General features: G+C 37.4%; 1 protein-coding gene across 2 annotated transcripts; it reads left to right on the top strand.

Annotated features, from left to right (window-relative positions):
- Positions 1-14,959: 14,959 nt before the first annotated feature.
- On the top strand, positions 14,960-48,433 carry Crispld1 (cysteine rich secretory protein LCCL domain containing 1). 2 transcript variants are annotated; one of them, XM_035439003.1, is made up of 14 exons: positions 14,960-15,217; positions 30,229-30,347; positions 30,647-30,779; positions 31,844-31,959; positions 32,687-32,787; positions 35,539-35,679; positions 36,062-36,122; positions 36,215-36,281; positions 36,484-36,614; positions 38,771-38,814; positions 38,904-38,976; positions 42,038-42,113; positions 45,668-45,798; positions 48,025-48,433. In XM_035439003.1, exons 1-14 carry the CDS (start codon positions 14,960-14,962, stop codon positions 48,074-48,076), a joined length of 1,503 nt encoding a protein of 500 aa, XP_035294894.1. In that variant the 3' UTR covers positions 48,077-48,433. The 2 variants fall into 2 exon arrangements, with proteins under 2 accessions (XP_035294894.1, XP_027254597.1); XM_027398796.2 differs by lacking the exons at positions 14,960-15,217; positions 30,229-30,347; positions 31,844-31,959 and having other exon boundaries at positions 30,712-30,779.
- The last annotated feature ends 23,656 nt before the right edge of the window (positions 48,434-72,089 follow it).

Raw genomic sequence — 72,089 nt, 5'->3', positions numbered from 1 at the left:
CATATTTATTTATGGAGGCAATTTCATCTTTATATATTGAAGAAAATTTCTTATAAGACAATTTCTTGAATGATCTAATGCAACTCTTTTATACCAAATGTCAGACTTGTTACACAATAAACTTTCAAACACTCACACAGAGGAGAGAGAGAGAGAGAGAGAGAGAGAGAGAGAGAGAGAGAGAGAGAGAGAGAACAGGGAGAGAGTCTTGTTTGCTGGATTTCATTCCCTGAATCTGAAAGAACCTTTTTAATGACCACCAGAGAAGTCTTTGTCAATAGAAGGTAAAAAGGCTCTATGACAACACACATGGACAGACTTGGTGACTACTTCTTCCCACACTGAAGAATTTTGGTTGCTTCATCTGGTTATGGAGAAGTAACCTTATGATGTTCTCTACAAAAAGGACCACAGCAATAAGCTTAGAGGTGACCTGATGAACACTTTAGTACATAAGAAAACTCCACACAAGAAATATCTGGGTAAATTATCATCTCATCATTACAGTGCTCTTTATAGATGGGATCTCTGCAAAACGGTGAAGTTGGAGGAACCATAACCCCGGTCTTAGGATATATTACACTGCCAAATGGTGTCAGCCCTGGTTCCAACAATAGCAAGAACACAGCTTTTCTGAATATCTAGGAGATGAGCAACCTTTGCTCATGACTTCACTTTCTACATTTTCCAAAATCAAAATTATGAAATCTTCTGGACTTTAATCTGGGATCATTTGATTTTGTTGAGGTCTGTCCAGATCTAGCAAAGGATTGATGTGTCCACAGACTTTGTATGTATAACTGGACTTGGTTTTGTTTGGACCTCTTAATGTAAAAATTATGACATTTTTACATTTGAAAAATTAAAATCTTTTACATCATGAAAATCTTACCTTCCCAAACGATAAAAAACTAATTACGATATGTCTGAAAACTTTGCACTTACATAGATTAATGGAGAATACTCATTTGTTCTAGTTTTATAATCAAAGTGTTCACCCATTCACTCTATCAAAAGATGTGTTTTCCCACAGATTGCTCCCTCCCTACATTGTTTGCTATGAGAACCCATGGTACTTAAGCCATCTGGTCTTGATAGTAGAGGAAAGGCTACCACCTTGTCAGGACATGCCTAAGACCCTCATCTGACATACCCTCAAGGACTTTTCTCAGATTTCACCCAAGACATCCAGTTTTGTTGAAAGCCCTGTCAAGTGGAAGATTATTTGATTAGACTTATAAACAATGGACTTTAAGCTAAAACATGCTACAATGTTTGCAGGTTGGACTTTATTTATAAACTTATTCTTCTATTTATAAAAGGAATAACCTGAAATAGCTTTAGAAAAGTTCGAAAACACAAGAAAGGCCATGGAAAATGTTAGGTGTTCTTTGAGTTCAAGTTATAATGATTGAAGCATAATTCTATCAGACTTGAATCTAGACTCTAGACTCTAAAGCGATTTCTTGTATTTGAAATCTGGAAATAGCAATGAACTAAAATAAAGTAGTGTTAGTGAAGTGGAAAAAATAGGTGGAAATATTTTCTCAGAATATGGAACGAAGGTTGTGTCCCTAGGAGACTGTGGCCTTTGCATGTACCAGTTAATTAAGGCAATATCATAATGAATATAGTACCTTCAGCACATTTTAGGTTTTGAGATATTATCTTTTGGGTTAAACTTCAAAAGGAGACTGACGTTGGGCTTTTGCTATTTTCTTATAGTCCTGAAAACATGATTCTTGCATTTCACAACAAACCAAATTTTGACATTTTCTTGGTAGGAAACTGCCAACATTAGATTAAATTTTTGTGAAATGTTCATGTGTATGTGGAGGTGGAGTTTTACTTAAAGAGTTTTTTTCTACCCTTTCCTATATTATTTTTTTGAGATGGGATGTTTCAATGTACCTCCATCTTACCAAATAGACTAAATTTGCTGGCCAGGGAACCTCAGAGACTCTCCTCCTTCTGTCTTTCCAGTGGTGGAATATAGGCTTGGTCTGCCATGCCTGGCTTTTTCCATGGCTACTGGGAATATGAGCTCAGGTTCTCATGCTTCAGTGCAATCCACATATTACTGATTATTCCATCTCCCAAGTCTCATATTTTGTATAGTTTTAATTTTTAATTAAATGATAATTTGGCTTTTAATTAAATGATAAATCTACAGCACAGGGGATGGTCATTTTCTTTGACCTCAACTTGCTTCTTAGTAAAACAAAATAATAAAGAAAAGTTCTTTTTCATATACTTTGTGATCTATGATTATGCCAATAATGACTGGGAACAGCTCAGTATTTTAATCAGCTAAAGGTATTTGCCTTGTTATTTTTAAAAATAACTAAGTAAAAACTACATGATGAGGAAAATAGATTTCCCAGGGGTTGCTGACACCCTTGGTAAGTATTTTCGGGGTGTTGATTACCAGTGGAAAGCAACCAGTCCTAGGACTTAAGAAGCAGGAAGTCATGAAATGCCAAGACAGAGCCACTTCTGTCTAAGGAAATTATATTCACCTTGGATGGCTACAGAAACAGAGTGATGCCAGGCTTATGCCACAAACTGAAGATCAATTGCAAGGTATGTTTTACCAAATTAAATAGCTTTAGAAAAGTTCCAAAAACAGTTCACAGCTGAGTGCATGTTTAAGACATATAAAGTTGCTAATGCTGAAAGTAGCACTGAGTGCCAGAAATAAAAAGTTGTCTTTTGAAAAAGACGTAGGAAGTAAAGGAAAATTGGGGATAAAATAGTAAAATGGCAAAGGGAAATAAAAGGGGTCTGGATATCTTTAGATAATTTTCTCCCTGGTTTGCATTCCTTTAATTCTATCCCTGTCGCTTGGATTAGCAAATTGTGCCAAGGGCTGACTTTAAACAAATCTTGAGAAGCCAGAAGTACAACAGGAAATCTGGTTAGATAGAGCAAGGGAATCTGCCCACCATGTGGGAGCAATGTTCGTCTTACTAATGGATGGTCTGTGAGCTGAATTATTACCAACAGATAAGCTACTAATTTAAAGTAGAAATCAAATCCACCTCTAGGGATTTGACAAAGTGAATAGTTTTTCTTACATGTTCCTTTCCAAATAATCTTTTCATACCTACAGGCAATACTAATAACTTTTACATATTCAAGATGTATAATTAAAATTACAGTTTCACCTCAATTTATTCTATGAAATCTTGAATGAACTTGGATAGATTGCTGCCTTGGCAAGTGGAGAAACGTGTCTTGAATTTTTCTGATTCCTCACTCAGCCATTCTGTTGGCCATCTGGATATTAGCCACTGTTCACGTCTCAAAACACACACCTAGTACTTCCTTCCTGGCACAGGCTTAACCTGACTTTGCAGAATATTGCTTCCTTTATATAATAATGTTGAGGGAAGAAAACCTTTGAACCTCACTTTTATTTTTTCCATATCAAGAAATGTGTCTCTTCTTGGATTTGACCCTGTATGCTTCCTGCCATTCTTTTTCTTTTTTGTTCTTTTTTTTTCTTTTTTGGTCAAATGAGTGTTCTTTTTTGCACACCTAGCTCTTCCTAAAGTTAAAAAAAAATCCGTTTTAGTTTGAACCAATCTTTCTTTCAGGGTTATATTTTTCTCAAGCAACTCATTTGTTAAAATCTATGTAACAATAAGATGTGATTGACTAAAACATACATTTTTAGATCTAGAAATTCCTTAGAAAAGCAATTCAATTCTTTCAAGTGGAACAATCTCTTCGGCGGGATAGCTGTGGAACACAGCTTGGCACAGCATTTTATTTGCTACTGCCCTGCTTTTCTTTAATATGGAATCACCGAGGTATAAAATTCTTGTGCTTCCTTCTCAGTTGCTCTGTTAAGGGGCACTAACTGGACAAAATACATAGAAAGATAATTTTAAAATACAGCTTTTCAAATGACAAGCCACTAGTGAGGTTAGAAGTAAGTGTTAGAAACTTCAAAACAGAATGGTTAGTGCAGATGTCCTCTGTGAGTGTGCCACTGCCTCCTACCTCCAACACCATTTTCTCACTGTACAAAGATTTTCACTTGCACTTGTCAGACAGCAGCAGTGGGTGGGGCATGTTCGTTAATGAGAGTGTGCTGTCAAGGACATTAATTATGAGGAAAAGATGGGACACCAAGTACTATTGACTTACTTTCTCTGAACTACAACAATGTTTATTCTACATTGCTAGTCCACTACTTACAGTGTTTGTTGGCCAGCTGGGCTTTTTCTCTGATGATTTTTGTGCAGCATACAACAGTAAGATTATAGGAGTTTAGAGAAACATTCCTGGGCATTCATGTATCTGATGGGTGGACTATATAGTCTTGGGCAGCCTCAAGTAGAATAAGATAAATTCTGTCGTTTAGAATCTAATCCAGGCCTATCCTGAAAGAGCAATTCCAAGTGTGTTCTGCTGCTTGACAGCAATGGGTGAGGTGGGGGCAATTTCAAGATGGCAGGTACAACTTGATGTGTCTTCACACTGTTAGTATGAATACTCTGTCACTTCCACCAGTATTCAAAGGGCCAAGAAAGAAACAGGGTCAAGCCTAAAATCAATGCCAAAGAAATATTTGTGGCCCAAAAAAATTTATCACTACAGGAGGGATGTTTGATTTATAATGGATACTCAAATAAAGAAAAAAAGAAACATTTCCATAAAAGAACACATTTTTATACAAATTACTGCAAATACATATTAATCCTGATTGTGCTTATTATAAGCATATATTTATTCCAGATAAAATTGATTATATTTGGAGGTTGGAGAGTTGGATCAGTCAGGAAAATGTTTGCCACACAAGGATGTGGACGTGGCTTTAGAGACCTCACACATACAAACCAGATTTGTGGTATGTTCCTGTAATTCCAGCACCAGAGAGGGAGAGACAAAAAGAGCTCTGGAGGGTCTAGTTGCTCAGACAGTCCAGCTGAATTGATGAATTCCACGTTCAGTGAGAAACTCAGTCTCAAAAAATATGGTGCTTTGGGCTGGAGAGATTTCTGTTCTTGTAGAAGATCTGAGTTTGGTTCCCAGCACTAACAGCTGGCGGTTCCGAACCATTTGCAGGGGAGTCGGAAACCCCTGACCTCTGCAGACATGTGGACTCATGCACACTCACCCACCCCCCAGACTCTCATATCCACAAATTATTTAAATCTCTTTTAAAAGAAACCTTATAAAAATAAGGTGAATGGCAAGTGGGGTGGTACTAGATGCCTCTGTGTCTCATACATAACTGCACACATGTGTATAGATACACAAACACAAATGTATATGATATATTGCAAAGATTCTCAAATCTAGATTCACACTATAATTAAATCTTACCAGTCTCTTTAGGTATAAAAGAAATTATAGTTTTACATTAATCTTGACTTTCATTGAAAGTTTTAGGCTATATGCAGATTTTGGAGTATAGGTAAAATATGTTTATAGTTTGGACAGCCATGAAGACATTTCTTGGAAGAATTAGAGTTTGAGATAAAAGAAAGGAAAGGGAAGACATAAGATCCCTGTATCAATTAAGATACATATAATTTAGGAAAAGATTTGCAAAAAATGGTGCCAGGAAAGTAATATTTAAAATCAGTAAGACACCAAAAATTGGTACTGAAATTCAGACCATTGAATGAAGCAAGCCAGATGCAGAAACAGGCACCTCCTGACAATAACGCAGTTTTTAACACAAAAGTTGTAGATGCTTCAGATATGTTTGCCAAAGGAGGTTATTCAAGCATATTTCTTGTTTGCTTATATGTTTTGCTTGTTTATAAAGTCATTGGTCACTTAAGATTTCACTTTTTTGTAATTCTTCCTCTCTCCCCTCCCTCCTCTCTATGTGTATTATCCATTGATTTACTCTGTATGTGTTTCTATGCGTGCATGCCAAGGGTTAATTCAGTTATCTTCCTCATTCATTCTCCACCTTAATTTTTGAGGCAGGATCTCTCACTGAGACTGGAGCTCACTGAAATACGTAAGCTATATCTTCTTGTCTTTGCCTACCCAGTTCTTGTGCTGTCTTGTCCAGCTTTTACTAGGGCTCTAGGGATCCACACTTAGGCCCTTGTATTTACATGAAAAAATCATTATTGACCGAGCCATTGCTTTGGTGACCATTTTTAGGTCAAAAGCATTGATAAGATCTATACCAATTCTTGGGATTATTCTCAGAATAGTGGGATGTTATATATTACAAATAATACATTGCTCATTTCTTCCCTATTCCCAGTGTTTTCTGTATAATTTGTCTATTTATAATTAAAGTTTTATTAATAACTCCCCTGATACAAAGTGAAAGAACGTTTAATACTTAGGCACTACACACACACACACACACACTCTCAAGCACACACAAAATTTCCTAATTGTACAGTTTGTCTATATACCAGACACTAGGATTTTCTATTCACTCTGACTAAGCATTATTCTGTAAAATCATCATTTAAAGTGGACCATGGGGCTTCTGTCAACTTTTCCTTCACAGGGTGCCTAATGACAGCTGAAGAATCTTTCATCTCTTTAAGCTGGAATGAAAACCTTGCCTCAGTCATTAATTGTGCCCATGAAAGGGCGAAGACTTTCCCTGAAACAATGCTCCTCTTTCAACAGTTCTTCCCAATAAGCTTGGAAGATCTCTACCCCAAACACAGCAAGGAGCTCATCTATATGTCTAGATAGGGAGTGGACACCCCTGAATATGCTTCAAAACTCCTTTAATTGGAAAATAGTTTTGTATTTCTGCTCATTGTGCTTTTAAAAAGTGAAAATACACTGCTCAAAATGGATGGTTGTATGTCAATGAATACACCTTTCTATGGATGTGCTCCAGATTAAAATCTGCTTATGGTATAATTATGCATATAGGCTAAAAATGATATGTGGAAACATAATCTGCCAGTTGAGATGATATCCAAACAAAAATACAGCAACCTCCTGAAATACAATGTGACTTTTCTAATAGGAAGGTTGTATGGAATAAATAAATGATTTACATATGCATTGTATTTATTTATTTAAAAGGGAATTTATATTCATAAATTTTAATGGAAATGAATGGTTTATGGCAGTACTCCTTAACTGGAAAGCACTGAAAATCTGTTAATGTTAGTTGGTCTGGAGACACTTCCCAGAGTTGTTACATCCTGTCCACTTTGAACATTTAAAACACAGGAATTGTCCCTCTGTTCTGTAGCACATTTGTCTCCCACATACTTACTTCAATGGTAGATGTCTTCCCCCAAGGAAATATCTTAGGTGACAGTCATCTCAAGCATGATGATCCTTGTTTACTTTGTGGATTCCAGTTTGTCTGCCATGCACATCCCAGAGCACATGTACTGTTAGCCTTGAATGTGTTTACACACTTGGTCCTTGGCTACTGGTGCTGTATTAGAGGTCGTGAAGCCTTTAGGATATGAGACCTAGCTGACACATGAGGGCCACTGGAGTTGGACCTTAAGGGTCATTCATTGCCTGACCTCCCTTCTGGCCAGAGCTCTCTGCTTCCTGTCACCTCACATCTGTCACCAGACACCTCATGCTTAAACTACTCTTCAGCCATACCAAAGACTATATATACCCTGTACTGTAAACCCAAATAAATTCTTTCTCCCCTGAGTTGTGTCTGTCTGGTATTTTGTTAAAGCAACTGGAAAAGAAACTACCTAATGTACTTTCCCAAGATCATGTTTTGTATTTCACAAACTCCAGTTCATCTGTGAATGTCATTGTAAGTGATAAAATGAAATACAACTTACTCTGCTAAGAATTTTTTTTAGCATTGCTGGGAAGTAGGGCAAGTATCTAAACAGCTATCAACTGCAAAACAGAAAGAGGATAGTGAAGAGGCAGAAAGGATGGCTAAAATGCGGCAGACGGTGGTTTGTGTATAGATCACCAAACTGAATGTCACAGATTTCATGCACAGACAAGAGTATTGAGAAAGGCAGAGAAGCACATAGAAATTCCTGGCTGTTTTTAAAATGCATAGTTTGTCACAGCTGTGAGAGTGGGTGATTTAAAGGGGAACTGCTGAAGGTAGTGAGTGAAGGGCAGCCAGACTGCAAAATAATGACAACGTGTCTCATTCAAACCTAAAAACAGGCTGATTTATTTCCTAGGCATTGAAACATATGAGTTTCCAACTTGTGACATGAGTATGGGTCCCAACAGTTACAGTCTTTTACTAATCCAACTAAAGCATCGTATTATGCTTGGCCTTAGCAATGGCACCTGTTTCTGTATCTTAGTTTTGAAATTTGAACTTTATGCTGAATGATTCATGACAGTTTCCCAGTGATAATGACAACAAATGTGGCTCTTTCTAAAACAGCTTCCATTGCCAACTGTTCCTTCTTCACACTATACCACAAAATCCATCCCATGTAGAAAAATGGGAAGATGGCATTCAATAAGGTTAAGAGATAACATAGCAGGGGTTTCTTCATAATTTTCGATAGGCAAATATTTCTTCTGCTGGGTCAAAAGCTAGTGACATGACTGGGGGGTTAAGAATGCTTGTTGCTCTTGAAGAGGACATGAGTTTGGTTCTCAGCCCCAGTATGGTGGCTCACAACCTCCTGTAACCCTGTTCCAGAACATCTGACATACTCTTCTGGCCTCCTTGGGCACCATTCATGCCTGTGGTACTCATACAACAAACATGCAGGCACTTAGTCACACATGCAAGAGAAAAATAAATAAATCTTTAAAATAAATAAGTAAATAAGTCTACACCACTTCCATTTTTTTAACAGTATGGAGCTACTCTCATCCCTATAACACATACTAACTTGTGGTAAATTGGGGGTAAGCTAGAACACATTTTAAGGTAATTCTTTACTCTGCACATATACAGAAAACTATAGTATGGAGAAGGACACTGGCAATAGCATCATCTTTGCAGAAACGTGAGGTTTACAGTGCTTTGAGCTGCAGGTAGCTAAATACTCAAGCCAGCAGGTGTGGCTTAAAAATGCATTTATAACCTCACATCACAAGAAAATAGCGGGGATTTGGTCAAATCGTGTATCAATAGCAGGAAGAGACAGATATAATTTGTCCTTATGTTCAACAGCTAAAGAGGTCTTTCTCTTTAGTCTGTCCAAACTTTAGTCTGTAAATACAAATACAGTTGTATTTACAAATTTCACAAATTAGCACTTAATGACTCATTTTCTTTTTATGGACCCCATTAGCCCTTCCAAACCCTTTCTTCAGCCCTAACTACAGGCCTGCCTTCCTTGAAATAGGAGCAAATACTGCTTGAGCTGTCTCTTAACTAAGTTAATCATTGCTCCACCAATCTATTGTGATGTCTCACTTAGAATAATTGCCAGTCAGGGTCATTCACTTCCAAGGTTGCTGTCTGGCATGAAAAGGTAGTCACCCCTAGTAAAACCAGAGACTGTGGACTTGGAAGGAATAAAGAAGAGGGAGACCCAGTGTCGGCCAGGTACCCAACAAGGTCTGACACAAGAAAGTAGAAATGCTACCACCCACCATGGCTTTACAAGGGACTGCTTTAGCCAAAAACCCAAGTTCCACTTTGACATGAGTTTTATATGGACAAGAAGTTTTCTTCTGTTTACAAATAGACTTTACAACAATAAATAAAAATATGAACAGTATGCTTGTTGAGTTTTCAAGAAAGCTTATATACTGAATTGGGAATGAAAATATTATTGAAAGGTTAATGTTTGACATGGAGAATATTTAAGCCATTCTTTGATTAAAATTCCTTACCAGATTTCTTACCATTTTAATTTCTTTAATCCCAATTAAAGCTTTTTATCCAAATATTAGAAATGGATGTCAACATAGATGATCCAGCATCACAGACACTGCTCACAATAATTTTGAGGAGGCTAGCTGAGATGATCCAGCCTCACAGACTACTCTAGCAAGGACTCCAGACAATCCCTGCACTATCCCATTATGCAGAGACTGGGAAACAAATGATACAGTTTGTCAATTAACCCAGAAGTTTCCTTTACAGGATCTCCTAAAAATGCTGTTGCCCCAAGACAACATAAAGTAACTTTAAGAATATGACACCCACATTCCCATGTGCAGAAGTGGGGTGGGTAGTTTTTAGTCATTTAATAGGTTATGGATATTTGTCATTGTTTAGGGAAATCAGTTACAAAATATTGTTGGTTATGGTCAGGAAGAAAGTTCAACAAAAGGGATTAGATTCAAGTTTTTTTTTTAAACAAAGGATACACATATGATAGCATAAAAGGATAAATTATTGAAATTACTCTTAAAAGGAAAACAGAGAACATATAGATTTGATAAAATAAAAAGGTAGATTATTAAATCTACTTCCAAAATGTATAGATATGATGATAAAAAGATAGATTATTAAATCTACTAGTTTCAAATATTTTACATTAGATTGGATTTCTGTGTAGTATATACAAATATTACATATTGTTACAAATTTAAAATTTGTTGGTTAAAACATACTATATATATATATATATGTATTTCTAATATTATTCAAGGTATTATATCTATACAGATCATTTATCATTGTGATACAAATTTATAGTTCTTGAAAGTTATTATTACCAACTATATAAGATAATAAGGAAATGTAGGTGAGTAACTAGTCACCTGTTATAATCGAACTTGTAATCACATTAGGTATGTTTTCAAGGACAAACATATATTTTAGAAAGATAGGTTGTCTTCAAACATTTCAGAGATCTACAGAATATGACATTTTAAATGTTTTAATACCATTGAGACATGTCTGCTCCTGGCAACACCAATATATTTAAGAGAAGATACTGGGCAGCAAAGAAACTCACATGGGATTTACTTTCTCTGTGACAAAGATAAGCCACAGGGCAACAAAGTGCACTTCCTTGACTGTTGACATTATGCTGTCCAAAATGGACAAACAGGACATAAAAGAGAGTAAACTGCAAAACCTTGCCAAGAAAGGTGAGATAGCCCTTCAGAAAATCCTGCTTCACAGAAGTTGGAAGTTGCTTGATGGAACTTCCTGATTACTCAGTTAATATTATTTCCTTCTTGGGTTTCTGAGGAAGTTAAATACTAGATAGCATAGTCATAATTTTCATTGTTTACCAGACCCAGAAAAGAAGCTCACTAAAGATGTGTAAAGTATAAACAATTTGAGAGACATTAAAAGATATTTTGATAATGTAAATTAGCATAAAATGTAAATTAGGTACAAGACTTTGGACTTATCAATTTAGGATAGATAATGAATTAGTTTCCTTAAATTGTCAAATACAAATGGACTAGATATTTTCTCTGAACTATCAAATGTAAAAGGACTAGATATTTTCTCTAAATTTATCAAATACAAATGGACTAGATGTTGCTGATAAACTTATTGACTGTATATATTGTATACAGTTTTTCTTATGTTAGTTTGAGCCTTCTTCTTGTTGTTTTAGACAAGAAGGAAAATTGTAGTGATACATTATTTGTGATTTATTAAAGCTTGCCTGAATATTCAGAAAAGCAAAGTCAGCTTCAGGTTACAGAAATCAGGCAGTGGTGATACACAACTTTAATCCCAGCAGCCAGAAGCTAGGAGGTGGTGGTACACACCTTTAATCCTAGGACTCAGGATTAAGAGATAGAGGGATCTCTCTGAGTTCAAGGCCACCTAGGGATACTCGATATTGAATCAGTATAAAAGAGTAACAGATCACAGGCCTTTAATCCCAGCACTAGAGGGGTATATACGACAGGAGCAAATTCTGTAGGGGCATTCAGTCTCTAGCCATGCTGAGAAGAAGTTACAGTCTGAGGCTTGGTGAGAGCTCTTGGAGGCAGGATCAGCCTATTTAGCCTGAGGTAGAGGTATCAAGCTAGTGGGCAGCTGCTTTACTTTTGTGATATTCAGCTTGAAGTTTGGACCCCAATATCACTGGGTCTTTTATTGAGTCCTAGGATTAAAGGTGTATACCACCACGTCCTAGCTCTGGCTGCTGGGATTAAAGGTGTGTGTGTGTGTGTGTGTGTGTGTGTGTGTGTGTGTGTGTGTGTCACCACTGCCTGATCTCTATAGCTTGAGGCTGACTTTGCTTTCTGAATCCTCGGGCAAGCTTTAATAAATCATAAACAATATATCACTACAGCTTATATACTGAATTGGGAATGAAAATTTTATTGGAAGGTTAATGTTTGGTGAATATTTAAGCCATTCTTTTTTTAAAAAATGATAATTTCCTTACCAAATTTCTTACCATTTTAATTTCTTTAATCCCAATTAAAGCCCTTTTCAAATATATGCAGTTACTTTTAGTAGACTTAACTCTATTCCCTGTATGGCTTTCAATGACACATAAAGTGTGTGGATAGACACCGTGTCCATCTTCAGTAAGACCACCATTTCTTCATGATGAACACACACCGTCAACTCACCTATCATTTGCAAATGTGGAAATCAGTTTTCTGAATGGCAGTTGTGAGAATCATGAATTATTTTAAACCTACAAATTTACAGCCATTTTGTGTTTAAGAGGCTGAAGATAAAAATTGTGAGTCTCCACTTAAGAAAGTTCTACATGGCCCACAACTTACTCCTCCTGATAGGTCTGTTTTCCCTTCTTCCCTCTGCCAGGTAGCAGGGACTCGTGGACTACAGAAGAACAGCTGGGGAGTAGAGAGAGGCAGGTGATGGTTGGAATGAACTGAAAATCCCTCCCACAAGGCTTTTGCTTGGCCTTGTGCGATACTCCAGATACAAAGGTAAAGAAAATTTAGATGAGGGTTCACTAAGGAACAGATGCAAACCACAATTAAATAACCCACTTCCAAATGAAAATGTGCAGGTACACCACTGTACCCAGTAGGGCGACACGTTATGAATTTGAAATTAGTAAATCCCTACTTTAGGTTGTAATACAGGCAAGGAGGGAACTCCACTTTTCAGTTTTTCCCGGGACTAAGACTTGAACTCCTGTTAATCAGTGAAACATAAATTAGTTAAAGGGCCCTTCATGTTTTCACAAATGCCAAGTGCTGTGATCTCTTTTGAGAAATTGCGTGTTTTATGACTGAAGCAGAGGTCTCAACTGTGAGACCACATCTGCCTCAACAGTCTCCTGAAACCCCTTCTCCATCTGGTCCTCATTAAGTACTAGAAGCCAAAGAATAACTTCTCCCTTCTAGAAAGAAGTGCCTAGAGACCTATGGGTGCCCCATCAAAGAAACTGAAAAAAAGAAAGAAAAAAGTTTCTCCCTTCATCCACCCCCCCCCCCATCTCCTCCTTTTGTGTGAGCAAGACTGGAAGTTCTGAGCACACCTCCATGCCCACCCACCTCAAGTTCGGGTGTCAGCTCCATTGTAGCCAAGGAATCTTACTTAGTGCCTCATCAGAGAGGATCTAGGGGGAGGGTGCCTGATAGCAGAAGAGCTGAGAGGGGCGGAGAAGTTAGGGGCTCTCCTCCCCCAGGGTCCAGACCATCTCCGCCCCTGTCGCAGAGGCCCAGAGCACGCCCACGAAAGCTCCTGCCTTGCTACTAGTCTACTCTCGTGGGCTTTGGGCCAGGCCTGGGTGGAGGTGGAGGTGGGGGTGGGCAAGGAGGGCTCTGGCGTCACGTGCCTGTACAGGGACCTCAATAAATGCCCGGGAGCGCTGGGGAGCGGCGGAAGCGCCTGGCGCCGGGGCTCTGCACACTGAGACTGCACTGGGCTGAAGCTCGAGGTCGCCACGGAGCCTTCCCCTTGTCCCACCCCTCCTCCAGCACCGACGGCTCAGGGACACAGTGGGGCCCACTGTGCCGAGACAGCTGCTTTCCGCAGCCACTCTGCTGTCTAACTTTGGAGTCTGCATCCGTGCTCTTCCCAGGTTTGCCAAGAGTCACGGAGGTAGGGACTTCAGCCTGCTCCTCGCTCAGAGTCCCGCGGTGGCCCGTTCCTTCCCCATCACCGAGTCTGTGCAGTCCTGTGTAGAGACTGGGCAACTGCGGGGAGCCGCCGTCCTGCTCCACTCTGCTCGCCGGGAACATCACACTGGAGAGGTAAGGGCGATTCACAAGCTGCAGCCAGTGAAGTCCAGCTGCCAGGTTTTCCTACTCCCCTTTTGGAAACATGATCTATGAAAAAAACTTGTAGAGAAAAGGTCTGGCCCAAACAGGGTAGGTGGGTTGCAGGGCAGGAACCAGAGGCTACAAAGGATGAACCTGGCTTAGTTCATACAACTTACTTCTTTGGTGTTGTCCTGGGCGCGTCCTCTCTGCCAGGTTCAGTTAACCGCGGACTCCTGCTGTGTGCGAGGGACTTGCTCTTGGTAGGGTATGGTTCTCAAGTTGGGCACAAACTTTGCAGGAAACATAATTGATTTCTTCATATGCGCGGGGGGTCAAAGAAAAGTTGCTCTAGGGACCCGAACCATTCATTTCTAGTGATTCACCCGCCCTCTCCAAGTACCCGTGGGCACAGGCAAGGATCAGTGTAAAACTTTGCTCGCAATTTCAGGACATTATGGACATTATGAATAGCTATGAACCACGAATGAGATGCTAGGATATTGTGCCTTAAACTTAAAAACAAATTAAAAAGCTCTTGGAAGTTTCTATAGAAAATATGGGCCTCTAGACAAAAATAAAACACTGTACTGATCGCACTCTTTGAAGGCTAAATGTAATCTATGTCATTTAAAACCTTATAATTCAGAAATTATTCTCAAGCTTTGAGCTTCCTGGCTGCTTTTGCCCTTGACTTTTGGCTTCGTGGGAAGCTTGGAAAAAATATTTTGTGCAAACAGTGCATTGTGAAAATTCTCTGTGGGGAGATGGGGGCCATGGAAAAGGTGCTTTGAAAACCTGAGTGCTTCCTTGTTGAAGTTTGCTATTAGAAAATAAATTCATCTTAATCATGACATGTCTTATAGCCAAAAGGAGTGGAAGAGCCTATCTTGGAGATTTTCCCGGGGAAACCCCGAGGCCATTCATTATGATGTGTACTGCACGGGAGTGGCTCAGAGTGACCGCATTGCTCTTCGTGGCTAGAGCAGTTCCAGCTATGGTGGTTCCTAACGCCACTTTGTTGGAGAAACTTTTGGAAAAGTACATGGATGAGGATGGTGAATGGTGGACCGCCAAGCAAAGAGGGAAAAGAGCCATCACAGACAATGACATGCAGAGCATCCTGGATCTCCATAATAAACTGAGAAGTCAAGTGTACCCAACAGCTTCTAACATGGAGTATATGGTAAGACATTTTTCACGTGGTGTATACCAGAGAAATGTTTATTGGTGAATTCTGCACCGTAGGTAAATTATTTCATGCTGTTCTTTAATCATTTTACCAATTGCTCTGTTTTAATTTTTTAAAGTTTTCTTCTAGTCTATCCTTTTCTGAAAACTCTTTTTTTCATGTTCCTGTTGATAAGGCTCTTTCAATTTTATCATAAAATTAAGTGCCTCAGATCCACTGTTCCTACTAAGTATTCTAAAAACCTCTGCTCCGATCTGCAGGAAGGTCACCACCCTCCCGAATGGCCTCTGTATTGACTTTAAATTTCTTTTATTACATAGGGGTCCACATGCTATGATGGAGGGATGGCAGTCAGAGGTCAACTTTCAGGAGTCATTTCTCTTTTTCTGCATGTGAACCCAGGTCATCAAGCTCAAATCATCAGGCTTGGCATTTACTGGCTGAACCATCTGGCCAGCCCCCATATTGACTTTCAGTTTACTTAGTAGAAAGATTATGCCTTAATGCCTCATAGAACCTTTCTGTTAGTAGTGGAGCTAAACAACTAAGACTGAGAGATTGTGAAGAGTTCTACATTGTTGAGCTCAGGTATGTCCCCAAGTGGCCTTTTTGTTGTCCTTGCAAATATGAAAATCATTTTATAGTTTTGTGTAAGACTGCTTTAGCCATGGGTTACCTCCATGTATTTCTTGTTGGTAAACTTCAAAGTATAACTCTAGGCAAAGAATTAATTTTTAAAGAGTCATTTTTGTCCTTAATCTCCTCATATACATTAACTGGTCTAGGAAACAAAATTAGTTCTTTGAAATTATTAGCATACCTTACATATTTACACAGGCTTTCAAACTCTGTTATATTACTCCCATGAACTCAGAATGTGCTGTGCTAGAGGTTTGATACTTCGATGACAGCCAGGCATATTTAACGACCATTCAAAAGCACAATTCTCCTTTACACACATTGTAGGGTACGGTAGTTTCAGTACATTCTAGCTGTTCCTTTTCCCTCCATATTTACATTAGTCCTGGTGGATATTCTTTTAGATAAATTTCTAGAAACATCACAGATCTAACTTTCAGTGACCCATTCATTACAAAATAGTGCATTGGTTTATTTTGACTTTAACTTGAAAACTATTTTACACTAAAGAAACCAGGTAGAATTCAAGAAACTTGGAATTGGGACCCAAGTAGAAGGTAGAAATTTTGGCATCATCACTGACTGGCTTTGTGAATGGCCACTTATTAATATGGCTCTGCTTCATGTTCCTTAAGGCCATGCCAGGAGGGGAGTGATGATTCACTGAGATAGCCTGTAGTTTAGTTCTTTAAGATACATATTACAAGGTGATAATATGTCATTGAAGAAATAAGTAATGGAGTTTTAAGTTTCATCACATTGTTTACACTTGGCATCTAAAGAGATTGCCCACTCTTCTCAAAATTCCATGCAGGATGTGATAGATCATGTTTATTTTGGAATGTTTAAGATGAAAATTTCTCTAACTTCCTTCACTAGTGAGCCTTCATTGAAACAAGTTATAGAGCCTCTCTAAGTTGACCAGTGTCCATTTATTCCATAATGGCTGGCATTGGGTGACTTCATGTGTGTGGCAGTATGTATGTGGTATATGTGTGTGTACACATGTGTTTGTGGGTGCACATGTATTTGTGTGTGCATGCATGTGGAAGTCTATCACTCCCCACCTGATTTTTTGAGATAGGGTCTCTCTCTAATTCTGAAACTCACTGAATCAGCAAGACTAGGTGGCCAATGAGATCCACAGGTCCTCCTGTCTATGCTTCTTCAGTGTTCCCATCACAGATTTACACCACCTTACCTGCTTTAGGGGAGTAGTTCACACATGAGTGCTGATGTCTAAAGCTGGCTGCTTGTGTTTGTGTGGTAAGCACTGTGTGGACTGTACCATCACTCTGGTCCCTCCCCTGACTTTTTATTTAAAATAAGGAAGAACTTAAGAGCTCAGTCTCACAGAAAGGAATGTGATAGTCTCTCTGTGTGTGATTTAGTATGCAAATCATGAAAAATATTCTCTGAATTTTTTTCTCATGTGGACTTACAAACTAGAAACAAAACCCAATAATAACTACACACAGTACTTATGGTGTCTACTCTGGGATGTTTATTTGGGTTCGTTTTTGTTTCACTGGTCTCTTTCTATCCTTAAAATGTAGATTGAGAAAGCAGCCAGGGTTTATGTTGTGTTGCCCTTAGATACTATTAACATTGGAACTGGGTGCTAGCTTTAATGAGACTGCAGAGCTCTGTGCCCCACTGTAATTCTGGGAGTTATTAGTTTTAGAGTACACATTGACCGGGTATTAAAATGTGATTATTGGGAATATTATTTTATGAATTTCATAGGAATGAAAGTATAGATACTGACCAGTTTTTTAGAAGATTGTTAGTTCAGTGATCTAAAATTAATTTAAGAAATAAAACTTAAATCTCAAAGTTGATCATGGGACCATTTTCTGTGTAACATTAAATGTCCACTTATATTCTGTATGTCTTTTCAGATTAACTGTTGAAATAGTCAATCTCTTTATTTATAATTTGTTTCTATTTTAGTCCTACAATATCTGAGTCATACACTGACTTATTAATGCCATGTTCCCACTCCTATCCTTAACTTAACTTGTAGAGTTAAAACCTTACTGTTGGAAGCTATGCCTGCCTTTTCTTGAAGAGCTTATACTTTGATAGAGAAAAAAGAATAAATGGGCTTGAAATCCTCACATACACGGGGAAACAAAATTCTTTGATTATGCCCATACAAAGTTTTTCAAGAGTAACTGTGAGAGGTGTGCTGTGTGTTATTTTTCTCCATTTTTTATTTGAATTAGAAACAAGATTGTTTAACATGTCAATCCCAGTAACCTCTCCCTCCTCTCCTCCCCTGCTTCCCCAACTAACACCCTACCTATCCCATACCCTTTCTGCTCCCCAGGGAGGGTGAGGCCTTCTATAGGGGGTCTTCAGGGTCTGTCATATTCTTTGGGATACAGCCTAGGACACCCCCATGTGTTTAGGCTCAGGGAGTATCCCTTTATGTAGAATGGGTTCCCAAAGTCCATTCCTGTGCTAGGGATAAGTACTAATCTACTACAAGAGGCCCCATAGATTTCCAAGGTCTCCTCACTGACACCCACGTCCATAGGGTGTGGATCAGTCCCATGCTGGTTTCCCAGTTATCAGTCTGGGGACCAAGAGCTCTCCCTTGTTCAGGTCAGATGTTTCTGTGGGTTTCATCAGCCTGGTCTGAACCCCTTTGCTCATTACTCCTCCTTCTCTGCAATTGGATTCCAGTTCAGTTCAGTGTTTAGCTGTGGGTGACTGCTCCTCACTCATATATGGATTTTAGACTGAGCAAAGGATTACCAACCTACAATCCACACCACCAGAGAAGCTAGGAAAGAAGAACTCTAAGCGAGATATACATGTTACCCCGGGAGAAGGGGAAAGGGACAAGATCTCCTGAGCTGATTGGGAGCATGGGGGAGGGGAGGAGAATGAGAAGGGTAGAAGAGAAGGGATGAGGAGGACATGAAGGAGCAGGAAGGTTGGGGAAGAATAGAGGGGAGCAAGATAAGAGATACCAAAATAGGAGACATTATAGGTTTAAAGCGAAATCAGGCACTAGGGAAATGTCCGGACATCTACAAAGATGACACCAACTAACAATCTAAGCAAAAGAGGAGGGCCTACCTTAAATGTCCTCCCCTGATAATGAGATTGATGGCTAACTTATATGCCATCCTATAGCCTTCAACTAGCAGTGGGTGTGCTGTTTTTTTATAATTGTGATCACTACCACTGATTGAAGGCAAGAACAGACAGCTAGTGTTGCTCTCTGTCAGTCTGCTTGGGGGAGAATCAGACTAAGTAGGTGCAAGCACAGAGCTGGGGCAGAATCTAGAACTATAGAAATGATGTTAGAAACCAGAAACAATAGGGAGAGTGATTTCCTACATTTTGTTTATAGTGAGTTGAGAATTGAGCCTTAGGGCATCAAATGGAGGGACAGGGGATTACTAAGTAAAAACACTGGCTTTGGATGTATGCAGCAGCAGGCTCACATCTTGTCCCTGTTGCTTACTGGAATGTGAACTCTGATAGTCTGCTGCCCTTCTGGGCCCTGCCTGCTTCAGTGGTTAAGCTGGTGGAAAAACACAAAGCCCAGAGGTTGCATTGAAGTGAGATGTTTTACTCTTTGGAATGGACATGTTTTCTTCTAGCCTGTCTTCATGTGTGTTTACAAAGTACAGTTTGGCCATCTGTATTCTTTTCTTCAACATTTAAAATGTATTATGTTATTGTTTGGTCATCTTCTTTTCTTCAACATTGAAAGTGTCTTCTTTGGGGTTTCCTTTATCAGTTCAATTTACATACCATAAGGCTTGCATGGCTCTGTCTTCCATACTTCCATCTGGCAACCCTCTCTGCACTTCCTTTATGTGTTTCCTATGAAGCATGGTCTCCATAAAGAGTCATTTCATAGTAACTTCAAAAGAAAGCCAAGAGCCTTATGGGATGTGTTCAAGTCTCTCCCGGAAACAGACACGTAATTGTATTTATCTTCAAGTCCACAAATCTGGTTTCCACACCCATATCCCTAACAACACATCTGCTAATCCATTCATAACATTTGTCTCATGGATCTCTGTAAACCCATCCCTTCTATTTCATCCTCACCTTTGTTCCTCCACTCAAAGCTGCCTTGGCACAGTGCCTTTCCCTTTAGCAGATTCATTCCTGTATTATAGCTTAAGTCACTTTCTTCACTATTGGTAAAGGTGAAATTCCCCTCAGCTTATCTGTGTTGGTCACTCAGGTGAATAAATGTTCTTTGGACTCCTCCATGGTTCAGAAGTATCTAGAATTAACTCAGCAAGCAAACACAGGTAGTCTGCACTAAGGACCTCATCTACCTGTGTTCATAGTGACACGGAGGACATGCTCCTGCACCTACTTTCCCTATTTGGATGCCTGTGTCCAGCCTCTCCCTGTTTAGCCCTCACATGTCATGCTTCCTCTAAAGCATTTCCCGGTGCCTCCATTCCTCTGTCCATCCTAAAGTGTCCTATTTATATTAAAGGTTCAGTGAAGCATCTTATTTCCTTTCTAGACTTTGGATTCCTAGAAGGGTAAGGCTTATCTAGGCCTTTAGAGAGCAAAGGTGTGGAGGGTTGGGGATTGTATGGCTATCAACAAATTGCCCCATGGCATCTGGGAAGTTTTATAGAAAATGAAGTCAGAGATTAATGGGGAGGGGATGTTATGGGTCACCTTTAGTCAGATAAAATGTTCTTCGAGTATTTGAATAGAAGAGAAGAGAGACTCATTTTAGGATTGCTCCAGGCTTCACTGGAAATGGAATGTAGGTGCTTGAAACTCAGCTGTGTATAACAATACGATGATGAGGCAGCAGTTGTACAGTTGATAGTGAGCAGCTTGCAGTGCAAAGGTGGTGACAAGTGGCAGGAATATGGATATTACCCCCTTGCAAGTCATTTAGCCTGAAGAATTCAAAGAAGCCTTGTTCCAAGACACACAGAGTTGACTTGGCTCGAAGGCAGCCAGCAGACAGAATTCCCTGTCTTGGTGATGACCTGGCTCGCAGGCGGCCAGCAGAGGGAATTCTTTCTCCTGTCTATTCAAGCCATGATGTAGAATTTTGAAAATTAGTGGCAGTTTCAACTCTGGTTTACATATGAAGAGAAAACACTATGCATCCTAGAAATTGGAAAGGACTTTCACAACATTGTGAAAATTCTAGAAATAGATGATTATATTCTATTTAATACAATACCAAGATATTAAAGGATGCAGAACTCAAACTCTATCTCTCTCTTTTAAGATAAGAGTGATTAGTTGGCTTCTTACCTGGTCTGTCCTCCTCTCTCCAAATCCAAAGTTGTCTCTTACTCCCTCTGTAATAGAAGATGAAAACTTTAGCCTGAGATACAGAATAACACAGAGGCCAATATCTGTTCAGATTGTCATTGGGCTATCATGGGTGGATCATTTGAGCTCATTTTTAAAAAGTAGTATTGTTATGCTTTGCACATGGCAAATGGCTATGTGTGCTTAAGGAACCAGTGTCATTGGAGATGTCATCTTCTAAAATGGGAATAGTTCATATAGAACAGCTTTTGTTAGAGGAAACTAGAGCTCAGTGTTGGACACTGCATAGTTATCCAAGTGAATTTCTTTGAACATGGTTAAGACATGCAGCAGGAGGATTAATGGTGTCCGTTCTGCAGCATGAAGGTATGGTTCATGAACATACAGACAGTAAAGTCAGAAGGAGGGCAAAGATCTCCATAGATGGAGCTCTTCAAGACATGAGCTTTTGACACCTTCTGAAGACTACAGGTGTGGATAGTGCGAAGGAACTGTAAAGAAAATGGAGAGGAGGGATGAGGATGGGTTGTGCCGAATCCTAAATGGAGAAAAGCAGAAAGGTAAGTAACTTCTAAATGACATTTTAAAACCTCAAAGGCAATGAGGACAAGGAGGCTTTGCAATGTACTTGACTGTGTGGGAACCACTAGAAATTTGAGCTATTCCAAGGCTGGTTCAAAAAAGTAGATAGAAAAAAAGTAGCATCTTTTCTTCTCATTTTCTTTTCAAATCAGCAGCATTTTACATGGGCTGGTAGTGTTGACCACACTGAATCTTTTCAAGCCAAAAGTTTTCAACTTCAACTAGATATCACATTTCAAACTTAATGACAGTTTATAAGAAAATAAAATTTTTTCGCATACTCATCTGTCTTTATTGTGTCCCTTGAAAATATTCATTTATATAAATAATAATCACAGTCAAAAATGATGCTAATTCAGGACCATTCTCTCTTTGTTGTTATTCAGATATGCTTACATGGGCCTGTTTGGAGTTCACATAATGAAAAATTTTCACAGTATTTTGTTGGTAGAGATAGTATAACAAGTCTATTCAAGGCAGTATTTTTCAACCTTTCTAATCATGTGACCCTTTAATACAATTCCTCATGTTGTTGTGATTCCTCAGCCATAAAATTATTTCATAACTGGAATTTTGCTTCTTTTATCAATTGTAATGCAAATATCGGCTATGCAGTCCTCAAAGGGGTCATGACTCAGAGGCTGAGAACCACTGTTCTAAGGTAACTGTCTACCTTTTCCTGAGTATTTGTATCTTTATAATTTTAAGAATATGTAACAAAGCCATTAAAATTGTTTAAACTATTATATCAATAAATTTGTGTTTCCAGAATGCATTGTATTGATAGATATTAGCTGAACATTTTTTTTCTCCAGAAATTGTACTTGAGTCTCAGTTCAGAATTGATGTTCAGAAATTCAACAAGTTCACAAACATAAGCTGAATGAGGTGCTAAAAAATTGTTAGATATGAAACTAGCCTACCATTAGTATTACAGCATAGGAAAGCCTTTCACTTGCAACTGGATTACACTGCTTCAACTAAACATGGATTCAGAGGTCATCATACTTGGCAGAAGAAACACCATGCACAAAACCTGTTACTCCATGTTAATCTACAATAAGATGGAGTATGGTTAGAGTTTTACACAGCAGTTCGAGGTGACTGAATGTTCTTCAACAACTGGGGGAGTAAAAATGATATAGACATGTAAGCGCAGACTAGAAATATTGTGTTTCAAGTTAAAAGAAAATTGGATTATTGTATTCTTCATAAGATGCAAAACCATTGGACAACTTCTTCTAAGGGACTGGTGTGTTGTTACTTAAAGTGTTGTGAAATGTCATAAAATTGTCCTGATTATCTGGTAGACAATGATTGGATAGAGGGCAGAGACTTAAGTTAGGAAGACTTAACCACACCGTAGGTGGGATGGTTTGGAGCAGCAATGAGACAGATAAAAATGGGTGATACAGCTAGTTTCATTGATACTAATGACTCACTTTACATTGAAGAGCAAAGGATAAGGAAGAATTTGAGATTATGTTTGAAATTTACCGACCCTTGATGATTAATTGAAGCATTTCCTGTGGCAGAAGGAAAAATAAGACAAGGTGAAGATAAAATCATAAGGTCATTTGGCAAAGACTGAGTTTGATGTGCCATGCCATCTTTAATTCCATTTAATGTCCAGTGAAAAGATGGGGCTTGAGATTAAAAAAATAGGGGGATGGTTGTAGATATTGTCCGGAGTTATCAGTGTGGACCAGCTTGAGTAAAAGAGAAGACTGTTACGGACACTTTTGTCCATCAAATGCTTTGGGTTGAGCCTGAAGCACAGCACGTGGGTGTTAAACCAAAAGGAGAGGGCTGCAAAGGAGCTGAGTGCAAGGACTTTGCCAGGGTGGAGGATCAGATGGCATGCACAGCTGTCCCTTAAGGCGGAGGAGAAGGTGAAGAAGTTAACAGTATTTCAACATTGTTGAAAATCTCATAAGATGAAGTGTGGAAGCCACTGGTAACCTTTATTAATGATAGTGGTGAGGGGTGTCCAGAAGCCCTAGTGAAGAGAAAGTATGTAAACTTTCATTTGAATAGCAGTCTTTGATTTAAGTGGATTTTTTATGTACATTGTGGTTTCAGTTTCTTTATTTCTATAAGCTTTCTTTTACTAATTTACCCAAGAAGTTTTTCAATTTTAGTCTTTTTCTATAAATATATATATATATATATATATAATATATATGTATGAGACACTTCCAAATACAGCAAATAGAAACAATTAGCTTTTCACTCACCTTCAAAATGTTAGATATTTGTATTTATTTCAGTTTGATTGTGAAGTGCTACCCCCAGGATCATGTATTTGAACACTTGGCCATCAGTTGATGTTCTAGGTTTGACTTTCTAAAATTTATTGGGCTCTAAATAAACCTAACGAAGAAATTCACCCTCAAAAATTGATCCCATACCCACAGATCAAGATGTAAAGGGCTAATCAGTTAGACTGTTGTTTTTGTTTGTTTTGGGTGTGTAATATTTGTGTTTATATAGATGTGTGTATGCAAGCGCATGTGGTGGCTGAAGGTCAATATTAGGTATCTATTTATCCATATGCATCTTATTGTTGAGACAAAGTCTTAACATCCCTTGAACTCACTCAGTCACCTAGAAGGGCTGGCCAGCAAGCTGTAGGGGTCTTCTTGTTTGTAACTTCCCAGCACTGGGATTGCATGTGCCTGTACTCCCAGTTTTTCATGTGGGTGGTGGAACTCTGAGTGAATGTTCTCACACTTAAATAGTAAGTACCCTATTACATGGTTTACTCCAGATTGTACTTCAGCAATTCCTCAAAGATTTCCCTAATTACCATGGTCTCCTGAAGTATCTAGGTAGCATTTTTAAACATTAAACTACTGTTTTCTTTTCCAGAAAGACTTTGAAGACATTTTCTGTGTCTGGCTGTTTTGCCTATATGTATGCCTGCAGAGACCAGAGAGGGTGTTCAGTCCCCTGGAACTGAAGTTACAGATAGTTGTTCACTGCCATGAGGTAGTAAGAATCAAAACCAGGTCCTGTGGAAGAGTAGCCAGTGATTTGAATCACCAGGCTCTACCTCCCATCCAAACTTTTCCTCTCAATTAAATGTCAATAAAAGTAATGGAGGCATTGTAGTCTTTGGTTTACCGGAAAGTCTATAAAAAGGTAATAGCAGTCACAAAAAGATTTCAAGTGTGCAGGCTTTCCATAGGTGCGTTATGTTATGGATACTTTACCACTTGCACTTAATCCCAAGAATGTTTGAAGCAGGAATTCTGGGCTGTCTGTCTCTGAACCAAGTCCTTGCCCACCCTGGTCATCTGGTGAGATGAGAAGCAGGAAGGATACCTGGACAGTCATGTCTCCCCTAAGTCAAGTTATGTATTAGCTGACAGAAAACTCACAAGACATACACAACAAGGTTTTGCTTTTAAAATTCTCATCTGGATATTAAGATTCAGAACAATGGAGAAAGAGAAAGAAGGAAGTATAACAATTGGTAAATTGTGTGTTTAAACATATTGAGAAGGTGGAATGCGAAAGAAAGTGTTGGAGTGAACATTCTTTTGGGGAAACTTTGAGTAATTAAGGAGAAGAAAATAGAATGACAAATCCTGTTGGAGAAATACTGATTAATTCAGCATCCAAGAGAGATGAATGGACAGGTGTGTACCATGATGCTTTGTCTTCTTATTGGTCCTAGCTCCAGGTGATAGACATGTCATAGCTTCTCTCCTGTACAACTGATTTGTCATTTGCATTTTGACAAGAAACCCTTTAAAAGTGTAATAGTTTGATAGTGTAAGCTATAGAGGGCCAGCAAGGAGGAAAGTTGGGATATAAAGGCCTTGACAGTGACATGAGATTAATAAGTACAAATTCTGTACAAAAATGTAGGAATGGTGAGAGATTAATGTCTGCTCTACCCCATAAAGAAAGTCTGTCCTGTCTTTGATCTGCATATCTTTGATGCTGGACATGGTATTTTTGTAATATCAGACCACTAAAATGGTCTGTTGAGTTTACCTGCATACTAAGCTTGAAGTTCAGAAATTAAAACAAAAAGATTTGTTCTAAATTGTTAGGTTGCTGCTTTCTATAATATTATCAAGGCTTTGTTTGAAAGAAGATTTTGAGAGAAGTCACATCTCTGTGGTTTCCAGGAAACCCTAATAAGAACATTCTATGCCTCAGGGTAATGCTGCTTTCTCAGTCTCTGCAGTTGTGAGCATACTGCATGTTCCTTCTCACTACAGAGTTCTTCAGAACAGATGAAGCAGAGTCCTTAAAATCTGACATCATCCCCAAACTAGAAGGAATGCTACAGCTCTTTCCCATAGGGTGTGTGCATGTTATATATGTAGTTGGAAAATAACTATGTTTTCTTTTTGACATACCTCATGTACCCATTTTATGAAGGAATGGTAATTTTGGTGTAGGTTGACTTTAAATTACTGCTGGGTGAATAGTTCAGAGGAAGAAAAAAAAGCTTCTTAAGCCATCTTGATTTGATTTACAACCAGAATTTAAATAGAAATGTGTAAAGTCCAACCTACATTTAAATAGTATGGGTATGAATTATTGGCTGCCTTAAAGCCTGAAATATCATGTTGTAGAATGAAAATACACATGTACCAAAGGCACACATATACATTCCATGCTGTCATTAGGTCTTTGTAATAATTCAATTCAGAGAGCTATATTTTCAGTACTTTATTCTGGAAATTTTTAAAAATTTTCATTGTTGGTCTTGACCTAGACATTTAGGCATGATTAAATTCGACAAATCGTCACTTGAAATGATTATAAATTACTATTTATTGAATATTGATTTAAAATTAAGTTTAGGTACATGGTTCTCTGCTTATATTCAAATATGATCTTATGAGTATATTTGCATGTGCATGGTTATAAATGAATTCTGTTGACTTTCTTCTCTTATTTTCAATGGGTTAAAAGAATACTTGATGCTTCTAAAATAAGTTATTTCTTCTTTTTGAGATAGTAATGTAATCACAGTATTCCCCACTTTACTTGCTTGTCTCCAGACTCTCCCATATACCCCTACTTGCTATTTTTCAAATCCATGGCTTCTTTATTCACGAGCGCGTGCGTGTGTGCGTGTATGCGTGCGTGCGTGCGTGCGTGCGTGCGTGCGTGTGTGTGTGTGTGTGTGTGTGTGTGTGTGTGTGTGTGTGTGTGTGTGTGTGTGTGTGTGTTGAGCTGTCCATAGCATGTATTGGATGGATACATTGTAGTCCTTTATGTCATCTTTATGAGTTACTTTACATTGCATCTCATCTGACAGATTCTACAGTTAAGGAAGGTTAGCCTAGCATGTTTGAGTAAAATTTATTTCACTTTCTGTGTAACAGATATAAACAGTGTTTTGGAAAACACAGATTTATGAGTTTAAAAGCAGTTGTATATCCCCTCTCAAACATTCCAGTTTCTATTGAAAACCTTGCAGCTCAGAGTATCAAGTGAAAAGCAAGAAGAAGCTGACTTGCAGTAGTCTCTGGGACTTTCCTGTGGGCTCCTCTGTGTGGTCCTTAGGAGAAGGTGGTGGGTGTGAGGCTCTCATTTATTTACTGGCCCTGGGCCACCATCACCTGAGGGTCTGTGTTCTCTCCAGTCTCAAGCCTGGGCCAGGAAATCTCACAGCTGCTGCTCCCTCTGTGTGGTCCCCTCCACAGTGTCCTTCCCGCCAATTTTCCTCTGTGGTTGGCTGCCTAATGTGTTGGCTCAACTTAGTCAAGATGTATCTGAAAAGAAAACCGAATAGATGCTCTGTTTCATAACCTAGCCCCAGAATTCTCAGGGCCTCATTCCATTTGTTAGGAGTGAGTCACTGCACCTCTGATTTAAAGGGGGAGACAGGAATTCTCCAATACCTTGTGTGGAATGAGTATTTAAAAACCAACACAATGCTCTTTAGATACTTTATTTTTAGCCATGTAAGTTCTATCTGTGATTATCCTCTTGTTTCTGGCACTCCTTTAGCATGAGGTTGGCCTACTGGGAAACCTATGGATTGGTGTGGATTTAAATCACTGTGGGAAACCCAAGTTTTCAGATTGGAGACAAAACTTTTTTCTCTTAAGAACTCTACTTTTCCAGGTGGCTGTGCCTGAAAACCTGATTGCTTTGGGAAAGTGATTTTTTTTCTAATTTTTTGACTACAAAATGAAGATAGTATTTTGCCCATCTTCTAGGACTTCATCCAAATTCATATTTCTTATGTAAATTTTTGTTGAATAGACAACAGTGACTTGAATATTTTCTATGCTAACAATGAAATTAATAGCTTTCTTATATCTGCAAATAAAGTATTTAACTGATAAATATTTATTGGTGCATATACTTCTCATGCCCATGGTAATTTGCAATATTTGATATTAATCCAAAGTAAAAATAAATTTTGTAGTGAAAACCAGCTATTGCTTATCTCTCTTTAGTTTATAGTTGAATGTAGAGATGTTTTTGTACTTTTTGGTAAATAATAAAGGTATACAATATTAAGAATATACCTACCTAATGTAAAATTTTACTTTGTGAATGAAAAAGCATTTTCCTTATTTCAAATCCACAATTGAAAGGAAGAAATACTCATTTATGAAAAATTATATGAACGAGGCAGAAAGATTTCCATCCCTGTATGTGTTTGTGTGTGTGTGTATGTATGAATGTGTATATATGAGTATATGTGCATGAGTGTGCATGTCTACTCATGCATGTGCAGTCATGCATGCATGTGTGTGTGTGTGTGTGTGTGTGTGTGTGTGTGTGTGTGTGTTTGTGTGTAGGAGGGCGAAGGGTCTCTTCCTGAAACCTTTCAGGCTGTAATTATATTAGGGTTCTTTCAGCTTCTAAAATCATAGAAAGCAAACAAGTCTCCTCGGACGTGATTCTAACCTTTGTTAGCTTCTCCATCACCTCTTTTCTAACATGTTAGGAAGGTCACTGTGCTTGCATTTGCTTTCTGTTCCCTTTCTAACCCCTATGGTCAGATTTCCTCATCTCTGATCTGGAATTGCTCTTATTCATGTATTGTTACTTAGCTAACATCCTATCTTGTTCTCTTTGTGGCATAAAAGAAATGTGAAATCTCTTTGGTCTTGCTGTAGTTGAAGTCACCATTAGCTTTCACTTAGCCTTTCTGATTCATTTTTCTTGCATTTTAAAAAAGTCACATTGTTTTTCTCCCAGTTTTAATAGTTCTAAAATTCTTTTAATCAGTCTCATTGTTCCATATCATTTTTTTCTGAAGTTATTATTCTCTACATATTTAGAACTAACTGGCTTTGTATGTTCTTACACTCTAGTTGGTGTACATATCACTATCCTACTGGTGTACATATTGCAACCTTGTGAAACTCCACTAGAGGAATACACAGACACATGGTTGCTATTTCCTTTATGCCTTTGTGGTAGCTATATTGCCCCACCATTTCTTTTCCCTGACAACTTACCTCCAGGTACACATTGCCTTAGAGGTGTCTAAATATCTATGTATTTTTTGTTCTGTCCTTCTTCAATCCTGTCCCTTAAATTGTTCAGATGTCCCAATCCTAGGGCTGTTTTCCTGTCCCTTTATTATGTGGAGTTCTGTTCTGAAAGTGCCAGTGAATTCAGTTCTACTTAGTTTTGTGACTGGAATATATGTCTAGTACAGCAGCCTATGTTTTGAATCAATAAGAACCTGAACACTAAATCCAGAGCTTGTAAAACTTACTAAGTTATTAATTTATTTTGATTCTTTATAAGTTATTTTAATGAGCCAGTCACCTTCATTGAATTTTGTAAATAAGAATAGTGTACATTTTATTGTAGTCTGTTTTGTTAATTTCTCATGTATCCGACATGTACTTATTTGCCACTGTGTATGTATAACAGATACAGAAAATAGGCCAAAGGTATCAGTAGGAGTTGAATGACTACTTCCAGGCAATTTATACTCTCTTGGGAGAAGTAGACATGTAAATAAACATTGCCATGCAGGGTAATAGTACCAAACAAAGGAATGTAACAAAGCTTCAAGAGCACTAGGGTGGGCGGAGCTTAATTCTGGGAGAGTTGGAGAGGTAACAGAGAGACCATGTTAGGTAATGTGAGATAGAAAGCCAAAAATAGACTTCTTCCTGGCAGATAACCAAAGGATGCTTAGACCAGGATCAGGCCCTGCAGTTATAACATGCTTTAGATATGGAGACCTGGCACTAGATACTTGTGGGTACTAGATACCTTTGCTGGCTGCATTTTAGGGAGAAGCATCAGGTAAATGCCTTTGTGATCACTCTAGCAATTCTAAAAATGTGTAGGCTTATCAGTAAATGGAAAGATGTAGTCAAGGAATTTGAGTAGGAAGGAAAAACTCAGACTGGTAGATAAGGAAAAGCCTAGATCAATGGGTTCTCTTAATAAAGAGGGAAGAAAGCAAGAAGCCAGTGATTTGTATTTGAAGAAATGACTGGTGTGCAATTGAATGTGTGTGTTTTGTTCTCTTTACCCTGTAGACATGGGATGTGGAGCTGGAAAGATCTGCAGAATCTTGGGCTGAAACATGTTTGTGGGAGCATGGACCAGCAAACCTACTGCCCTCCATTGGACAGAATTTGGGAGCACACTGGGGAAGGTAGTGGAAAGTGCAGCTTTTTTGTTTCTGGAATCGAAAATGTCGTGAATGAAATGTTTATTAATCTACAACTGCAAGGTTTCTAATGTTTGGTACTTAAGAGTAAAAAAAGCTAATCGAGAAACAAAGAAAACTCATTTATCCTACCAGAATAGTCACCAAATTCCTAGCTTACCTTTGCATTATTTGTATATTTAAGATTTGTAGCTTACACAGAAGGAACTGTCTGTCAAGCCTTGTCAATGTAAGTTTTATGCTTTTTTAACTTTTTTTGTTCCCTATTATTTTTCTTCTAACAGATATCGACCCCCTACATTTCATGTACAAGCATGGTATGATGAAGTGAGAGACTTTAGCTATCCATATGAGCATGAGTGCAACCCATATTGTCCTTTTAGATGCTCTGGCCCCGTTTGCACACACTACACTCAGGTATGCTTTGTGTGAGCTACATTGGCTCTTCCAAATTAAGTTAACTGCAACTGCAGGAGAACAAACAAGCATGTGTCTTGTATTACTTAATGTGATCATTTAAGAAAACTTATGTTGTTAATTTCATGCAATAGACAAAACAATTTCTAAAAGCAATAGTATTATCGCAGATATCCAAATACTTACTTAAAAAGGTTATTTTAATGACTTCAAATATAAAATATTTTACTATGTCTTCAATAGATACAGTCTGAGAAATAGTTTGCCTTCTTCTTCTTCTTCTTCTTCTTCTTCTTCTTCTTCTTCTTCTTCTTCTTCTTTTTTTTTTTTGGTTTTTCGAGACAGGGTTTCTCTGTGTTGCTTTGGAGCCTATCCTGGCACTCACTCTGGAGACCAGGCTGGCCTCAAACTCACAGAGATCCAGCTGCCTCTGCCTCCCGAGTGCTGGGATTAAAGGCGAGCGCTACCAACACCCGGCAATAGTTTGCCACCTTCTAAATCAATTGATGCAAAAAATACACATCATCATCTATATTTACTATTTACATACATATATACAGGATTTATATTATGTATGTATACATTTTATACTTCATGTTCACTTTTAGCACTGGGTGTATTTGCAATCTCTAAGTCAAACAAAGGAAGGCAGGCTTAGGTAGACAAAGGTCCCTATCGTCCTGGGTTCTAGATCGGAAGGCCTCTGAGCATCGCACTTGAACTTCTTGCTTGAGAGACAGACTTCTGTTACTTCGGTTAGTAAGCCTCTTCATGGAAATGTTCACAGTGTAAGATGGAGATGTAGCTTAGAATTATTTAGTAAGTTAGTACTTTGAAAATGCTGATACTGTATTGCTGAGAAAGCTGTTGACCTGCAAATTTCTTTTATAAAAGGAGTAACAAGCCCAAATCCAAATCTCAAAGGAAATGCATTTGACACTTCTCACTCTAGTGTGCATGATCACTGTTGGCTTCTGCAGTTTCATTTTTCTCCATTCCTCTTTGATGTACAGCTGTCTCATTTTATATCTGCCCTGCCTGAGCCTCTCTTCTCTCTAACACAGGTGGTGTGGGCAACTAGTAGCAGGATAGGCTGTGCCATCAATCTGTGCCACAACATGAACATCTGGGGGCAGATATGGCCCAAGGCTGTCTACTTGGTATGCAATTACTCTCCCAAGTAAGTGGACAAGGTACTGGTGTCTTGTGGAAAGTTTTCCTAGTGGGAAAATAGTTTTCTAATTCTGATTTTTCCCAATTTCAAGGTATATTCATACAGTATTTTGCTTACTTCAGTTTATATCTGATGGCAGTGATTATAGTTTCTCAATGCATTAGTCAGTAATTACAGGAAATGGGAGAATTGAAGCCAAGATATTACATAAAGACATAGAACACATTTTTATGTGTTTCAGGTTCACACATTATGCTAGTCTAGTCTATATATAGTAATTTTGATGAGAGATTTTCAGTTACATGTTAGTAGCGATATATATATATATATATATATATATATATATATATATATATTTCCTCCTGTGTCTCCTGTGTAAAGAAGACTTGAATAACTATGTTAAAATTTCACAAGCTATTCTGAGAATCGGATTTAAATTATTAGTATACATGAAATAGGTGAATATTCTTCTGAATTCAGTTGTCTTCAAATGTTTGATTTTGAAATTTCTAACAGTTTTCATACCAATTTACTTTGGAAGTTTTCAAAATAATGAGATGTTTAGCTGTATGTAACCCTAATCCCAAAGGAATTCATACTAAAGTATATAAAATATATAAAGGTCTTTATCTTAAGAGGTCTGCATCATTACTCCTGACATGCTTATGTAGTGATGTTCTCAGTGTCTTAATAATGCTGTAAGATGTCTTAACGGAGTGCATCTTCTCTGTAGGGGAAACTGGTGGGGCCACGCCCCTTACAAACATGGCCGGCCTTGCTCTGCTTGCCCACCCAGTTTTGGAGGAGGCTGTAGAGAAAACTTGTGTTACAAAGGTCAGTGATGTGTGGCTGTAGTTTTCACTTTGAAACCTCTGTTCATCCAGCTTTGCATCATTGCACATGTTCTTGGGAGTATGGCCAAAGGCTAGGGGTATGGCCAAAGACTAGAATTTGTCTCATGTCTGTGAGGGAGGGCCTAGGTGGAATCCTCAGTGCCAAGAAACTAAAAAGGAATCTAAACCTACATTAGTTATCACATGAATACTTTCCAGAGTGCTAGTTCAATTATTTTGAGGAAGTAATTTTAAATATGAATAATTAATTTCAACTTATTTTTAAAAGACTGTTATCATGAACTAATGATGACTGGGTCATGTGCCTACAGGACAGTAGCCAGGGTTTTAAAAACTGCCTATAGCCCTCCATTGCTACTCAGAGAATGGATATCCTAAAAGCCATCTTAATGTGTCCTTGAGATTTATCTCCATAAGTGTCATTTTTAAGGATCTGGAAATTTAACTTCATTCATTTTTAGTGCTTTGAGAGTTTAGACAGAAGTATATCTCTATGCTTTGTATTGATCAATGAATAGAGTAGAATACCTCCTTATATCTTACCATAGACTATTTCTTATGACAAAACAAATTTAAAAGTATAACCATACTGTAGAATTTATAAAAATTGGTGTCCTCAAACACATTTGAAATCATAATATGTAAATGTAAGGCTTGGGTACTGGAATGCTTTTCTAGTATTCAAGAAGCTGAATCCCTAGCACCTCATTAACCCAGAGTAATAGTACTCACCTTTAATCTCAGCACTAGGAAGGTGGAGTTCAAAATCATCCTCAGCTATCCCCCAAGTTGAAGGCCAGCCTGGAATAGATGAAATCCTGTCTTAAAATATGTAAATATAAATAAAATGTGCTATTAGTATTACTTGTGGTATTACAGATGATAGAGGTTTGTGAAAAGTCATAAACTTGGTTATCTATGTAGTCACATTTTACCTTCACCTTTTTTATTAATAATGAATATTGGTATAGATTATGGGTGTGAGGTAGGCTTGAACCATGCTCAGTGCTCATGGAGAGACTGAATGCTCCTTAGTGGTGATAAGCAGGCATGAAACACCCATTCTGCCTTTATATTGAATATCTCTGTTTGAATTCCTAACCACTTCCCAGCATGCCTTCCTTCTGTGATGGTCTTGGTATGCTCCATTCCCAAAGCTGCACCCTCTCTGCCCTTCACCAGTGACTGGTGTGTTCCTCTTAAAACTGGCACTTGTCTGTATTGACACCTTTCTTCTGGGTTCTGAGTTATGGGTCCAAATGAAAACAAGTACCTTTTTACAGCATGACATTGACAAGCTCTTAATATTTGCCAAACCGGGGCATGGGGGTAGGGGGGAAGAAGGGATGGGAAGAATACAATATAAAAACACATTCAACAACAGAAAAAAACAATATGACACCACTAGAGTCTAGGGACTCTACACCAGCAATACCTGAACATACCAACACACATGAAGCAGAAGAGAATGACCTTAAAAACAACTTCATGAAAATATGAGGATATGGGAAAATCCCTTAAAGAAATGGAAGAAAAAACAAACCAAAAAATACAAGAAATCAACAAATCTCTTAAAGAAGCCAAGAAAAAACAATCAAACAGATGAAGAAAACAATTTTCAGAAGACCCGAAAATTGAAATAGAGACAATAAAGAAAACACAAACTGAAGGAATGCTGGCAATAGAAAAGCTGGGCAAATGATCAGGAACTACAGATGCAAGTATAATCAATAGAATACAAGAGATGGAAGAGAGGATCTCAGGCATTGAAGATACACTAAGAGAAATAGATTCATCAACCAAAGAAAATCTTGATTCCAACAAATCCCTAACACAAAATATCCAGGAGATCGGTACACTGTGGAAGATAAAACCTAAGAATAATAGTTATAGAAGAAGGTGAAGAAACCCACCTCAAAAGCACAGAAAACATATTCAACAAAATCATAGAAGAAAACTATCCCAACCTAAAGAAAGACATGCCAATGAAAGTAAAAGAAGTTTACAGAACACCAAATAGAAAGAACCACAAAAAACCTGGCCACATAATAATCAAAACCACAAACATACAAAATAAAGACAGAATATTATGAGCAGCTAAGGAAAAAGGCCAAGTAGCATTTTGAAGTTTATTCTAAAAGAAAGAAATCATGGAAATTGGTGCTGTAACAGATAACAAGGGCATGCACAACATTTAAGGGGAAAATATACATTTACTGGGGGGAGAAATGTACATTTCCTAAGCCCTAATCTTACTGGTGAACAAGGTCAGTTTCATGGTATCTTCCTGAAATAAAACATAGATACCATATTGAAACTAGATTGGAAATGAGTCCACTGAAGGCTAACTAGGCACTAATGCAAAGAATCAAGGGCTTGAAGGCTGTACTATGTATTTCACTTCAGTGTGGTTCACAAAACCATGAACTTATGTCAAAACCTCTGCCAAAATAGTATTGCACTTTTACTGTAAAATTACTTAACAGAGCCGGGTGTTGGTGCTGCATGCCTTTAATTCCAGTACTTGGGAGGCAGAGGCAGCCAATCTCTGTGAGTTTGAGACCAGCCTGGTTTGCAACAGGTAGTTTCAGGACCGCCTCCAAAGCCACAGAGAAAACCTGTCTCAAAAAATCCAACCAATACTTACTTAACATGTGTAGAAAGGCATTTATTAATAATTGTGCTCATGTAAATAAAGTCCAATTATTTTTTAATCTTTTTTCTCTGACAGAAGGGTCTGAAGGGTATTATACCCCCCGTGAAGAAGAAACAAATGAAATTGAACGGCAGCAGGCTCAGGTCCGTGATACACATGTTCGGACAAGATCAGATGACAGTAACAGAAATGAAGTTGTCAGCACTCAGCAGATGTGTAAGACCTTAATCTCATATCATTTGCTTATATTTTGTGGGGTGATACTCCGCTAGTTTTATTTGCACATTTTCAGAATACAGAAAGCTTGTTTCAGCCCAGGCGGTGGTGACTCACACCTGTAATTCCAGTACTCAGGAGGCAGAGGCAGGAAGATCTCTGTGAATTAAAGGGCAACCTAGTCTACAGAGAGAGTTTCTCAGTAGCCAAGGATACACAGAGAAACCCTGTCTTGAAAAACCAAAAATAAAATCAAACAAGCAAATAAAGAAACAAAAACCCCCCAATCGAAAACAAAACCACTGCATGTTTGAATAATGCTATTCATTTTAGAAGCTTTAGAACTATTGAAACTATATTGGTATTATTGTTTTCCTTTTAGCTCAGATTGTTTCTTGTGAAGTCAGATTGCGAGACCAGTGTAAAGGGACCACCTGCAACAGGTAGGTAGTCTCAACATCCCCTGACAAGATAAAAGAACTATGTGTTCTATATCCTGAGAAACTGAACTTTCTTCCCCATGTCTGTCACTTAGGTATGAGTGCCCTGCAGGCTGCTTGGACAGTAAAGCTAAAGTCATTGGGAGTGTACATTATGAAATGGTAAGCAGAAAGGAAAAATATTTGGGAATAAAATCTTTTCATATAATATCTACTTTCAATGTGGAACATGCAACTTATATTAAGTGTAGCTTTTTTTCTTTTCAGAAATGTTTATTTGGGTTAAAGTCATATACAGAGTAATTTTCTTCTTCATACAGAACTTGAATTCTTTAACATCCTGTGTCTTTTCCTTCTCTGCAAGCAATCCAGTATCTGTCGAGCTGCCATCCACTATGGAATAATAGACAATGAAGGTGGGTGGGTAGATGTCACTAGACAAGGAAGGAAGCACTACTTCATCAAATCCAACAGAAATGGTGTTCAAACAATTGGGTAAGAACCTGAATGGTCTTTTCTGTCAGATGAAATGAAGTTATAACGAGCTAACATATCCTTTGACCCAGTCCTAGAAGAATTTATGGGAGAGTGGTTGCTAATTTTCAAAGCTCTTTTTTTGTTGTTTTTTTCTTTCTCTCCATTTTTTATTTAAGTTGGAAACAAGATTATTTTACATGTCAATCCCAATTCCCTCTGCCTCCTCTCCTCCACTGCCTACCCCCCCCCCCCAGCTAACACCCTATCTATTCCATACCCTTTCTGCTCCTCAGGGAGGGTGAGGCCTCCCATAGGGGGTCTTCAGAGTCCATTGTATCCTTTGGGATAGGGCCTAGGCCCACTCACTTGTGTCAAGGCTCAGAGAGTATCCCTCTATGTGGAATCATTTTATATTAGACTCTCCACATATACAAAGATGGGGAAAGCCTCCAAATTCAAAGCTAAATCTTTTCGCTGAAGGGCATGATAAAATTCCGAATTGTCAAGATATTCCATAAGTACATGTAAATTTATAGTTGGTTCTCAGGGCTGGACAGACGGCTCAGTGGTTAAAAGCACTGGCTACTCTTTCAGCACACCTGGATTTGGTTCCCAACACTCACATGGGAGCTCCAGTTGCAGGGAATCCAGTTTGTCTTGTGGAATTGACAGGAACCAGGCATGAATACCATGAACATATGTACACATATAAAACTCCTATACATAGAAAATAAAAAGGTTTTTTTTTTAAATAAATTATAGCCAATTTTTAAGGTTAAGCAATAAACTTTTCATCTATGTCAGAAATATCCCAAACAAGACTAATTTATTGCATGTTCTTTCATGTAAGTGTAATTTAAACACGTGAAAAGTGTTGGTTAACTTTTTAAGTGTTTCTCAAATTTAGTATAATGTGTCTCATTCTAAACCATGGAACATTTTCATATGTGCTTTAAAGAAGAGTAGTGCAGGCCTTTGAAACATCTTTGTGTTGTCTTTTTCCTTCTAAGTAAAAGAACCTTGACCTTCACATAGACAGCTTTCCATAGGAATTCTAGCATAGACCCTTTCCTTGTAAGTATACAATTGCATAAAGTATCACAAGTTAAATTGGAATCCATTGCTGGGTATAGTGGTGCATGCCTTTAATCCCAGCATTTGGGAGACAGAAGCAATCGAATTTCTGTGAGTTCAAGGCCAACCAGGTCTGCACAGTTAGTTCCAGAACAGCCAGAGCTACATAGTGAGAACAGGTCTTGAAAAAAGCAACAAAAAAATCAGAATTCATAATTATAAAAAATAATCCGATTAGAATTTTCCTTGCAAATCAGTGTCCTGACTTGTCAGAAGTGCAGTTTTGTGGTTTTAGTCATTGGCATTGTCTCTTTTTAGTACAATGCTATTAGTTTATTCACTTAGCAAAGTATATAAATCATCACCAATAAATAATATTAGTATAAAACAGACACTGGTTAAAAATACATTAAGGAACAGTGTTTCTATCTTAAACTACATTTTTTGGTTGTCCTTGATAGAAATGCTTCAGAAATATGAACTGTGATCTACTTTGTAGGTTCTGCATTTTGTTAATTTTGTAGGATCATACTATAAATTAAGAATAGTAAGCATTGAATTTGAAACTGGTAGAAATAAGAGAATATTAAAGATTTTACATCTTTAATACTAAGTAGGGAAGTTAAAGGGTGAACCACATTGAAATAACATTGCAAATTAGCTGTACATCAATAACAAATGATGTTTTTCAAAATTTGAATATATGTAATCCAGTTAAAATTTTAATATAAAATAATTTTCTTAATCTAATGTTTCCCTTTCTGGATGATTCATGCAATAAGAAGGGTTCATTCATTGACTGTAGACCCATTAACAATACTGAATAATTGAATAACCACTTCCTCTTTAAGACAGTTGTCGTTTTTTTGTCTTGTACTGATTATTGTAAAGGCTTAAACTGATTCTAGAGAGAAAGGTCATTAGTGTATAGGTCTTTTTTTGTGTGTGTGAACTAGATGATGTGTATTCATACTACTTGTTCGGACATTTTAGTAAGAACGTTTAAAAGACAAAGACCTGAGCTGTATCAGGAATTATATTGTTGCTAATGTCCATAAGCAAATGATTGACATTTCTTTTTTTTTTTTTTTTGTCTGCAGCAAGTATCATTCTGCTAATTCCTTCACAGTCTCCAAAGTAACAGGTTAGCGACCTTTCCTTATTTGTTTTCTTACCATGTATAGGATGTCTTGCTTTAAATGGATTCATTTGTTTCATGCTTTACTTTTTCAGTTCAAGCTGTGACATGTGAAACTACAGTGGAACAGCTTTGTCCATTTCATAAACCTGCCTCACATTGTCCAAGGTAATGCTTTCCACGTTTCCTTATCCACATAATTAAATATATGCATTTGTGCATGTCCCTACATGCACTAGTCACTTAATGTGTGTGACATTGGTCTTGTGATATCTGTTTTTATCTGAAATTCTGGTTCTTTTAATGTTTAGAATTGTTTATGATCTAGAATTGTTTCCCAGAGGGAGCAACAAGACACCACATACTGTATGTACCCAAGTACCACTATTGTACCTTCTCTAAGTGTTAGCTATTCCCTGGTCTCACATCTTACACATGATCACATGTGTTCATATGTGCTACAAAGAGGTAGTACTAATTTACATGAATATAGTAAGATACCACACTGGTGATATAAACATCAGAAATTTATTTCTCCCATTGCTGAAAATTGGAAGTTTAAGACCAAAGGTGTTCCTGACTTGGCCACTAATGTGGCTCTCTTTCTAGCTTATAGATGGCCACCTACTGTGCAGCTTTAGGTGGTGGGAAGAGCTCTTTCCTCTCTACCATTTTTGCAAGGCCACTAATCCAATTGGATGATGGCTCTTCTCTTATGACCTCACTTAGCCAAATTACCTCCATAATGACCCTCTCCTTCTCCAAAGTGTAATGTTGTGGGTTAAGTCTTTAACATACACTTGTGGGACTGACAATAACATTCATTCTATGAGAAGTTCTTCCAACATCTTAACATCATTATCTAGTTCCTAAATTTGAAGAATATCATTGCAATTGCCAATAAGATTGGAATGGGATTCTTCATTTTTTGGCTGTAGGAAGTCTCTCACTTTGAGATGTGGTGTGGTCAGTTGAACTTGCAAATAGATATAGCCATCCTGTATCCTTTAAAAGAAATTAATCCCAAAAAGAATGTGAAGAAATATGTCCTCGTGGATTCTGTATCTGGCAGGACAACCCAAAGTAAACTGTGAAATAAATAACTATTAAATAGATGATAAATAATTATTATTCAATATTAATGGAAACTTTATATACCTTATATGTAAATAATTAGAACTGTAAATATCTGTTCAATACCAAAATGAGTCATTAGCATTTTTATTCAGAGTTTTTGGCAAACGTGACTCAAGGACTGGTTATTATACCACTCCTTTCTCAGTAATATATGGAGTGATATTAAAACAGCCAAACAAGCAGCCCTCCCTTTCTTTTATGTTTACTTTTCTAAGTAAAAACAAGATCAAGTTGGAACTATTGCCACTGACCTGCAACAAGCTAAACACTAGCTAAGAGTAAGGTGCAGCCTGAGCCTGGGGTGAGGGAGATTTGGCAGCCATAGGAGGAGAATGAATACCCACAGATTTCACATTCAGTGAAATCATTTCTAGTCAGTGGGGACATATTTCAGTTCTCAGAAACTCCAGATAGGTTCTCTAATAATAATCAACCCTAAAAAAATTAATGGTTCTGTCTTACATATACTATGAAGTATACACAGTATAGAATATTATGTGGTATTGTACAAATTTTAGAAGTAACAGCTAAATCTATTTCTTGAGGAATATCTATCTAAATTGGTGAGGTTAGATTCAATTCAGTTTTTTTTTCTTTTTATTAGCACAAATAGAAAACTGAAGGATGCAACCATGTACGAGGGATTTTCACATAGTTATTGTGTTGAAAGTCTCATATACTATGTAAAATATTGTTTTTTTCAGTATCAGTTTATATTTCCTTTAAGTCCCTACCTGGGGTGCAAGGGACACACACACACACACACACACACACACACACACACACACAGAGAGAGAGAGAGAGAGAGAGAGAGAGAGAGAGAGAGAGAGAGAGAGAGAGAGAGAGAGAATATATCAATTAAGAAGAAGCAACTGGTTATTTTTTCAATTAGTTTCCTCAACTCCAGAGATGGGATGGATTTAATCATTATGGACTGGATATTTTGACTTAAAAATAGTAAGTTTTTGGAAACTTTTTAAAAATGAGCCTAGCCAATCAGATATCTACATGGCAATGGGATATCTGGGGGAAGAACATTCCATGCAAAGTGAGGAGAATTGTAAAGGCCTTGAGGCATGAATCCATGGCTTAATTTGTGTTTGAGGAATAGCTGCCCTTAACTGGAACTTGAAAAGCAGGTAGAAGAGAAGCTGCACATAAATTTATCAAATACACAGAACATATTATATCTGCTCATTTGTTTTCTTTGAGGAAGAAAGGCTTTGGGATAAGTGGAGGAGTGGCATATTTGGGCTTGCAACTTTTAGTTTAAACATGTGTAAATTGATTGGAGAGGACCAAGTCAGGCAAGGTCATAAGGGAGGGTGTTGCTGTAAGTTACACAGTGGCTGATCATGTCTGTACTTACTGTGGTTTAAGTTCTTTTAGGGAAGCCCTCACTTAGGTGTTTTAAGTATGACTGATAAGAATTGCTGTTCAGTTGAATATAAAGTATGAGATGAAGAGGAACCATGGCACAATAAAGGCTTCTGCAGAGGTCCCTGCAATAATGGAGTTGCATTGTATTGTGATGAGGAACCCATTGAAGAACAGGACTTGATGAAAGACAAATTTTATTTTACACCAGACAAGTGTGAGATATTTATCAGATGTAAGTGTAAGGGCTGAGGAATCGGTAGGGATTCAGAGGAGAATTAAGAGAAATCGCAGATGGAGATGTTAATTTGGAAATTAAATGTCTGTAGATGAAACTAAGACTGAGACTGAAGAAGACACCAAAGATGTGAACACATACTGTGTCATACAGGCCTTCACTGTGATTTCCCATCCCATCCACTTGCTAAATTCTGCTGACACTGAGTTCCAAACTCAGATGCGTGGGGTTTTGTTCATGTTTCTTTCTCCTTTGAGCTCCCATGTCAGAGGGCTTCTGTGTAAACTTAAAAAAAAAAAAGATCTTGGTTAAAACCTGAAAGTAAGTGAAAGAAGCCACTGTGCCAACTACTGGATTGCACAGTTGGTCTATTTCAAGAGAAATACAATGTTGAATTTATTTCTGTATAGGATTTTAGTTTTATTATTAAGAAGCACTGAATTTACCAGCCTACATTATGTGTTTATTTTTATTCAGAGTGTACTGTCCCCGCAACTGTATGCAGGCAAATCCACATTATGCTCGTGTAATTGGATCCAGAGTTTATTCTGATGTAAGTACGCTACCTCGTGCAGCTCCTGATATCTCCAAGTATATGAATGTATACTCATTTAGATGTGCATATATGCTCTTTGTGCAGCTCCTGATGTACCCAAGTATATGAATATATACTCATTTATATGTGCATATTTGCTGTACATAGAGTCGGGGCGTTTCAACTGGTACACATATTTTCAGAAAAGTTAATCATCAAGGTCACTGAAAATGAGTATTTATATAAAATATGCTTGTGTAATTATTTGACTAATTTTTCCTCATGCCTTGCCCATATGTAAGACACTTAACAAGCGAACCTGGAGGCATTCTTGGGAAGGAAAATGCTGTTTACTTCTGTCTTTCTTTTGGTTCTTCTGTGTCTGTGATGGGAGCTTGGTAGTTAATAAATTGATCAAATATATGTATCATATTCTCACTCCAAAGAGGCATTTGACAAGTAATAAAGGGTCAAAACCAGATAATGTATTAAAATACATATGGGAGGGAACTATCTGCCCATACATTGTAATGTGTGACTTTGTGGTTAGAAAAGGTGCTCCAACAGTGATGGCTTCAGAATGGATACACACATCACAAGTGAGTTTTGTAGCACTGGTCATTAGAGGGTTGTAGGGCAATTGTTCTGGTGGTAGGAATGGAATCTAGCAGGATATGCAGGTAAGAGTAGATTCCTTGGACACAAGAGGCAGCATGGGCAGCTCTGGGCAGAGAACTGAAGCTAAAAGGAGAATCAGGAGGCAGGGAGAAGGATGGGGAAAGATGAAGGCAGGGGGGAAGGAGATGGAGATTCTGTAATTGTATGCTGACGAATTCACATTTCATTCGGTGGATATCTGGAAGGCACTGAAGATATCAAAGCTAGAGTTACAGAAACAAATGTAGGAAGTCTCCTCTTGGTGTACGTATTCAGTGGAATATTCTAGAAAATTGGTTGTGCATGGTGGCTAGGATTATGTACTTCACCTCACTTCTCTTATTACATTCAGGTAAGTTCAAGCCTTCCCAGTACAGCTCTGTTTTGCTAAGCCTCCAGCCCCAGGCTTGGTTCTTTCTTAAATGCCCTGTGGGTGCCAGGAATTTGCCCATAATCACAGTCCTTCCTGAAAATTTTCTGTCATGAGAGTGATCTCTATTTCTCAATTATCACTTGGTGAGGTACTTAGTGAGCCCTCCTCTCTGGTAAGATGCCATGCTTCTTTTGACCCCTATTACTGCACCCTGTTTCTCACACTAGCCTATGTTTCCAGGCAGTTTGACCTTTCTTATGATTAGTCAGCAAGTTCCTTGAAGGCAGCTGCTGAGCAATTCAGTCTTTGCTTTTGTCTGCCAAACTATCTTCAGTTAGGACACAGATCATGGAAAAGGAGTCATTCACTGAAGGTTTTCCTTTAATTTCCAAAATTGCTCTTTTTGGTCATGTCTCATAAAAGTCTTTGAAAATATCGTCCCCACAACTATACCTTTAAGGCATCTCTTTCTAGTGATGGTATTGCTAGGACTTCCACCCTGGGATCTTAATGTTGTCTTGGTGAAGTGTGTGGGCAATATGTATTGTTAGCTAGAGTGAGTTGCAAGTATAAAGATTCCTATCACACAGTAACAGCAGAGCTGTAGACTACATCTGCCAATCTTCACTGCTGCCACAAAATATGTTGTCTCTACTTAAAGTTGGCATGGAAAGGTATGGGGGAATCAGCCAGCTTCCTCTCTTTTTTTTCTATACAGCCAGAAGTATATTGTACATTCTGCTGCTCTGCACATCTTTTGTAGCTCATTACAAATCATAGTAATTCTGCATGTGTTCAAATTGTACTATATTCACAGATGGAAAATATCATTGAAATAATAAAATCATCTAAAGTATGGATAGGAAAAGATACTGCTTTTGAACTCAGTAGGAATGCCTGCTGAGTGCATGCTTGCAAGCAGAAAGTACTCTAAAAAGCATCTACAGGGCTTGGGGTTTAGTGAGTGTCATATGCAAGCATTTTGCTGCCTTGAGGAGGAAGTGCTGATTATATTATTTTAATAAAACATGAGGAATACTGAAATGTGCAGAGAATTACTGTTAATTTAATCTATTATGAGCAGCATCTGTCCTGGATATAGTGACCAGTGTGTTCTGGGCTTTAACATGCTGAGTGAGATGCTTCCTCTACAGAGGGAGGAGACGCAGGGTTTGATAGACAGCATTTTGTCATAGAGTAAAAGCAGAAGGATTAGACACTCTGGCCTTCAGGCTGTTGGAGATAATAAGTAATGACTGATGCCACAGAATCCAGAGAGCCATGATAAAGCAAGTCCAGGCCAGACACACATGCTTGTGTGAACCTTAAAACCCTTACAGAATGTCAAGTTGAGGAAGGACCAAGACCCTTCCTGCTGTTTCAAGGCTGAGCAAGGTATCCCACCACAGGGAATGGGTTCCAAAAAGCCAGTTCATATACCCTGGATAAGTCCTAGTCCCACTGCCAAGGCTGTGACCCCCACCAGATCAAGCCACATAACTGTCAGTGTTGATCCCCCAATGGAGGCCTTACCTCTTCTGAGGAGTGGGTGGGGGTTGGGGTGGGTGGTTGGCGGGGGGAGAAGAACAGGGAGGGAGAACTAGGGTTGGTATGTAAATTGAAAAAAAATAAATAAAAAAGCTAGAAAAAACCTTATGGAACCATCCACATGCAAGCTGAGATAACCCGAAGGAGGCCTGCCACAGGCTAGGGCAAGACTACACACTACTAGGATGTGAAGTGGATTATGGGATGTTGTAAAACCTTATGGGCATCCTGTGCAGCATTGCCTCAATTCCCAGCTATTGATGTGTTTCCATAGAACATTTTAATTGAAGCCAACATTTGAGTCCAGGGAAGGCTTCCATGGGATAAAAGAAAGGATTTCACTTTTGGAAGATGGTGGCTTTAAACATTGAACACTTGGACATGAAACATTAAACAAGGATTCTTCTCCATAGAATTTCTGTTTTGTTTAGATTTTGTGGCTGAATATGTGAACATGGCACAGTAAAATAGCTGTGCATAGATTACTTTTGTTAGAGCCAATGCATCTCCATTTCATGTATGCCTGCATTCTGGCAAATGCATCTTAGATATGGACAGAGCCATGGTTGAGTTGTGTATAAGTGAAATCTGAATATCTGGCCATCTTCTCCATACTGTGACTGTTTCATCCCATGTCCCTATACCCATTAGCAAAGCATGAGACTTATGAATGGCAAATAATGCTTGAAGAATTAAAAGGAATTAATCGGCTTTGTGTTGCTTTGGTTATAAAATTGTTACTAGGACAAGACAGGTGTTCCCCATATTAGGTGGTGGAGAGGTTTTGCTGTGATGGCTACTTTAGCTTCTGCATTCAAACTTGAGAATTGGTTTGAGGTGTGACTTTCCAAACACTCTTTTATATGTGAAACATTATGCAACAACTGCTCACTGGTTTCACAAACAGATGCTAAAGACCTCATACAGTAGAAGCACAGGATAAGCAAGTCGGGAAGGGAATTTCTTCCTAAGGGCATTGTCTTTGCTTCCACAGCTCTCTAGTATCTGCAGAGCAGCAGTGCATGCTGGGGTAGTTCGAAACAATGGCGGTTACGTGGATGTCATGCCTGTGGACAAAAGGAAGATGTACACTGCTTCTTTTCAAAATGGAATCTTCTCAGAAAGGTAAAGTCAGACAAGATGCGCATGGCTTTACATTTTCGTCTGTAGTCTATCTCATTTGTTGCTAGTATCCAGTTCTACTTAAAGTGATGGCTGAGTGGCTGAGTGGCTGAGTTTCCTTTGAAGCCTTACATGGCTGCTGGCCCTTCTGGGCCGAGAGGAGTTGTAGTACCAGACGTGAATGTCTCCTGCAAGCTTAGGAAAAAGCAACATGAAAATCGGATTACCCAGAGAACCACTCTTTTGTTAATTGATCTTATAAAAAGGAAATTGCTTTCATCCTCTTTCAGATTTTCTAGATTAGTTTTCATATTTAATTCTTTTTAGGTGTGCAAGGCACTGAGTATTTCTCTAATCCAGTTATCTGACAAAGTATTTGGCCAAAACAATGAATCTTATTTTCCCTAGAAATAAATTCTCTTTTTGATTGAAACGTGGATGCTTAGTGTGATGTAAATGAACTCTTTCATACTATCGTTTGCTGCTCAGCTCATTAGTGTGACACATATTTCCTGACATGAGAAAATGTATCTATTCAGTTTATAAACTATTAACAAACATTAAAAGAAATGAACTTTCAGTGAATTTTTAAATGATCAGTATTTATGGAACAAATGTGAAGTTCCACTTATTTGTGCAGATGTCTACATTTTAGCTATTTCCTGAATCATATTTCAAACTCATAGCAAAGATTCAGGTTTCTAGTAGTTTCTCTAAGAACACAAAGACTATCCCATGGAGAATCCACATTGCCTTTCCCAATTAAGGTGAACACATTGTGCGTCTGCTTTTGGATGGGAGTCTATCAGGAGGCTATGGCTGAGATGTCGGCTTTCTGCAGCTTGGCGCATGACCTTCCTAAGCAGGCAGAACATATAAAATAGGTTCCTGAGTTATTAAATCCAACACATCTTTTATAATCTAAGTGGGTTTCATTTAGCCCTCACACTTAAAACTTGTTTTAAGAGTAAGTAATATCCCACCAGAACGGAGGATAACATTTAGTTTTTAATTATTGTGACTATCCCAGCACTTTCACTGCCTCTGGTGGATTGTTCAGCTGAATAATATGTCTGAACCCTAATTTATATATGTGTTAGCTGAGGTTCCAATTGGTTAAGTAATTGATGTTCCCAGGGTCATGTAACAATCAATCTCTAGGCTTAACTCTTAACTCACTGGTTCCGTGAGTTCAGAGGTACAAATTTGTCCAGAATAGCACTATGTCCAAAGAAACACTGCAGACACATACACTTCCCAGGGCTTGTAGCCTATGCCCTGCAAAAAAGGATGATTTTGATTGCTTTTATCCTTTCATGAACACCCGGCATGGCACCTGAGTGCTTTGTGTGTGCTTATCAACACAAGAACTATCACTTTCTTCCTCTAAAATTCTCTCCTTGCTTATTGCATGAGAGTAAATATAGAAAGGAATTTCACTTTGTCCTTAGGAATATTCAATGTGTCCATCTTTAAGCTTTATTTAATTATTGCAAAACAAAATTTTGTTTGAAAATGCAAATAATATATGTAGTTACAATAAAAACACATAGCTCTGTATTGTTCTTACTGTCTGCTTTAAAATGAAAGTAGCTCCAAAATATCCTTGGTGAAGACAGATAAAGAGAGAAAACAAGAAAATTAATTCCCATTTTAGTGAGGAAGGTTTTAGGTATTTACAAATTTGAACACTAAATTTTATTAACTTTTTTTGGAACTCTCAATGCTAAGACTTAAGACTAGGTGATGGTAATATAATGTATATTTTATTAGAGTTAGGAAATGGTAATAAGCTAGTACTCTTTAGCATTGGTTAAGTATCAGCAGCTTTAGGTTGTAAATAATTATTAATGGGATAAACCAACTGCGAAGTAAATCTCAATATCCCCAAACCAGAATGAAATAGCAGTCTAACTCTGCTGTATCAGGATCTAAGGAGGCAATGCATGAAAACATGCCCCAGATGCTGTGAACCTGTATAGCAGCTGCTCTCCTTCCTTGGAAGCTTCTCAAGTTTCTTTAGTAAACTTTCAGTCCAGTCAGCAACCAAGGTCTAAGGGATTATGTCATCCTCCCCAGAGCTTCCCAGTAAGTGTAAATTACAGAAGTTTGACACAATTGGGCCATCTGGACTCATGGAGCTACTTGCTTGCTTGTCCTCAGAGAGAATGATTTATTGGGAGGATTATAGGTACAGATGACCTCAATGTATCTTTTGTGCTCTTGCAGTTTACAGAACCCAACAGGAGGAAAGGCATTCCGGGTATTTGCTGTTGTGTGACAGGGAACTCTTGGAAAGGGATTGGGAAGACTGCTCCACATGCCACAATTCTGAAATTTGTATAGAACTGTAACTGTACAGAAGAAAACAAGCATTGCCAGCCCACCCCCAGAGTGCAAATGCATATCATTCTCGAGAGACAAAGTCTATAAAATAAAACATGGGACATTAGCTTTGGGGAAAGTATTGAACATTTAATGGTTTTAGAAATCCTGTGTTAAATATTGCTATATTTTCTTAGCAGTTATTTCTACAGTTTATTACATAGTCGTAATGTTCTACATTCCGTATATTATATTATGTTATATGGTGCTTTGTATATGCCACTAATAAATGAATCTAAACAGTGAATGTGAATGGCCCTTAGAGAATTATCTGGTGCATTGAGAAGCAATCGACCCTAAAATGGAAAGAAACTCTGAAGTCACTCCTTTACCAGCCCACTGCTATGTTCTTACCTATGTGAAGTCTCTAATTGCCTTACCCTTAGGAGTGGGCAGTGTTTCTCTTCTGTTAAGTTTCATTGTGCAGAATATCAAGTCCTGACGTTGCACTTGTTATTTTGTATAAAATAATCCTTTCATTTCCAAGTAAAAGTATTTGATACCTTGGGAATGGCCTCACTCGTCTGTGGGGTAAAGTCCAAGTAGTGTTGTGAGAACATTCCTGGTGATCATTAGTAGCTAGAGGATGAGGTGGCAGCCAGAGCTTGGTAGCATTGTTAGAAGTGAGTTCCCATGGTTTTCTTTTGTATCCTGGCAAGTACTCCTGCAGGCCAGGAAGTATATTAAACAAGTCTAATGAGGATGAACTAATGCGTGACATTACTATTACCACTGGTTTTCATAATGGCAAGCAGCTTTGTGTATAAACCTTCCATTAGTGTGATCTCACAGTGGTGATATATTTGTTTCTGTGAAAATGTATTGTGCTTTGATACTTAAATTCTGTAAAATGTTACTGTTAGTATTTTTTTCTGAACATAATTGTTTCTCATAAATGTATTAAAATTAATGTTTCAGAAGATTATTTTCACTTTTGCACACATACTTTGATTTAGAATCCTTCTAAATAAATGAGCACAGTTGATTTTAGTTTTCTAAATTTGACCCACTGATATCAGTATAAACAAGTGCTTCCTATCAGAAGGCCACAAAATCCACCTAACCATGTAGTTACTTGTCTTAGGAAAATAGTCATTTATTTAGAAACATTAAGACATGAGAAAATTTGAATAAGAGGAGAGCTATGTAATTCATAAAGGAGAAGGAAAGTATCAGAAAGCAAGGTAATGATTATAATTATGAAAGAGTCGAATAGGCAGTAAATACTTGAATTATTTTTAAATGAGTAGGTGTTTAGAAGGAGGTAAAGTAGAGATAATTTGCATGCAGGGATCAGGTCAAGCAAGAAAACCGGGTAAAACAAAAAGAAAGATAAAAAACAGAGACAGAAATAGTTTCAGAAGAGTAGTTTCTGAATAAGCCAAATTGTATGATCATTTGCTGAGTCCTGGAAGACAGTTAAGTTGTTCAAAATGTAATCAAGAGTTATAAAGCATAATTATCTGGAAATCCCCCCAAATGCACATTACTGTTTTGTTTTGTGTTTTTAATTGGGATGTATTTACTGTACACAGAGCTAGATTTTTTATAAGGGCATTTTGTAAAAGTTTTCATTATAACTTTCCTGTGTGTGCATGGCTTTCTTCTCATGTGTGGTCTGCTCACAGTTCTCCCTGCAGAATGCCCACCATTTTTGACAGGCATATGGTTCTTCATACTTGTCCGTAGTCTGCAGTTCCAATGTGAATCTTTCATATTGTTGCTGTATCTGCAGCTTACCTCTTCCCTTCATACTGCTCCAGTGTAGAGCATCCCTCAAGCCCCGATAGAATTGCTCCCTTCTTTAAATTTCTGTTGCCTAGGAAAGCGAAACCCTACTGTAAAATCATTTGCTTCTTCATAAGCGATTTAACACATAAGTTGTGGCTTTGGGTAGCTTACTTAGCTCTTCATCCCTCTATGACTTCACCTGGAAAATGGGACACATAGTGTCTTAGGGAGATGGTGCTGAAAATTGAGACATAATATATATGATGTGGTAAAAGAAAGCATTGAATACCCAATATGCCATCAGCATGTGTGAGTTTTATTATACTCATTTTTTATTTTTATTTTCCTTTGGAAAATTGTTCACCTATCATATTACACTACTGTTTTCTCCTGGTGAACTTATTAATTTCCCATGGACATATTAAAATTAATCACTTTCAAAAGTTTACCTTGACTACCCTTTAATCACTCTGCTTATTTTCACTGATCCTTTGATGGATGCCTCACAAAATATGAAATGCTGCATAAATTTTCCTGCAATTCCTCTGATATGAATTAAATTATGTCTACTATAACACCCTTTAATTTGTCTGTTAAAAATCTGCCCTATATTATATATAGTTCTTTAAACTTAATGAGTTTTTTTTTCCCTGCTCAAGATGCAGAGAATCAGTGACAGATGTGGGGCCAGTCATATACAAGTCACTTATTGCCAAGTCTCAGGAAAGACTGGAAGATGAAGCAGGAAACACTGAAGAGCTGCAATATAGATAGGATGCAGAGCTAGGAAACACCATTCTTTAGACTCCTCCAACTATTGCAATCATCAACTCGAGAATACTGTAGTTACTTGCACTGGGCCTACACAAGAATGCCTTATCAAAAATTAGTGAAGGAAGGAAGCATGTTCGTGAATCCACACCTTTAACCTCTTGTATTAGGTTTCTTTTACTGAGACCCAAAGCAACTTTGGAAGGAAAGGAGTTATTTCTCTTACATTTTGTTGAGGAGAACCAATGCAAGAACCTGAAATAGAAACCATGACTAGATTGCCCCAAGGGTTTGTTTGGTTTGCTTTCTTACATGACCCAGACCACCTACCAAGGATTTGAACTACCCATGGTGGAGTTGGGTCTTCCCACATCTAATGCTAACCAAGATAATGTCCTGTAGACTTGTGTGGAAGCCAATTTGATAGAGGTATTTCCTCAATTGAGATTCCCTTTTCCCAGGTGACTCTAGTTTTATCAAATTGAAAGAAAAAACTAACCAGCATAGCTCTGACTATTGGTGGTTTCTGGGAGGAGGGGACTCACATTCTTTAGTTGTATATTTCCTGCTGAGCCCACTAAGATCCCGTGGATATCTCCAAACCATTTATCACAAGGATGACCCTGGTTAATCTCAATGGATCACCAAACAAAATAGACATGAACATGAGATTTTGTGGGGAGAAGAGGATTGAGAGTGGTTAGTACACACAGCATAAGTGTAAATATGGTAATAAAATTTTAAAGAATGAGCTCTTTGAGAATGGTAGTTTTCCTACCCATTTTCTGCCAAAGAGTAAAATTATATGGGTGATTTTTATTCAAATGGAAATTGCTTTCTAAAAGTTGTTGGTCAATATTATTGAATGAACAATCTAGTACTTCAGCATTTTATTCCTGATGGCATAAGTAAATATTTTCTCACACAATCATACCTGAAGGCAACACAATGATAAAGTATTATAGTGATTAATATGCCAACTTCTCTTATTTAGATTTCAAAAAAGAGGGTCAATATTAATAGAATAGTGTTAGTATCACTACTGGAGCTTACAAATCTGACTAGACAGCATGTTCTTTTATAGATCTTCATTTATTAGAACAATGTGTATTTTAAACAAAGACCACTTCCAATTTGTTAGGTAATTTGCACAAACTGATGGCCATGTATTTCCTTTAATATTTTATTCTATGAAAATTTCATATATTTTCACACTGTATTTTGGATATAGCCACCCTCCCATTCCTCCTTCCCCCTCCCCTGGGCACATCTTTCCAACATATCCCCTTCCGAATTTCATATCTTTTTAAATATAACCTACTAATTCCAGTTAGTACTTCCCAAATATGCATAGGTGTGGGGTCACACAGTGGGGTATGACACTCCACAACTTCCCCACACAAACCAAAGAAAAGTGACCATCCTCTCATCAGCAGCCATCACCTGCTAATCATTTCTCAACTAGAATTGGGAAATCAAGTGCCTCTCTCCCCTCCAGGCTGGAATTTTTGACGAACTGGTCTTGCAAAGGTCTGTTCAGATAATTACAGCTGCCATGAGTTCATGTATGCAACAAATTGTCACAACCAGAGGTTAGCATGTTCCAGCATCCTTCCCATCTTCAGGCTCTTACATTCTTTTCCTTCCATCTCTGCAATGTTCCCTAAGCCCTGGAAGGCTGGGGCAGGATTGAAACACAGATTTTATCTGCTGCATAGCACACACAGTCACTTATTCTCAGCACTTTGAATAGTTACGAGTCTTTGTGTTAACTCTTATTTCCACAATAAGAAACTTCACTGACCAAGGTTGAGAGCAGCACATGTCTGTAGATGTAAACAAAAATATTGAGTAGAAAGCAGTTTGACAATACAGATGTTCAGAAAAATCAACATTAATAGATTTTCTCCTAGGTCTGATAATTTCCTTATCCAGAAAGACCATGTTTACAGGACCAGGCTGAAATCTCTTCCATGGAATCGGCCTCAAATTCAAAGAGGAGAGCAGTTATTTACTCCCATAGAAATTCTTACCACTGTTGCATCATTAGGCACAAAGCCTGGCAAACCAATATTATAACATGGGAATTCCAGCACAGGGAAAGACCATTAATACCTTCTATCCTCCAAAAAAGCAGCCTGCATAGCACCTTCCAGCACTCTAACTAGCATTTTATATGCAATGGCTTGTAGACGAATGAGGGAGAAAGAATGACATACACTGGGGTTATGAAATGACATTGTAATCTTACACATCATTTGCTTCTAGTAAGAAACCACAGGTACATGGTTGTATTCTTGTTCTCAGTTACTGGTACACAGACTCTAAATGTTCAGAAACATTTCCTAGGGACCCGAGTTTCCAGATAATTCTCATCTCATTTCTCTAAATTTAAAATCTGTGCCCTGTTAGTTGATGATCTCTGCTGGATGATGTCATTCTCCATCATCTAGATTATGACTTCACTGAGAGACAGACATTTTACAATCCTGAAAAATGCCACAAATTTGTTAGATGTAGGAAGATTGTAGAAGAGATTTAGTTTTCCTTAAAATTTGTTCATAAAATATATTAGCAGAAAAGGTCTCTAAGAACACCAGAAAAAGAGAAGGATAGTTTTCTGAATTACTTTGGTATTCCTGCACTTAAAGCATCATGACCAGGGAAATTTATAAAAGAAAAGGTTTAACTGGGCTTGCAGTTCCAGAGGGTTGGAGTCATGATGGCAGGCTGAAGGCATGGCAGCAGGTATCACTAAGAGCATATGTCCTGAACTACAATCAGGAGGCAGAAGGCATATTGAGAATGAAATGAGTCTCTTAAAACTGCAAAGCTCACCCCCACTGAAACACCTCCACCAACACCTACTCCTTCCCCAAGAGTTATATCAAATGGGGATAAAAAGTTTTAAAACATGTGAGCCTGTGGGGGCCAGTCACAGGCAATCCACCATAAATTTTGAATGAGTTGATTGATTACTTTGTCCAGAGAATAGAATGAATTATTTTTACTCCCTCAATTTATAAAAGAAAGGAATATAAACTGAAACGCACATGCCATGCTCATAATGGCATGGGGATCCTGAAATCATGACAGCTAAGTGATTGGATATTATACTTTCTACTTCCAGTCAGGTGTCTTCTTAGACATCACTCTTTGTTCTTCAGATCCTTTTTGCCTAAAGACCCTCAAATAAATTCAATACATGAAAATGGAAGAGCTCATCAGACAAAAAAAGGACAAATAAGCAAATTTTGCATCACTTGATACCAAGATGCAGGCATTACAAAATCATCTCTAAAAATATCAACAAAGGCTGTTTAGAAGAGGTGTGTTTACCAAGCAAGAGCAGACTATCATGGAAATGGAATAGTTTGAAGGAAAAAGTATCAGATTTTTGGATATTAGTTAAAACTCAGTGACTTGATTCCTGATTGTGAGAATAAAGATCAGTTCCAGAGATCGAGTGTGAATTAATAATGAGAATTTTTATAAGCAATGCGAAAGAGGAAGATGTAATTAAGAATGTCTGGTTTGAAACTACAACAAAATGTGTATATCCATCCAAATGCATGACAATATTACAGTGTAATGGCATGTAAAACTCAGAGCAAACTGTGACTGAGTTTTTATGAAGACTTTTTATGTTATCATATCCATTTTGCTCCCTTTTTGTTGGATACCATCGAGGTTTTATTAAACTTTTATTATAGATAATGTTATTATGATAACTTTCTCACAGTATTGATAAGAAGATTAAATGGAAGAACATGGTAGAAATTACCTAGTGTTTCCAAAATACTATGTAAATTATCATTACATATGCATAAGTATATTTGTAGAGTAAGATGATGAAGTTAAAATATTACATTTTCTCTGGGATTGCATAGATTTTTATCCCAGATTTCCATGAACTATTCTCAATTATCTTAAAAAAATATTTTGTAGTATGGTTCGGATACAGAATATTGGTATTTAGTTATTTGTTTGGATGTATTAAGTATTTTTGTAGCTGTTGTAATTGCAGTTCTGCAGACAGTATCTCAAGAAACATGTATGCTTTTAGTAATGAAGCATGAATGTTGGGGACTAAGGTGTTAGCAGGACCATAATGGTCCCTTTGGTGATGGTAGGGGATACTGATCTACTTGATGTCCTTCTCCTGTCTGTCTTCTGTTAGTTTGCTGGTAATTTGTTCATTTTTTTTGATTTGGCACAGAATCATTCTCCATAGACTATTCTGCCTGTGTCTGGCTCTGTTACAGATTTTTTCCTTTCAGTAAGGACACTAGCCTAGTTGGATTAGAGATTCACCCTACTCAAATATGGTCTCTTCTTAATTACATCTTTATTGGTCCAAGAAAAGTTACATTCTGGAGTACTGACAATTTGGAATGAAGATTAGGTGACAAAATTTAAACTGTAAGTGTTAACAAAGATACTAACATATGATATCATGACAATCAAGATGGAAAAATTTTCTGAAACACTTCCAAAATTTTCTTGTACTTTCCTGACAATTCCAAATTCCATCAGATTGTGGGAATTAATTTTTGAAAATCAATATTGATCAGAATTTTCTACAGAATTCTCTAAGTAATTGTGTGGTACCTACTGTCTTATTGTTCTAAGGTTTACCTCTATTGTTAAATTTCTTGCAACTACTATCATCAATAGTATTTTTTTTTTTTTACAAATACAGATAGCTTATCCTTTTACCTGCCAACAGGCATTAAAATTGTCTTGTATCTTATCTACTTTGAGCAAGGCTCTAGGAACCTTTATGAATAACTCCTCGAATATACATTTACTTTCATTTATTTGAGGTAAATAATAGAATCATAAGTCACATGGGACACCTATGACTGCATTAAATTTTGCGGAATTATTTTTTAAAGTGCTGTGACACTTCAGATTTCTGCAAGGATTTGCAAGAACTTTTGTTTGTGTGAATTTGGGCAAACTTGGTGGTTTTACTCTTTCTAAATTTAGCTACTCAATCTGTGTGTAATGATGCCTTCTGTATTTTTCTTTTGCATGTATTTAACAGGCAAACTGTTGAGTATCTTTTTACTTGCCATTTGTTTTTCTAGTTTTGGTCAAGTATTTTGCCCATTTTTAAGTTGTATTATTGAGTTATGGTAGTCAGATTATTTTATATATCATTAATTTGAGGTCTTTGTCATCAATATATAATTCAAATGTTGTCTTCCACTGAGTGGCAGAAATTATAAATACTAGAAAAAGCCATCTTAATAAACTTCTTTGCTTTATAGCTTGTGCATCATCCCTAGGATAGATGTAGTTATTGAAATGATTTTCTCTTAATATTTCCTCTAATGTGTTATAATTATATACTTGATTTAATTTTGGTGCATAGTGTAAGATAGAGCATGTAAATATATAGAAAGTTTTTTTTTTTTCTCTGTGGACATTCAGTTTTCTATGTAACATTTATTAAAAAGGATCATTCTTTCTCCACCTTCCAGTATGCTTCCATTAGAAAACATATTTCAGGAACTACTCTTCCAAAGATGTCTGATTGTGATCTTAAAAATTAGTTACACATATCATCTTAAATTTTCCAACTTCTCTGTTAATAAAAGGAAAAATCAAGTTCAGTTAATGATAATCTAACCCATATATCCAATGTATTATCATTATTGACTAAAATATTTGCTATTTTTTTCTGAGAATTAATTTGATATTATTATCACTCCAAATATTTTATGATTGTGCTTGAAAGATCCATTTGAAAAAAAAAAAAAAGAACGATCCATGTGTATCTATTAATTGACTTTTGTAGAAACATAATCTTCATGAATTTTAGTACAGCATTATATTTAGTGCATTATTCCCTAATGACCGAGAAATGCTTAGCTATCTAGCAAACAACATTGTAAACACAAGACATTTATATGTGACATAAATTATATAAGATACACATGTAAATTATCATGTAAAACAACCCAGTTATCATGTGAAAGTGAACTTGAAGGATCAAGGCTAATAATTAGGTGAATCAAGTGATTATTTGATAAAAACCAAATAAACAAGGCTAAGGACTTAAAAGAGGCAGGACTGCAGGACTGATGGTGAGGTAGAGAATATGGATTAGATAAAGTCAGCAAGACTTTGTTATCAAGTGTAAAAAAAAAAAAAAAGGAAGACAATCCAGAAACACTCCAGGTTTGTGGTTTCTTGAGGGGGTTACTTTGAAATTATAAATGCTATTCAAACTAAAAGCATATTTGCTAATAAGTAACTGACTTTAGTAAGCTTGAAATGAATGTATGACATCTGTTACTAGTGTTCATACTGGCACTTCAAATATTTTTTTTTTTTTGGTTTTTTGTGACAGGGTTTCTTTGTGTAGTTTGGAGCCTATCCTGGCACTCGCTCTGGAGATGAGGCTGGCCTCAAAATCACAGAGATCTGACTGCCTCTGCCTCCCTAGTGCTGAGATTAAAGGCGTGTGCCACCAATGCCTGGATAATGCTTCAAATATTAATAAAGATACCAGTAATTAATAAATTTTGATGTCATTCTGAATGAAAAGTATAACCCGGCCAGAACTTGTTCTTCAGTCTCCACTGGCAAGCAGCTGAGTTGTAGGGTGATTATCTGTTCTTCAGAATGAAATCAAGATAAGCCCCCAAGAAATCTTTCCCCTATAAACTGATAGATTATATAGGCCACATATATTTCGTCCAGTTTTTCTGAAATAAGAAATCAACCAAATATTTGTCAACTCAAACTCAAAATTAAGTCTTCCCCCTCCTGATACATGGGCAGTCACTGAATGTCACGGTTCTCTAGGTTTATTTGGTTATTCTTTCAACTTATAGTCTATCCTATTTGATGGTTATTGTTTCTGACCTCAGCAGTAGTCATCTATCCCTTCATCTATCTCTCTTTTCCTTCATTTCTTCCCCCTCCCTCCCTCCCTCCCTCCCTTCCTTCCTTCGTTTCTTTGTTCATTCATTCGTTCATTCCTTCCTAACTTCATCCCTTCCTTTGTTTGTTCCTTCCTTCCTTAGTTCCTTCCTAACTTCTTTCCTTTGTTAGTTCCTCCCTTTCTTTCTTCCTGTCTTTCCTTACTTTAGTAGGTCTCATTTCATCTCTAAATCAACAGTCTAGTTCTAAGCTCAATTACTCCCCCAGCCTTTGAATAGTCCCATATCCAAAGGTGAGAACTTTAGATATTTCCACCTGGCTCACTCTTATCTCGGAAGAATGCCTAGACATCCTTTAGTTCACAAGTTCTGGTAGCTAAAGATGTACTCCACAGTGTAGAGTGATAGGAACTCACAAAATAAATAAATATACTGTCAAGTGACAGCCCTTCACTGAATTAGACAGTTCTTTTTTCAAATCAGGATTTATAGTTTTAAACTGTATCATGAGTCTCAAATTTAAAAAAAACAATCTTCAAATGCTCTCTATGGAGCATATAATGAATACTAACTTGAAAGCTCACATAAAATCAATCTTCATTTTAACAGCCTATTAAGTATAATATATAAACTATTTATGTATAAGAAATGTTTAAAATTTGAGGAGTACACTTAAAATTTACCTTGTAGAATTTAATTAATTTTCTTGGTATGAAGTAGAGGTTGTTAGGAAGAAAGAGAATGACTAATTCAAAGTGACTTCAGGGCTGCCAAAATAGCTCAGTAAGTAAAGTAATCAATGGGAAAGCACAAAACCTGAGTTCGGATCTCCCAAAACAGCATAAAAACAAGGAATGGCAGACAGCACATGCATGTAACCCCAGTGTTGAAGGATGGGGCAGCACGATACTGAGGATTCAGTGGCCTTCCCATCTATCTGAATGACTGACCTTGTCTCAAAAGTAAATTGGAGAATTAATTGAGGAAGACATCAAAACACTGACCTTTGGCTTTGCATTGATGAATACACACACACACAGACACACACACACACACAGACACACACACACACAGACACACGTCTCCATACAGAAATAAATATGGAACAAATAGTGGATTTTCAATTTGTTGAGATATGAATGTTCCTTTGCAGTCAGCAAGTAATGGAAGTTTCATTTTGTAAGGATTACACAGAAATCTTAAAGTAATTGATATAAATTATCATACATAAAAGGAACAAAAGAATTTAAAGGTGTCATAACCTCTCAATAATAGAACTTTTGCTCTAGCACTGGAGAGATGATCAATAGAAGGAAATAAGCATAATATCATACTTATTGCAATGGGCTGGAAATTGTCTCCTAGCTTTTTATATGTATTCAATTTAACAAAATCCCACAAATTTTATAACACTGTTATATATACACTACATGAGAAAAAAAGACACAATTCCAGAATCCAGTGAATAACAAATTTGCAAACTGTGTTACCTCTTGGTTACAATTTGTCAAATAGTCCTGGTTTCCCTAGCCATTAGCAAATGAAAACTTGGGTTCTTTTATTACAATTTAATTCCTTATAATTCAACTCACACTTTACACATCACACTATAATTATATCTCTGTATATGTAGTTATGCATTTACAGAAAGGCTTCAAAAACATTAAAGAGGCCTCATCAGAGTTAATAGAGTTCATGGAAGCCTTATTGCAGCAGAGGCAGAGAAGTGATATAGATGGGGGAGAGTTGTTTGGATAAAAGACGCAGCTGTGTAGCTGGACAGCTGCTAGACACACTTACAGAAACAAGACTATGAGCTCACAGAGGTGAGTCAGGCTTTACCATTGATGTCATCTATGGAGATTTAGTGTAGAGTCATGGAGGACACCAAGGCAAGGTACAGAGACTATCCAGAGGATGGACAATGAGATGATGGACAGAGACTATTTGCGTAGGCTTTATCATCTGTGTGGCCAAACTGAGGTGATGTCCCTGAACATTCTGGAGGAATGTTGTTAAGGTTCCAAGGTGAGATTTCTACATGTTCTTTGTGTAGTTATTTAGTGCTATGAACGTTCCTCTTAGCACAAATTTCATGGTGTCCCATAGTTTGGGTATGTTGTGCTTTCATTTTTGTTGAATTCTAGGAAGTTTTTAATTGTTTTCTTTATTTCTTCCTTAACAATGATGATTCATCTGAGCATTGTAGGCTTTCTGAAATTAGTGTTGTTTTTTTATTCTAACTTTAAGTTATGGTAACCCAATAAGATGTAGGGGGGTTATTCCAACTTTTTTGTATGTGTTGAGGTTTGCTTTGTTACTGAATTTGTGGTTAATTTTATAGAAGGTTCCATGAGGTGCTGAGAAAAAGCTATATTCTTTTGTGTTTGGGTGGAATGTTCTGTGTCTGTTAAGACCATTTGACTCATAACATCTCTTTGTTCCCTTATTTCTCTACTAAATTTCTATTTGGCAGACCTGTTAATTAGTGAGATTGGGGTGTTGAAGTCTCCAACTAATAGTGTGTGGGGTTTGATGTGTGATTTAAGCTTTAGTAATGTTTGCTTTACAAGTGAGGTTGCCCCTGTACTTGGGACATAGATGTTTAGAATTGAGACCTCATCTTGTTGGATTTTTCCTGTGATGAATATAAAATGTCCTTCTCCCTATCTTTTGATTTATTTTAGTTTGAAGTCTATTTTGTGAGATATTAGGATAGCTAAACCAGCTTGTTTCTTAGGTTTATTCAATTAGAAAATCTTTTCTCAACACTTTACTTTGAGGTACTCTCTATCTTTTAGGTTGAGGTGTGTTTCTTGTATGCAGCAGAAGGATGGGTCCTGTTTTCATATCCATTCTGTTAGCCTGTATCTTTTTATAGGAAAATTGAGATCATTGATGTTAAGAGATATTAATGACCTGTCATATTTGGTTTGGTTTTGATGGTGGTAGTGTTTTGTGTGTTTCCCTTCTTTTGAATTTGCTGGTGTGAGGTTATCTGTTGTCTGAGTTTTTTGTAGGTGCATCTAACTTCCTCGGGTTGTAGTTTTCCTTCTAGTACTTTCTGTATGGCTAGATTTGTGGAGAGGTATTGTTTAAATTTGATATTTTCACAGAATGTCCTGCTTTTGTCTGTATATGGTGATTGAAAATTTGCTGGTTATAGTAGTCTGGGCTTGCATCTATGGTCACTTAGGGTCTGCAAAACATCTGTCCAGGACCTTCTGGCTTTCAGAGTTTCCACTGAGAAGTAGGCTGTAATAAGTCTGCCTTCTGATAAGTCTGCCTTTATATGTTACTTGGCCTTTTGCCTTTGAAGCTCTTAATGTTCTTTCTTTATTCTATATATTTAGTGTTTTGATTAATATGTGGCTAGGGGACTTTTTTGTTGTTCAATCTATTTGATGTTCTGTAAGCTTCTTGTACCTTCATAGGCATATCCTTCTTCAGGTTGGGAAAGTTTTCTTCTGTGATTTTGAATATAATTTCTGTGCCTTTGAGCTAAAATTATTCTCCATCTTCTATTTCTATTATTATTAGGTCTGATATTTTCATGGTGTCACAGATTTCCTGGATTGTTATGTTAAGAATTTGTTGGGTTTAACATTTTCCTTGACTGATGAATCTATTTTCTCTATTGTATCTTCAATGACTGAGACTCTCTCTTCCATCTTTTGCATTCTGTTGGTTATGCTTGCATCTATAGTTCCTGTGAGTTTACCCAGATTTTCCATTTCCAGAATTCCCTTGGTTTGGGTTCTCTTTATTGCCTCTATTTGAATTTTCAGATCTTGGACTATTTCCTTCACTTGTTTTATTGTTTTTTTCTTGGTTTTCTTTACTTTCTTTAAGGGATTTATTGATTTCTTTCATTTGTTATTTGTCTTTTACTCCATTACTTTAAGGGAATTTTCATTTCCTCTTTAAGGGCCTCATCTTCATAAAATTATTTTAAGGTTGTTTTCTTCTGCTTCATCTGTGTTGGGATGCTCAAGTCTTGTATAACCACTAGTTTCTGGTGGTACCATTTGCTCTTTATGTTGTTAATTATATTCTTACACTGCCTTCTACCCATCACTTCTTCTGGTTGGTTCAGGCGGAACATGTGCCTACATGGGTCTCTCTTCCTTGATTTGGGGCAGATGGGGACTGTGGTTCCAGGGGTCACTCTTCATACAGGTACAGGTGGGTTTCTTGGCTCAGGTGGTCACACCTCCTCCAGGTGCAGATGGGGCACGTGGCTCCCTTGGTTAGTGATGCAGTGGGGGAATTGTTGGGGGCAGGGAGAATACTGCTGCTGGGTCACTGGGACTGGGGTAGATGGGCTAGAGTTTAGAAAGTGGCTAAGACCAATGGAGCAGGAGTCTCACTATGTGCATATGATATGATAGTATACATAAGTGATCCTAAAAATTTTACCAAGGAACTCTTACAACTGATAATACCTTCAGTGATGTGGCAGGATACAAGATACTGACTCACAAAAGTCAGTAGCTCTCCTATATACAAATGATAAATAGACTGAGTAAAAAGCAGAAAACCACCACTCTTTACAATAGCCACAAATAACATAAAATATCTTGGAGTAACTCTAAACAAAACAGGTCCTACCCCAAGTGCATGAAATGGTTTTTTGGAGCCCATTCCCGATAGTGGGATACCTTGCTCAGCCTTGATTCAGGAGGTACAGGCTTGTCTTGCCTCAACTTGGTATGCCAGACTTATTGACTCCTCAAGGAAGCCCTTACACTCTCTGATGAGTGAATGGGGGAGGTGGGAAAGAGGGGAGGCTGGGGGTGGCAGGAGAAGTGGAGGGAGTGGGAACTGGGGTTAATATGTAAAATTAAAAATGAATTGTTTTTAAATTTTAAAATAACTATCCATAAAAGAACTCATATAAGTTTTTAATCAGTTCTTATGCATAGCCCATGTGAAATGTTAAGTATAAATTCTTTCAGCAAATATACTAACTACACACTAATCACTCACTTTCAGGAAATAGTAAATGAAACTAAACTAGACCAGGGATGTGAAAATATAGGTAATTTTTTGTAATTTAATTGCTTGGAAAATCCTCCAGAATTTGGAAGAAAGCCTTTAAGATTTTCATTTAATAATGGGTATAGCATACAAAATATTACATCAATGATACAATATGAAAATAGGCTGAAATCCTGTTTTTGGAGATTTATAGTCCTATGTAGCTTAAAGACATGATCACATGCTAAAAACATTCTAACAGGATTTGTTGATAGGGTGAACATCATATGATGCACTTTCACAATCACAGAGTGTTCAAGCATTCATTCAATATGACCTTTCAATGAAATAAAGAAATATAGTGTACATTATCAGGCAATTACTGGTATAATGTGACATGCTGCATGCCAATACATATTTTAAATAAGTAAGAGTACATTTTAAAATATGGACAAAAGCTCTAGCATAATAAACACATAGCTAGGAAATGGTCTTTTATCATTGGCAAGGACTAATTACTGTAATTGCTTATATGCATGTATTTGTATATATGTACAACCTTATGCTATAATTCTGTGTGACTAGAGATAGGAGGTTTGATCAAATCAGCATCACCACACACACTAGCAGTTGTGATGTCAACATCAGTAAGGGTAAGAAAAGCTGTATTTATGCATATGGGGCTTCTTCCCTATGTGTGATTGGTACGGACAAGAACTACATTATCAATCACTATATGATACATGAATGTGCTACAAGAAAAATTTCAATTTGTTGTTTATAGCTCAAACTGAGTTAATCATCTAGGTTAATGTAAAATTTGTCATACATGAAATTAATAATTATATAATTGTGAGTATATGCAAACTGGGAAACATAATGTTTTTAACTTATCATTTAAATTATGATTTTAAAACATGTGAAGCAAAATATCCATAATTTATTTGATAATAATGTTTCCTTTTTATTGTTTTGGTTTTTGAGACAGGGTTTCTCTGTATGATTTGGAGGCTGTACTGGAACTTTCTTTGAAGACCAGGCTGGCCTTGAACTCACAAAGATCCACCTGCCTCCCGAGTGCTGAGATTAAAGGCGTGTGCCACCACTGCTCAACTGATAATAATGTTTCTTTTATGAAGTTTATTTATTGGTCCAAAGTTTCATACACATATAATATCCTTTATACAAATCATTTCTGTTACCCTGGTCCTCCTTTCACTGAACCCCTTCTTACCAGCAAATCTCCCTTTTACTTCAAACGTCCTTCTTTTCTGAGGCCATTGCATTTAAATAAAATTGCTTTCATGAGCACAGGTAGTGGATGGGTATTACTCACTCAAACAAAAGCAACTTACAGGTGGGCACACCACTGAGAAATATGACCCCTTCTCCCAGTAACCGTTAAATGCTCATAGTTCCTCAGGGAAGGATGGGACTTTATGAGCCCTTCTCAGACAAGATGGACAGCCATATAAGATCTCATGGAGATGTTGTGCAGATAGCCATTGCTGTTGTGAGTTCATGGATGCAATGACAGTATCAAGTCAGAAATTGTCTTACAGCACTCCTTTCCATGGGTTGACTCTTCCATTGTTTCTGCCTCACTTCAGCAATATTCCTTGAGCCTTGGTGGGAATGACACAGATATTTGCTTTAGGGCTGGGAACTCAATAATCACTCTCAGCATTCTGATTAGTTATAAATATCTTCATTTTGTCCACTGAAAATAGAAACTTCCCTGACCACGGCTGAGGGGTGCACTAATTTATGTATATAAATGACAATGTCTAGAAGACAGTTTGAAAACATCTGTTTTGCAAAAGCACACTAGTAGGTTTTCTCCTAAGACTGTTACCTCCCTATCTGTGGGCTTTTGACCAGATTTAGACTACCAGGCATAAATTCCTCCTGTAGAGCAGGATTCACATTCAATCACACAACAATTGATTACGTCTTAAACAGTCACTCCACTATTGCATCAGTTTTCATATCTTGTCACACAGGTTCTCCCTCAGTACCTACACTTGACATTCCCAGTTGCAAACAATGGCTATTCAAGACTTCCTTGCAGGGACTCAGACCCTACTATACATTGTCTGACTTCAGATGTGTTGTGAAGCCACATAAAAGGATTTGCTAATTATTTCAGGAACAAATAACAGTGAGTGTGTGGTAGACCAAAACTGCTGACTTCTGGCCAGAAAGCAAAAGGAAAGAATTGCTAGAGGCCATGAGTTTATGTTTTATTTGTGAACCATATCTCTAGTCATTTCAAGTCATCTCAGCCTCTGGTCTTAAAGGTTCTATTACATCCTTGATAATGGAAGTTTCTGTCCTAGCCTGGTCCCATAGCCATCTAGTCTAAAATAAACACATAGAGGCTGGTATTAATCATAAACTGTATGGCCATTGGCCCGGGATTAGTATTGGCTAGCTCTCTCTTAATTATTAACCTATTTTTATCAAATTATGCATTGCCATGAGGCTATGGCTTACCAGTAATGTTCTGTCATGTTATTCCTTTGGTGGCTACATAGTATTTCTCTTCTTAGACTTCTCCTAGACTGGTAGCCACACCTATATTTCTTGCCTGGCTATTGGCAAATCAGCATTTGTTCATCAATGAATAAAAGAAACATATATTCACAGCATACAGAAGAACATCCCCCATCATGTCTTCTTTTCTGTCTAAATAGTAGTAAATATAAATAGTAAAATTATAACAAAACAGCTATCAAGCAAGAAATACAGTTAACAATAGTCCACGAACATTTGGCAAAATTTAAAGAACACAGTCTATCATCTATCCTATTTTTGTGAGTCTAAAGTTTTATATGTAATTTATCTTTTATCATAACTAATGAAAATAATAACCATAACTATCTGTCTTCAACTCCATCAAAGACAAGAGAAGGATAATATATAAACTCTAGAATTGACAGAGACATCTCACTGGCTGGAGAGTCACCCAAAGTTCCTCTGTAACGTTGAGGCATCCCTCTTCAGCCTATAGGCTCAGAATGTCTGGGAGACTTTTTGATGAAGCAGGACACTTAAAGGACCATCCTATTCCTTGGCAAGTTCAGCAGTCACTTTTCTTTGTAACATGCTTACCCAGTTTGTACAGCATGCTGTCCAGCAGTCTGGGCAAGAGCAGTCAGTTTCTTGTCCGAATGGCGCTTCCTGCCATGCCGAAGGCAAACTCCATAACAAGATTCTCCAATGCCCATCTTCCTCTCTGACATAATTAGTGCTGCTAGGAACAGTTGTGTCTCATTGTCATGAAAAACCATAATAAACCATTTATATTCTCTAGGTCTTTGAAAGATTTTGAAAAACTACCTATCAATTTGAAATGAATATCTGTTTATAGAAAACCTAACTAACATAAGTTTTGAATATTGACTATCCATAAACTGTATTTAATTATACATTACATTTTTAAAGAGCTGTATAAACACAATACCTAAACAAGAGTAGAAATATACATATAACAAAATTGACCTTAAATTTGTATCAATAAACCAAAAATCCATACAAATATATTCATTTCTATATCATATTCTCCTTTTTTATTGGCAAGAGATTGACTGTGATTATTAATCATTTATAACCAACTACGTTGAAATGAAAACAAGCATTTATAAACAATATTTGGGAATTTAGGTGTAGTTCTCTCCAAACTGCTTCCTGCTGTTTGGGCATGCTATCACTCCCAAAGGATCCTGAGTAAACCCAGAAACCTGGCCAAATCCTGGCTGTAGTAGTCTGAGGCTGCATTGTCTCAGTTGTTTGGATGTTGAATCACCTAGGCCACTGCAATAGGCAGGGATACTAGACTATGAGAAGGTTGGGAAGAGAAACATGGGAAGACGCCATATAGCCACTGAAGGAGTAATTGTCAAAGCATTAAGGATATTATTAAGCTTACCCTTAATAATTAAGAGAGACCTAGCCAATAAGAAGCATGAGCCATTGCTCTAACAGTTTATAATTAATATAAGCTTTTGTGTGTTTATTTTGGACTAAATAGCTGTAGAACCAGGCAGAACAGAAACTCCATCTACACATCCTGGTAGTATAACTCTGGAGATAAAGCCTTTAATACATGGGCATGGGAAACATTTACTATACAAACAATGCTTTTATTAATGCATTCTTTCTTTATGTCTATATATGGCACACAATACTACATATTATAAAATCCTCGTACAACATATGGTATGTAATAGAATAAATAAGAAATTCATTCAGCTTAGGTATTTGTGTTGAGTTCAAACTGGGCTCAGTCCCACCTGTAGATAAGGAAGATCTTGAACTCCAGATCCTCCTAGTATCACCTCCAAAAATGCTAGTACTATAGGCATGCACCATCATATCTAGTTTATTAGATACTGTGGATCAAACTCAGGGTTTTATGAATGCTAGACAACCACTCTACCAACTGATTCATAACTCTCACCCATGAGAAATTTATACATATTTAAATTCTAAAATGTGAATTAGATTTATTGTGCTTTATTAAACTGTTACTAAGTCTAAATATTATTATGTACATTGTATTAACTCTTCTCCCTCATTCAATCAACCCATTTACAACTATATAAACAATAAGCGGTTTTATCATCATGTCAATTGGGGAATATAGCAACCCTAAAAAGAAGAAGCATATTCTCTCACAGTAAAAGAGAAATAGAATAAGACAAACCCACAGATAATTTCCACCAGTTCCAATGGCTGTTCACCAGCTCTTTTGGTCAATATGATATTCTGGTTGACAGTAACCTTCAGTGTAGCCTTGCCAGAGAAAGCCAGGCTGGTGCTCACCAGCCAAGGACTCCTCCACGTCCTCACACACTGAGTAAATCTTTGCTTACTGGCAAGCTTGCCCATGGCTTGGAGTGCTTGACTGGAAAGGAGAAACAGATATAGATGTGAAAACCTGAACTCAATAAAGGAGAAATGGAAAAGTTCAGGAAAACATAAAAGGCAAGGGTTGGAGGATTCATTTTTTTAATGAACTTTTAGAATGAATTAAAGTGAGGTATATTAAAGTGAGTATGCACTATGAAACTGAGGAATGATTTTAAAAGTTAGGTAAGAAATTCTCCCAGAAATCACATCACATAGCCATAGATAACATAAAATAACTGCTAAAAGGTGTTAAAACCAAAGACATAATTATATAAGTCCATGAGAAGTTCAAGACAGAAAAGAGAAAAACACAAGAGGCATTGGAATACATACGCCATGTTTGACAAAATATGAAGGCAAACTTGTGCTTGTGAGTTTTGTGAGAAGAGAAAGGTAAATCATGCCCACTATAGAAAACATTAATAACAGCACAGAGAGAAAATTCTAAGTATTTCCAAGGAGAAAGAAAAGAAAAAAAAAACTAGGAAAAGAAATGTACAGAGGATATAAATATTTCCACAATACTGTTTCAATTGTCAAAGATACAATATTTTTAAGGACTGAAAATTAAGAACTTAAATTCATAGCACTTTCAGTCCATCAAGCTAACTCCAAATGCTGGAGTACAATATGAATGTCAGTCATACAAGTTTTCCTAGTTTGTGGCCTGGAGAGACACATACTGAAAACACCCTCAGCTGTGGCACTCAGTTGAATGGGAAAATGATTACAAGTTGGTTCTGTAAAAAGTACAGTATGTTAAGTCCCCATTTCTTGTGTTTTTGATAATGAGACAGCTGTCTTTGACAAGCTGTTCTATTATTCAATACTACTGATGTTACAGGGTTGGGCTTTTGGTTAAGATTTTCTCCTTAAACAGAAGTTGAGTGACTTCCAGTATTTCCATGATGAACTAGTTCTTATAATGAAGAGTCCTTGGATGTACTTCAGATACAAGACATAGGGAATCTCTGATGGGCAGAAGAAGGCAAAACACTTAGCAGGCTCAAGGCTGAAAGAACTCAATGGCAGTGAGTTCCCTACACAACTTGTCCATGAATCCTCAAATCCTGCTTTACTTAACTATAAAGATTCTTATAAAACTACAAAAAGTCTTTTCTCCTATTTAAGATACAAGAAAAATAGGGATAGGACACATTTTGGGGAATACCTCGTTACTATAGGCAAACACTGGCAATAACAATCTCCCCCAAATTATAGCTCCTTAAGTAGCAGATGGGTTGATCATCTACCCACACCTACCCCAAGGCATCAGGCAATGTTCTGATTTTCCCACCCAAGTACTCTAAACACAAGGGAGAAGTTAATCTCCCACCCTCAACTCCATGAGACAAAGGTTCCCATTTAACTTACTAGAGGACTAGCAGGTATCCTGAACATGAACTGTCATTCCATCCATCAGAAATAGGCCACATCTCTATGTGTTTGTACCTCCCTTCTCTATTACCTTCTCTCTGCCTAGGAAACTGAAGATTTCCTAGCTGGAGATCAAAAAGACTTAACAGGTGGCACAGGCAGGCTGCCCTCCTCCCTTCTGTTCGTTCAGTGGGGAAGTGAGCTTTCCTTGGGATCTGAGGAAGAACTAGGTGGTTACCTGAACCTTAGGATAAACTAAGGGAAGGTCCTTTTACCTGGATGGCATATACTTGGCAATTTCTATGACAATGTGTGGCAGAAATTGGCTAACTGCAAGCCCACTCACTTGCCAGTCTTCAAATAATTCTCTATAACAGAGGGGAGAACATGGACAAACGTAGGTGCAACTAATGTTCTGAAATGACTGAATTATAGTATCTGTGAATTTGACCTAACAGGGTCTCAGTTATTAAAGGGCTTGCCATGTAAGTAAAAGGATATGAGTTTGATCCCAAAATCTGTGTGAAAAAAGCTTAATGTGGTTAGCATTCACTTGTAATTCCAGTGCTGGAAGTGTATAAAGAGGTGGTTCCTTGGGCCCACTAACTATCTATCTAGCCACTTACCAACAGATACATAAACTACTCATACAGGAACACACACACACACACACACACACACACACACACACACACACACACACACACACTCGTGCTTAAATCATCTTTAAATACAATTGCCCACTATTACTGAAAGTAACAGGATGAAAAATGATGGAATGTCAAAGTCAAAATGGCTCCACTAACATCATGAAAAAAGTACTTGAGAAACAAAAGCTATTATGAAACGTTTCATACTGATTAAAAGGAGTGAATTTGTGAAGACACCATGGAAGCCCTAAATATGCATTCACTTAATCACAAAACTTCAAAATCAATGAAGCAAGAGGTTGTCAAATGATAAGGAGAATACACAAATTTATAATCATATTTCTTAAAGAAATGTGTTATTTTTTCTACAGTGAGGAATAAGACAATTAACCTCTGCTGTTACCATAACCATCAAATACTGTGTGGTAATAAATAATAAATCAAGGAAGACTTTTATTCTTGAGTCAAGATTTTCAAACATACAGGTGTGCATTGCATAAACACAATGTTAATGACACTAAGCCTGATCATGGGTGTTTGTCAGTTGTTTGCACATTGAAAATTATGCAAAATATTATTCATGGAAGACGACCATGGCACACACCATAATAGTGGTCCTCTTTCTGAGACCTCAGACCACAGAGTATAGAGTACAGGAGATGCTGATTGGAGGGAGGAGAGGAATATTCTTTCCATTTCTTTCCATTTCATCAGTGAAGTGACTAGCATTTCACTAGTCAACACACTCAAGGCCAAGTTGTAATTTAGGTATCAGGAGTAGATATCTTCCCCAAGAAGGGGCACTAGACTTGTTCAACACAAGCTACTTTAAAATTTAAGTTAAGTGACTGATTAAAATGTTCCCTTTAGGGACACTGCTTTTGGTTTTAAGAATTGGAGTTTAGGCTCTAATAACTGGAAACCAAGTTTTCAGTTTTTGTGTTGGAGGGAATCCCTTACCTTGACTTTAAATTCAATACAGCCAAGCAATGCAGAGGCCATCTCACTGATTAAGACAATAGCTTCATGTCCATGCTTACCTTCATTTCTATATTTTATGTTTTTCCTATAGATTGCTGTGGACTCATCAGATGTCCTCTGTTTTCTTGAGTTATTTCTCTTTTCAGTGTCAGAGGTATTCTTCTGTAAAAATCCATTATAGAATGAACTATGCAGCTCCATCACTTACAGTGTGCAGATATCATTGTTTATGTTGATAGCTTCTTGTCTCAGGATAAAATCCCGGAGGACATGGGATTTTGCCATTTGTTTACTGCACATAAAGAGCACTATGCATTCCATATATGCATGTTGAATGAAAAGGGAGAAGGATTATAATTTTAATTGATGATCTCGATGTAGGGCTGTTCAGTCTACTAAATTTTACTATCCTTAACAAAGTCCATCTTTTTATCTTAAACAAAATAACAAAAATCTTAAGCGACTGCCTTGGCATTTTGTACCTTAATAAAAATACAAAGAAATATAAAAAGAAGTTTAAATGACGTGTGATGATGCCCTCGTTTTGATGCCTGAATACGATGCCCAAATCAGGGCAATCTGAGCACAGTGTACCCTTGGTGCAGAATATGTTGTCAGTTGTTCTGTCTCTGTTGCTATAGTGGTCATGTAAAATATTAACCATAGTGAAAGCTCAGTCAAGAGTACACTGGATCTTCTTTCTCCTATCTTCATAAATTCATTTTTAAAGCCTCACAAAGTTTTTTAAATAAGAAAATACTGAGATATCTAGTGCCTATTAGGACATTCTTCACAAGGTCCAGCTATGTTTATAAGGCCTTCCCTTACAATTTTTAATGTGGTGAATATATTGTTAGACATTTGAATATACTTATTGTAGCAAATAAATTAAGGAAGGAATATTATGATGCTGAATTTTCTTGTAGGACTCTACAGCAACTGTGAGTGGATAGGTAAGCATGTTGCCCAATGTCTCAATTGGGTGCAGTGGCTTGGTTAATGCTCTTATGGGAAAGGTCACTCACTTACTTTACTTTCATACAATTGAGTTGAAGAAAGAGTTTCATGTGCTGTCATGGGTTCTCTGTCAAATGATGCTACTGTGTTTACTTCATAGTTCTGCATCAGTTTAGAATACCTCAAGACTTTAGGAGCTAAATACTTAAGGGAAACAGGCTCATTCTAGATCCCCAAGCAAACTGAGCCAGGAGGTACATTTCCACTCAGCTATAGGCTTGAGGGGTGATCTGATTATGAAAAAGATATTCAAAAAGACATATGCTTGAGAGAAGAATGGTTGATAAGAATTTTGAACTATGAATTAAAAGATGAATAACAGGATATATACACTCTACTTTTGAAAAATGCATATGGATGAAACAAACTGGACTTGTAATTTTCATTCTGCTCAATGAAAGTATTGTGAATTTATTGCAATAAAGTTAATAAGCTCAGAATTATAAAACTGAATAAGTTAAGTCCTTGAATTCTTCATAATCTTTGAGTGATGGCATCAGACCTAAAACTTCCTATAGCCATAGATTTTAAAGACTATTTCCTAAACCACAATTATTCATCCACTACTACCTGTAGGCAAAGCCATCTCAAC

Source organism: Cricetulus griseus, chromosome 2, assembly GCF_003668045.3.
Source record: "Cricetulus griseus strain 17A/GY chromosome 2, alternate assembly CriGri-PICRH-1.0, whole genome shotgun sequence".
In the NCBI taxonomy this organism is placed as follows: Eukaryota; Metazoa; Chordata; class Mammalia; order Rodentia; family Cricetidae; genus Cricetulus; species Cricetulus griseus.
This window is presented reverse-complemented; position numbering and strand designations above follow the sequence as displayed.

Coding starts and splice junctions, on each gene's coding strand:
- Crispld1 (XM_035439003.1), top strand. CDS start 14,960: ATGATGTGTACTGCACGGGAGTGGCTCAGAGTGACCGCATTGCTCTTC. Junction 30,780..31,843: donor TTTGCACACACTACACTCAG/GTATGCTTTGTG, acceptor TCTCTAACACAG/GTGGTGTGGGCAACTAGTAG. Junction 32,788..35,538: donor AGAAAACTTGTGTTACAAAG/GTCAGTGATGTG, acceptor TTTCTCTGACAG/AAGGGTCTGAAGGGTATTAT.